General features: G+C 42.4%; 1 protein-coding gene and 1 pseudogene across 2 annotated transcripts; one reads left to right on the top strand and one right to left on the bottom strand.

The window, feature by feature from the left end:
• Positions 1-33,533: 33,533 nt before the first annotated feature.
• On the bottom strand, positions 33,534-41,586 carry LOC147448585 (ABC transporter B family member 21-like). 2 transcript variants are annotated; one of them, XM_086521157.1, is made up of 11 exons: positions 41,251-41,586; positions 40,845-40,899; positions 40,289-40,464; positions 39,961-40,182; positions 39,501-39,739; positions 38,544-39,343; positions 36,329-36,932; positions 35,839-36,067; positions 35,478-35,744; positions 34,973-35,227; positions 33,534-34,676 (listed from the first exon to the last, which is right to left on the bottom strand). In XM_086521157.1, exons 1-11 carry the CDS (start codon positions 41,476-41,478, stop codon positions 34,017-34,019), a joined length of 3,735 nt encoding a protein of 1,244 aa, XP_086377283.1. In that variant the 5' UTR covers positions 41,479-41,586; the 3' UTR covers positions 33,534-34,016. The 2 variants fall into 2 exon arrangements, with proteins under 2 accessions (XP_086377283.1, XP_086377284.1); XM_086521158.1 differs by lacking the exon at positions 40,845-40,899 and having other exon boundaries at positions 41,251-41,389.
• A 171-nt stretch (positions 41,587-41,757) lies between these two features.
• LOC147448584 (uncharacterized) lies at positions 41,758-43,614 on the top strand (annotated as a pseudogene).
• Positions 43,615-72,089: the final 28,475 nt, after the last annotated feature.

The following is a 72,089-nucleotide window of genomic DNA, read 5'->3' as shown; positions in this document are numbered from 1 at the left end:
CACACTTGTAGGTATTGTTGCAGGCATTGAGCTACCATGTAGCAGTGCTTTACTAAGAAATGAGTTCCATGGAGTGTTTCTTGGCATGCCCATCATTGGGGTAGGCATGGTAGCCATGGTGTCATCAAGGGAAAGATGAGCTAGACTTGGAAAGGTAAAGCTATCACTTGTGGTCTCAGATTGCACTGAGACCCCTGGAGAAACGACATATGGAGGATCCATCGAACTTACCGAGGGAGTCTCCATTTTCAATAAGGTCGGTTCTTTATCCTTTCTTGTATCTAAGAATCTCATGAGACCCGTTGAAGGCATGTTGATCCCCTTGTTCTGTCTCTCTAACTCAATGACCCTATGGATGACCTCACAAACTCTTTGTTGTTGATCCTCCACACTAGTAGCACCCATTGTGGATTGTAGGACATCTAACCAACCCACGTGATAGATGTGACCTGTGTATAGGTTGGTCAGAGTTCCTGTTTGTAGTTGGTACTCCTAGTTCTCATTTAAGAACACTCCATCTAGGATTGAGGTGCTAGGGGTGTCCTTTGAGCTAGATGCAATGTTGCTTTCTAGGGGTTGGCCCTTAGCGGTTGCTAAGTCAGGAGCACATGATTGCTCTCTTAGCAAGGATATTGACATAGGGACTTTCGCTTTTAACTCTCTTCGTTGCTCCGCCTTGCATAAGCTCTCAATTTCCTTTTTCCTTGCTGCAAGGATATATCGCTCAACCTCTTGCACTTTGGCAAGGCTTCTACCATCGGGTAATATGACCTCGGAGGGAAATAACTTTGAAGAGTCAAGATGTGCAGTGAATGAAGTATTCACGTGCACATTCTCTAAGGGTATAGGGTCTACATTGGTCACGAATGGAGAATTTACTTCCCCACCCCCCTCATTTCCATCATTAGCTCCATCTTCGGAGCGAGTGGCTCTACTAAAGGTTTCCTTCACGCAGCTAAGCACGCTCGGCCCGGACCGCGGGCCCATGGCATGCATGTCCTGTCTTGAGCTATCGAGATTAGGCATTGGAAAACCCTCCATGACGTCGTAGTCAGAGGAAGAGTCATTAGCCGCTATGTTCAGGTCTTGGTTTGTACTACCTTGGGTCCCCGCCGAGGGCCCAAACCCCAAATATAGGTGGATATTGAGAACTCGCGTAAGTCAAAATTCTCTCTAGTTGCTCCATCTCTAGCACACGACCAGAGCGCAGATGCATGTGCCTTTGACACCCTACAAGCATCGCCGAATAACCTCGAAGGTTAACCGCTTACTTTTTTAAGCGTCCGTTTTCACTTGTGCTTTTTACGTTTTTAATACTTTTTAATGTTTGATTTTTTTTTTATTAAAGTGTGTGATAGCTCAAAACGAGCGTATCACTCAGAGGATCGCGGTGTGCTTTACAACACAACGTTCGGTCACCTGAAGCTCCGTTGGTCCTCAAAAAAGTCGATTTTTAGCTACGTGTGAAGCTAAAATTCGTAATTTTAAAGGGCGATAGATGTCTAAGCCTGAGCATGAGCTTGAGCTTGGGTTTGGACTTGGGTCTTGGAGATATTCCCCATCCCGGTCCTACCTTTTTTTTTTTATTTAATTATTATTATTTTTTATTTTATTTTTTTAAAGGATAAGGTCGTCGCAGCCTGCGCGAGAGCACACACACACTCTACCTACCCACTTCTAACTATTACATCTACTGTTACACACTAACACACTCTATTAGCTCTCACAGATCTACTTCCTATTTATTGTACATTACATTATACATAACTAACAACCTTAATACTAACACCTTACACAGAGAAAAAACATAGTACCTTTGAAAACTCCATTAACAAAAGAAATACACAGTAGTAACACAAAATCCTTCTTCTCAACACACACACCCTCTTTCCTTACCTTTCCTACAATTGAAATTGCACCGTATGGCATTCCCCAGCAACGGCGCCAAAAATGTGTGCGTATCTCGCACGTGTCAATGCAAGGAACTTACCGATACACCTTCTGCAATCCACAAATGGCTCTAAGCACACAACAAGCCTAAACTAGTAATCTCAAAGATGGCGTTGGTGTGTCACTCACCGATCTACGCTTCCTATCGTGCAGGATTCCTCACCGCTAAGAAGAAGGAGAAGTCGCTATGCCGCGCTCAACCACTTCACCGCCGCCGTGCCACCGCAATGCTCAATCGCACTCTCTCTCTCTCTCTCTCTCTCACGCATACACACACACAAGGAGATGAAGAAGAAGAAGATGGAGATGGAGCAAGAGAACTCTTCTATTGCACAAATGAGAGAATGAGTGAATTTTAGGTTTAGTTGACTTTTATATGAGCTCGCCCCATTCACACTTGGGCGCCCATTCTTAGCCAACTAATCCCTTGAATGTTCCAGTTAGAGTGCGCCTCTCATCGGCGATCACTCTTACCCTTTTCCTATTGGACCGACAAGCCCGGTACCTGACTCTACCAAGTAAATAATACAACGTCCTTCGTAGGTGATATGGTGTCCGTGAGCCGTGAGGGTTAACAGCTGCGTACTTCGCGACCGAAGAAAGACGAGCGGCCTTGGAGGCCGATCGTGAAGCACAGAGAGACCTGCGCACGCAAGAATTTATTCAACAGGTCCTCGCCTCGAAGTCCAAGCCAGTCAAAGATGTTAGTAGTTCCTCAAGTGGCGCAAGCCGAGATTCGAACTCCAACAACCGAGTCACAGAGAAGATCCAGTTCAGTAAGTATGATGGTAAGATGGATGCTACGGTTATTCATTCTTGGTTGCATCAATTTAATACTTATTTTGCGACAATAAAGAAGACGGGAAATAGCAAGGTTTTGACGGCAGCTATGTACCTTGCTGGTGATGCCATCAATTGGTACCACGCATGGCAAGAGGCACAGTTAGCCACGCACCTAGAGGAAGCCGACGAATTCACGCCCCTTTCCTTCAGTTGGGCTGATTTCCAAGACAAGCTTAAGACACGGTTTATGCCATCTCAGTACCTCGCACGATTGAAGGAGGATTGGTGCGGTCTCAAGCAAAATGGTATGCCAGTTATGTCTTTCTCTAATCGTGTTTTGCAACTCAGCACTCAATTACGCAAATTGGATGCGGAGGGCAAGGAGGTATTTCTTTATGGATTGGACGAGTTTATCAAGTACGATGTCGAGGTGCTTGATCCAATGGATCTCAACAAGGCGGTAGCGATTGCTCTCGCACAGTAGATGAAGCACAACAAGGAAAAGACTAAGGAAAACAAGACTTCCACAAGTACCTCTCATACTTCTCAGAACCCTCAGAATGGTAAGAATGGTAAGAACGGTAACTCTTCTAACCAGTCTTCCAATAGTCTCTCAGACAAGAACTCTCAAAATGGACCTAAGGGTAAAGCTAACACAATTTCTAAACCTAAGCTCACTCCAAATGAAAAGATAGCACAAGGAATTTTAGGAGGATACATCATGTCGGAAGAGCAAAGCACTTATTCTAAGGAAGGTTGTTGTTTTCATTGTCACATTAAGGGTCACATAAAAAGAACATATCCTAAGCTTGACTCTAATGAATCTAAAGAATCCAGAGAATCCACTTCCTTGGTCAATGCAATAAATGAGAACACGAGTGTGCCCCAAGTTTCTCATGACCTCCCATTGATGAGTCTCTCATTAAATGTTATGGTCATATGGCGGGGCAGCGTTTTGTCATATTGTTTGACCCATGCAGTATGCATGATGTGATTAGTCCCTCTCTTGTTGAGAGAGCCCGCCTAGAGGTTAGTCAGAAATATCCTCTCGAGGTCTCTGGCTTCGCTCCCGGTATGGACTCTCTCATCACAAAAGAGTGCCTTGATGTGTTGTTTATAGTTCAACAAGCTACTTTCCGTAGAAAAGTTTTTGTCTCTCTTCTCTCAGGATGTGATATGATTTTGGGCATTCGATGGTTTCGTGAGCATAACCCTCTCATTGATTGGGCGGAAAATACGTTCATTTTCAATGCCAAAAGTGACTCTCCCATTGTCATTCGTGGAGAGCAAGTTGTTCATTCTCCATCTCTCATTTCTAATGTGCAGGCGAAGATTGAAAGGATTCAAGAGAAGGAGACTCTCTCAGTCTCTTCTTTGCAAGACTTGCATGATAATAATGAGCATGATTATCAAGATGTGTTTTCTCACAAGAATGATAATTTGTATAATCAAGACGTGATTATTTTCTCACAAGCATGATGATTTGTATAATCAAGACGTGATTGTTCACAAGGATGATGCTTTAGTTGATGCTTTTTCTAGCGAACCTTAACCTCGTTGCAGATTCGATCAATCACAAAGAATCGATCTTGGCTTTCGAGTCCAGGTCCATAGAACCCCACGGGCAGATTCGATCAAACACGATGAACCGATCTTGGCTCTCAAGCCTAGGTCCAAAGAACCCTTACAGGAAGTACTATGTGTTTGAATGATTCATCAGCACGCATTGTTCGAGTGTTTCATTCGTGATCGTTTCCTGTATTTTTGTCAGTGTCTTTATGTGATCCCTTTTCCTAGGCATGGCATATTGTACGTTTAGCATGTTTCACTCATGAATGAGTATGGATGTATGCGGATTATTCATGAAAAGCTGAAAAGTATGCTTTCAAGGAAGTCACATTCCATGTCTCTTCCTTGGCACGACACAGTTGTAGAAAGAGCACATGAATAATTGAGCATCAAGCATCGGCATTTCCATTATGGTTTGCTACAGTTGATTGATTTAGATCAGAAAGAAAAGATTTGATCTCATTGTTTGCATGTGTTGGATGAAAGGATTGGCACTCTATCTATTTGTTCATCTACATTGCATGCACAATCTTTAGAGAAGACGAGATTTTTCCACTCACTTTACATGGGATAGGTATGTTCATGTTTTTGTGTTGGAAGTGGTTTCAGGAATTTTCAGCCATGGAGATTCTTGAAGAAGGAAGAAGCATGCCTCTAGAGGAAGTTGAAGCATTGAAGGAGCTACATATGATTTTGTGTCGCTTTCGGTACAGCCCAAAGAAGAAAGCTTTGCAGACCTTTATGAAGTTCAAGTATCGTACGACCCACACCTCAGAGTGGGCCAACGAAGAGTCCTTTTGAGGATTCCGGATGTTGTTGGCGATCATCCTCAACATGTCACGTGACACATCCAACCCTATGTGTCCGTGCACAAGCTACAGCATGACCAAGGTTCAGTCAGTCAAGTCAGTCTAGAATAGGAAGTGATCTAGTAGTTTTGTGAGTCTGTTCGCAGTCCGTGCATGACCAAACACGTAAAGTAGATGCATATCCTCCGGTTGCACACAACATGATCATCAGCATTTCCATCAGAATCTCAGCGGTAGGGACAACGTTTTTTGCAGTAGCAGATCGTCCCGTCAACTTCGACAATTGCAGATGGCCGAGCATTCAGTTTTCAACCCTGGTCTCGTCATCATCGTCACCACCTTCGGCCTTCACATAGCCCCATTAGACTTGCATCAATTAGCTTCCACCTACACTTGTACCAGATTTTGCAATCAATAGTAGACCACTCTCGCCATCGAGAGTGGGGCCCTTGGAGGAGGGGTTTACAACTTCCTGGTGTCGTATTCTCTTCTCTCTCTATCTTTCAGTCTCATGCACTTTCATTCACAGTGTCCATTCACTTTGTTTGTGTCCATTGCACTCTCTCATTAAAGAACGGAAGGCTCTCCCTTACGTAAGTAAAAGGAACCTTGAGCAAAGTTCGGAGTAGTCATCTTGAGCGAAGTTCATCATTCATTCCACTACACCTTACACCTTTCTTGCGAGTACATGCGATGATAGAAACGTGCTAACAACTCAAGATCACTAATGGCATGTATATATGGCATGCAATCGAGGAGGTTTGTGATTTCAAGAGGGAGGTATATCATGAGGACATGGAAACTCCCAATTACTAACGCGGACGTGGCAATTGCTAACCTTAGTTATTGGTTTCTTTTCGATGATTTTCATTTAGTTTTTGGGACCCTCTTTTTGAAGTCACAAATGGTCAAACATTGTGTGGCCAATGTGAGCTCTACAATGTGTGTGTGAGTAGTTGGGTGCACGTGATGAAGCTTTAATGGAAAGCTTGCCTTCTCCCTTACACTATGTAGCACGATGATTCTGCTCTCGCGTCCTCTCTCCCCTTTTGAATACAGAAACGTGATGCCCCGCTTGAGGGCTTTTCATCTGTATGTACATGTGTGTGGGTTCATGCGCGATTGCCGAGGCAAGAGCCTCTTGAACAGGTACTAGATTAGCTAGTTGCTAATCCCCCACAGGTACAGGTGAATTCTGAGCGATTTCACTCAAGAAATCTCGTCCGATTCAAAGGGCAAGTATCCCTATAGGTGCAAGGCTCGAGGACTTGCTACGGATGCAACCGGCTCGCGAAACGGAGCTCAAAACAGGGAAATACATCCTGTTGTGTATTTTTGCAGGTTTAGGGTGTCGGCCCTAAACGGTCCCTAATATCCCCAGAGGGTCCGGTGACGAGAAGGGACCATTGTGCGGATGATCTAGCACATTTTCAGGGCAGAAAACAGAGAATTCAGCGGGCTGCAGATTCTTGCCAGGTTTTCAAAGAGTCCGTATGCATTGGGAATGTAACAAACAAGGACACCCCAAGTCAAGATTCTACCGAGACACGGCAGAGATTCACTTCAAAACAGTTCACAATTCACAATTAGGTCGACACGGCCCGACGTAGGTCCGTGCCAAGAGGTATTGGCCCCAAAGACTGGCGCCCCTTTCAGTATTTCTTTTTGTATTAATCTGTGTTGAAAGTACAAGCGAGCGAGTAGGTACTCACTTTTAGACTCTACGTCCAGATGCTCTGAGAAGTGAGGCTTTTCCCAATTATTTAAAGGTACAAGGGATGCCCAAAAGAAGAGCCCCAAAATCTTTTAAAATCAAAGATTCTTAACTCTAAAAGCTATTATCCCCAAAAAGCTTGGCTCCAAAAAGCAGCCAGCGCAATTTCCAGAAATCCATACGCAATGCCACGTTAGCACCTCAACGCAATCTGCACTGTAATGTCCGGGCTGCCACGTGTCGGACAGTCAGCGCAATTCAGCGGCGCTTTTACCAGGTAGTCATCAGCAGTGTGTGTGTGTGTGTGTGTGTGTGTGTGTGTGTGTGTGTGTGTGTGTCCGAGGGCTTGTCATGTCACCAGTTTGTGCCATACCCCTCTCTAGAAAGAATTGTAATCGCCCTTGATTACGCCTGCAAAAATAGACAGAGGCCATAAACTGTCTTAGTAGACACTGACTGTTAGTACCGACGCACTAGACACAACACATCTAGCACTTGTACAAATGGACAGTCACATCACCTAACATCACAGGACAAATCACATAAAATTCATTCCAAATCTCAGACCATGACCAATCGGCAACGTAATTAGTAATCGCATCTACATCCCTTCCGGACCTCACGGATGCCCGATTAACTAATCTTTATTGCAATCATGTCTATAGAGATTTTTTACTCAAGCACTGTCGTGTGCGAGAATCGTTCACCTCAAGCACTATCGTGTGCGAGAATCGTTTCCGGGGATCCCAATCCATCACTAAGTTCATGCCGAACAGAGTGGTCCAGTCATTCATTCCATTGCATCAGTCGTGATTCATGATAGGTTCATTCGGGAGTTTTCACTACTCCAAAATCATCATCATCTCATTCTTAATCCTGTTATCTGTTCACAAATAGCAAGTTCCATTAGTTTTCTTCAGATTCATCATACTTATCGTTGTCAGGTTCATTCTGGAGCTATCATTGCTCCGAATTCGTCATCCATTATCATCAATTTCACCTGTTATCTGCACACATCTAGCAAGTTCTTCCAGAGAACATTAATGTCATACATAAATCAAATTCATCTTCGAAAATTCCTATTTCAAAGTTGATAGTGAACACAGTGTTTCAATCATCTAGTCATCTCATCCGTCCAAAAAGCCTGATGCAACTAGATCCTTGTGTAGCCATCTCATCCCGTAGGAACTCTAGATGTGTGGCGTAGTAAAATTAGCCATCACACCCAGACCACACTGATCTTCCACGGGTGTCTTGATGCACTAAAATTACATACTCGGGAAATCTCATCCAGTTAGGAATATTCAGTAGTTGGCACATCACAATGCAACACAAATGCTTACATATGCATGTTACAAGACACAACAAACAGCGCCGCTGAGCACTACCTCAAGACAAACGGTCTGCGATATGAAGCTACTCAATGACTACCTGGTCACTCCCCCCGCAAATAATCTAAAAGGTCTGGGACCCCACAGACCGCAGTCTGCGTCGCTTGGAGGTTCAAGCATAAACGCTCCCCAGGCATCAACTTGCATCATTTGAAGGTTTTCTAGCATATAATGGAACGCTCCCCAGACATCGGTCTGTGTCGTTCCAAGGTTTTCAAACATACAACGAAACGCTCCCCAAGCATCGTCCTGCATCGTTCCGAGGTTCAAACAATACCAAAACAGTATTTCTCACTTCTCCACCCGGGAGTAAAATCACCAATCATTGAAACCACTATTAAAACTAGAGTCAAACAATTCAAATCGACACCAAGACAGGTTCAAAACAGATACCATCCATTTCAAACAGGATCACCAAACAAGTTCTCAAAAAATTCTCAAACAAAATTCAAACTTAAAAATTAATCTCGACATCATTCGATTGACTTTCCATCCTGAAACCTGCACCAAAAATTAGGGTCAGGTTCTTTCCATAAGGTCGTAGCCGACCACAGTATCGTCCATCAGCTCTTGGACAGATAGTGTTCCTCTGGCGGCGATGGTAGTCCCAAGACATAGCAATCACATTGGACCTCCAAGGTCATCAGCTCGTGAAGAGACATCTACTGAGAGATGTTGAGAAATTTCAAGATATAATCTGCTAGGGTTTCCATGGCAAGCATTTCAAGATACCCCACTCTTCCAGAAGTTGCACTCCAAAGGAAGATGTCAGAAACCATATAACTTCGGGGCAAAATTTTCTTGAAAGCTTGTGAAGACCTTGGTGTGTAAGGCTTGGTAGCTATAGACATCAACATTTGCATGGCACTGCTTTTGAGAAAAACAGTTACTCGAACAAATCTTGGATCCTTCTCTTGCAAGTGATCTTTTTGGCTTATGCCCTGTAAGACATGAGCGGTGAAGACGGGAGCGCACCTGATGCGCGATGTATGAAGGGTGGGAGTGGCTAATAAGTCCGGGGTTAGCATCAAATTAACTTAAAACTATAATTATAAACAAAACCACGCGACAATCCATTGAGAGACACCAACATTAAAAGTATTCACGCTCCAAATTAAAAAACTTGCACATTTCAATCAAAATCTTGAAAAAATTAAAAAATGAAAAGGGATTCAAACCACCATATGTATTAATGGGAGCGAAATCGCTTCAGTTACAAAATTTTACATTGATATATCGAGGAAAACCAATGTTTTCACACAGAAAGATCTTCTCTTTTCTGGAGTAAACAACCTTTTCATTGATTACAAAAACATATTGATTGGGCAAGGTATATCTAAGATTAAGATACTTGCGAAGGTGATTGAGATTCCAATCCCTCTTCATTGAGATGTCATGCACTACATTATCGTGTGGAGGCATATTTGCAGATCAATTGATTCTCTAGCAGCAACATCAAAGTCTAGTGCCTCCATTCTCCCTTCGTTAGCTTCCATCTTCCGTAGGGAAAGACAATTGAGAAGATTTTCTTTGCAATGAGGTATCTTCACATCACATTCTCAGCAACTACAGAGCACTTGATTGTATCTCCCTGGTGGTTGACCACCTTAGTTTCCCATCCAACTGCAAGGAAGCCATTGATTGCACTTCCCCCTTTGCAAGTACACATTGTTGGTGTCATGTGCACTCTGCAATCAAAAGATAAACACAAACACATGAAGGGACATAAACCAAGTTAGGGAAGCTTTATGGGAACCATAGGTGCACTTCATTGCTAAATGCACATCCGCCTCAATTCTCCTTTTGTTTGATGTGATCAAGGCACTATCTGGCTTAGGACATTACATACTTTGCAAGGTTGGTGGATGAGCCAGAGAAAGATTACCATACCCAGTATGCCTAGGTTTTACATAAGTATGGTTATAAAACAAAATCTCTCTTGAGACAAGCTCCACGGATGGACAACCAGCATAGAGCAACTTGCCAAGGTCAACATGGATGGCCTCAAAAGTTCCTGTGAAGGACTCTATTGGCTCCCACTCTACAAAATTGGATGAGAAAACATCTGCAAACGTGAACAAGCAATGAAAACATTATAGACATCAAAGAAATATATACGGCAGAAATACAAAATATACAATGTAAAAACTTGACAGAGGAGTGAAATTACAGTTTGGAGGAACCTTGATGGAGATAGTGATGTCTCTAGCTTCAGTTGTGAAGCACCATACACATATTGCACCTTTGCAAGTCGCTTGCCATCATGGGTTTGCTTGAACTCCATGATCCTTTCCTTCCAATGGTGTGCTCAAGAAGCCATGTGTCTCATTAAGACCTTGTGTGCACCTCTTGAGCTAGCCTACATTGTCATCCACATCAATCATTTGAACTCCATCGTCACTCAACATCCACTACCGTCTTGTACATTGCTGCATGAAATGGAGTCAATGACCCTCCTAGGTTGTCGAGTACCTGGTGATTCCATCGGGAATAGTGGCACAACTTGCAGATAAACACTTATGATTAGACATTGCACATCCATGTTCTCAGTTGTATAAAGAGCAAGATTCTTGATGGTACACAAAGACGAAGGATGCCACTTACTGCTATACTGCTCCACCTGCTTGTTGGCTTAATGGGGAAGATAATGTTGCAAATCTTGAGAGGGAAGTAGATCCTCTCTAGAGAGCTTACTAGAGAAGGAGCAAGAAACCTGTTGAGGAAAGAAAGAGGGATGATCTAGCATAAGGATATGTTGCAGATCTTCAGCTTTAGGTAGAGGTGTTTAATGAGTCTCCTTTTTAATCCCATGGCAAATAAAGAGGACCCCTTAGACCCCATTCCATTCCTAATGGTACGAGGAGTTAGGATGCTAAACCCTTTCCTAATAAGATGAAAACTACAAATGACGCTACATACTTGTAAATTGTAGTGTATCCCTTCTTGGATATTCCTGCTTCATCCAAAATTGATTGAACGTCCCGTGAATGGAACTTGTTCTGGTTTAAAATACTTTCAAGATGCTTGAAACGATCTTACCATAGTGCTTGTCATCCAAGAGGCCAACAACAATTTTGTGATTCAGTATGAGGTCATAAGGTGCCAAGGAGTTTTTTGTGTTGCACTACACTTCCTTGTCGAGGTGAAGCAAAGATCTAGACATGCATGTCAAATGTAAGAGATATATCTAAGAGCATAGGAATATAAACTTGACAAGGATAGATGCATAGATGCACTTACTTGATGGCTTGCACTCTTTTCTTGGTTCCCCCCAAGACAACTTTTAAGTTCTCAATGTCCCATAGTCTTCTTCTCTTTGGTGAAGACCTAACATTATTTTTTTTGCTTTGAGATGTTGAGTAAGCTCCTTTATGGTCTCCTTGTTTCCTTTATCCTACGCTTGATCTTGTTGAACACATTGCACGACTTTCTGGTGTAAGCGCACAGTGGCTCACACTCTTATGAGAGCTCTATGTGCATATGATATACACCTGTCTAATTCCTCGCAGAAGGTCTTCATGGAGAAGCTATAAGAGTGGATTGAGACATGACTAAGTGAAATTGTTTGTAAAAGGAGGTGAAGGCAATGGAGAAAAGAAATTTCATATTCTCATGCGAGAGCACGCAGGGAGGGATGGGGGGGAGAATGCCAAGAAATCCGAGTTTAGTTCTCAAAAATGCATAAGATTGAGATATTTCACATTGAATTCTTAGCAGTCGCATATAGTTATCATGACTAGATTTTTTTTTGAGCTTTTTAATAAACGTACTGCTGGGGGTTTCCACCGTTTCATAGCTCCAATGACCAACAAAATTATCAATCCGGAGGGATGAGCTACCTGGCTAGGGCATGGGAACACTCACAAAATTAGTGAGCTAATCATGGCAACACGAATGGTTGACACTATGAAGCCACAATGATGGGCAATCTCCACGTCCACTTCCCTTCACCTCCAATCAACCCAATCACACGCACTGACCATTGCAAGACACACATAACACTAATCCTATCATGCAACACACTAATCACAAGCAAACACACTCCAATCAAACCTACATGCACACACAAGCAAGAGAGGGCAATCACACAAGATTAGAGAGGGATTGACCACTAATTAGTTAATATTTAGCTAATCAAAGCATCATAGGCAATCATAAGAAGCATGAGAGAGGCATAGTGAAAGAGAGTTAAGCATTGATTAGTGTTAACCAAGTCACATTAGCACAGAGAAGCTCAAGGACTCCATAGCCACACACCTCAAGATCTCTCACCAAAGAGTGCTCTCAACAAATGAGATTAAGAACCCTAATTTCTTTTACACACTGCCTTATATACCTAGGGTAAAAATATGCAATGTTCGGGCGCCCAAGGCCTTTAGGGCTCCACCACTTACTGAATCTACAACCAAGGCACACTAGTTGTCCTATTCTTTATAGCTTGGAACTCCCATTGATCCCATAATACATTAAAATATTACAATGGCTTGAAATAACTCGGGAATTTACAATACATGACCATTTTGGGAAATTGTGAAAAATGTGTAACTCCAATTTTTACTGCTTCTTCATGTTGATCTTCAATGTGCATTTATACGTCTTCGATCTTTAGCAGCTTTTGTTAACTGAGGTTGACTCAGTTAACATTCCCCCTTCCGATTTTAGTGCCCGTCCTTGGGCATTATTGAAAAGTGTTTGTGGAGGCTGTGGAAGGTTTTTTATTGGTTTTTGATGGGTTGATTGTCTTCATTTGGTGTTGAATTTGTTGATGAGGTTCAATTTGCTGCAGCATCTTCATTGGTTGGAATATGTTTGTTGTGAAAGATGATGTTGCATTTGTCCGTTGTAATAGCATAATGATGAGGCTGCTGTTTCTTTATGGAAAGTATGTACAAGGGAAGTAGAATGATGAGGTTCTAAATTAGGGTCTAATACCTAGATAACCAAAGGGAAAAAACCCAGTGAAAAAAAAATGCCTTTCAGAGACGCGGATTATTGGAGTACTTATTAGCATGGAAAATATCAATAGAGTACTCAAGGGATTATTTGCTGGTAGATATGGAATTAAAAAGGCAGCAAATATGAGAGGGTAGCATGATGGAACATTGGTTTGCCTGTTGTAGTCCACTCAAGGTGCATAGGTGGAAGCAAAAAAGAGTGTCTAATGCATATGTCCAATGGGTGGACATCCTATTTATGCATACACAAAAATGCATGGAAAATAATATGTTGTGCAAGAAGGATTTTGAGGGGTTCTTTAAAAAGATGGTGTAGCTATAAAATCATATGACATGGATTTGCACGATGGCACCCCTTTAAGAATGGTTTTTATCGTCGAGGATGTGTGCTCTCATCTTATTGTGCACGGTTCATGAGTGTTGGACTCTACAACACTCCACCAATTGTAAGTTAATAGACTTTGACTCTTATGCTCATCTCATCCAGCATGAGCGACCTGAATTAGATATTCTCAACTCTTCCAGCTCGAGTATAAGCCTAATAACTACGACTCTTAGCACAGAGTTTAATACGACATGAAGCTTTGGGACTAACACTTTGTTCATTTTATGGCTCAGCAGCCCGACTCTGACTATGCCAAAGAGTGTTTTTTTGCACCCTGGCGACTTGACTTTTTACATTCTTGTGCTTACTACAAACATTTCTTCAGGTAAAAGTAAGTTTGAATCCTCAAAAAGAGGATTAGTGAAGGACCAAGTTGGCATTGAAGGTTTCTTTTGCCATACCTATTTTTTCATCTTTGAATCTGCATTCACGTTGGTTGGGTTGTCCGTCTTTGACTGTGAAGACTCCATTATTTGTTTGATTCTCCAATTGGGCCTGTTGTAAGAAGTCTCTAATGTTGTTGATGAAGAGAGAGCATTGGAAGACTTAGGAATCCAAATCTCTTGATGACCTTTGTATCTCCATTGTTGACTTTGCTTCGCTCTAGGTCTTGCTAATTTTTCGAGATCTTCATGCAGGTCTGGTATAGCTGCAGTTGGCTTATGTTTGATTGGTAGCCAAATCCTTGTATACCTTGTGTAGAATCCTTGTCCAAAAGGAAATTCTTTGAGATCTGTCTCTATTCTATATCCCCTTGAGAGTTGTAGCATCTTTTGATGTTGTTTTATTGTATACTTTCTTCTTAAGTATCCTAGGATATTGTCGAAGTTGATACCTTCTGGGCCTTCTTTCTTGGGAGGGACTTGACATTTTCGCATATGCTCTAATCTGCGGTTTTGGTATCCATATGTGTCTATTACCTCTATAGTACTCATGTTTCTTGAAGCTCCATTGTGATGTTCTCCATCCCATGTGTTTGTCTTTTTGTGTTGATTTCTCGTCTTTAATCCAAATTGGATCATTGACTTTGACTAAACTGCTCAAAACAAACACTTGCTTAACTTTGCTTTGCTTTCTTGAGTACTTTGGCTGAATATCTTTGCTTTTCTGGGTGTCTCTTTAGAGGTTTCAGTTGGGTCAGCAATTGATTTGAAGATTTCAAATCCTGACTTGCTTGAAGAAGCTAATCTATAAAGGTTCTTTGATGTAGAGGCATATGCTGTCATACCTTTTGTGCTAATCGATGGAAGTTCCACTTTAGCTTTAACTTTGTCTGCAAAATTTGCCTTTCATTCTTGTGACTTTTGCAACTCTGAATCTAGCCTTAACCGGTACCTGTAAATGTTGTTGGCTACCTCTTGGAAAAACGAGTATTAGCATTGTATCTTCTTTGTAGGCCTTGTGTTGGTCTAACCATTGATGTCCAAGGATGACATTTGCAAGCATTTCCTTTGAAGGCTTCACTTGAAACTTCACCTACTCTTCATGATTTTGGATGCTAAGGGTACCAACCATTTCTTCTTGACTTGTAGCCTTAGCCAGAGCCTTAGCCATGATTTCTCTATTATATAGCTTGCCTGGAGTAATCTCTAGAATGCTCTGGATGTTGTCTGCAACCATATTGCAATTTGCTTCTTTATTCAGTAGAGCATTGCATCTGACACTTGCTCCTTTTGTACTACTGAGAACTATAGCTATTCTCATTGTTGCTTCTATTGAAGATTTCTGTCCTGCTTTTGCCATGGTCTCATCTTGATCTAACTGTGTCTCTATGGAGGGTGGCTTGAGACTCTATTTTCCACCCTGTCTTTCATCAATTGTTTTAGCTGGCAATGTCTGGATCTTTGGACTTCCTATTTCTTCTTGATTTTTTGCAACTCAGTTCTTCTTAACTTCTGGCTTTGACGGCATTCTCTGTTCAATAGCTTCCGTGGTTGCTTTTTGTTCTGTCTAGTCTGCACTTGCTATTGCTTGATTTTCTTTAAGCCCTTTTGAAGTTCGATTTGATGGAGATGAATCATCTTCAATAAAATCTGCTTTGATATAAGTCTCCATTTTAATTGTGCTTGAGGACCTTGTGTTGTCGTCCGTGGGTGACCATTGTTGGTCTTCATTGTTTGTTGTCAATGACTCCGTCATGTTTGCATTCTACATCTCTATCATCTTCTGAGCCATTGACATTCCCATTATGATGTTGTCTGGAATATCTTTTGTTGTGATCACGTGGAATTGAGCTATGATGATCTGTGAGCGTACTTCAATGATGGTGGAGATGATTCCCCAGCATTCTGCTCGTTTGTTTCCTGATATACTCACAATTTCAGGAGCATCTTCTAGTTGTGGTTGGCCACATTTTTTCCAAGTGCAAAAAGACATGAGGTTCTTGCCTAGTTGAAAATCTAGTTTTACTTCACTTGACAGCTTTTCTTTGTGTTCACCAATAATGTTGCACTTGATCTATTTCTTTCTGTATTGACTACTTTTGTTGTGGCAGTGTCCTTTGGTTGAGCTTTATATGCATTTTATTTGCTTTGATCACCTGCTTCCGTTGATGTTGACTCCATTGGTTGTAATATTGTACTTTTTGTTTGCAATTGATGATCATTATCCGCCTACATCTGAATAACCTTTGATCTTAGAAGATCCACTGTACTTTTTGGTAGAATCTATCTCTTTGGAGGAGATTTGGGTGGTGACCTTTGTGTAGCCTTCTGAATTTTAGCTTCCGTTGATTTTGACTTTTTTGTTACCTGTTTTGGAAGCTTGAGGCTTTGCATCATCTTCAGATAGTCTTTGACTTCAGTCGGCGGGCCATCCATAGGGGTTTGTACAAAGATCGTGATCTTGCTTATATTCATTACTCTGTGCATCTTGATATGTGTATGTGAGCTTGATCACATGTAACTGTTTGAACACTATGGGATATGCCGGCTTTTGGCTTTGACTTGTGGGTATCATCTGAAACTTTTGTCCTTGAAGATCTTCATATAAGCATTTGTCTGCAGATCTTGAGGGAACGTGGGTCAATTGGAAACTTCCAACAACCATATGATTTTTCAATGGTTTCTGTCTTGAAGGGGTCTGTTGCTTAAAGGCTCTAGGGCTTCTAACTGGTGTAGCATTTCCTGGTACATAAGCTGAGCTTGATGGATTTGTAGCACCCCCCTTTCTAGGGTGATCACTATAGCCTGCTTCATTGTAAGAGTTCAAAATTGTTTGGCTCTGATTTAGTCTCACTTTTTTGGGACTGTGAAGGTACACTTTGGGTAGCACTGTTGATGGGCATCTATAAACCTTCTACATAGTTTCCTATGTATCTCCGTGAAACAAGACAAATTATTCTCCTAGTCAAGTTGTAGATAGCATTATCTTTGCCCTAATATTGTCTATCCCATGGGTCTCCTATGATATGAGCTTCTGTGGTTTCAAGACCCAAGGCATCATAGATGCTAGACTCTCGTCTATATCTACGATTGTTTTGGTCAAAGTATATGCTCATTTGGTTACAATGTCGAAGTTTGATTTTTGATGGAGGAGAGTTTGGCTCTGAACAGATTTCTGGGTTTACTCGGGTAATATCCTTTCATCTCTAGAGAGGATGGGCTATAATAGATTCTTTCCTCTGAAATGAACCATCCTTTCTGATCTATTTGGATGCATTTCTATGAGTTGGTATGTGGGCCGTTCAAACACTGGTTGATCCTTTTTGTACAGTTTTCCTTTTTGGTCCACATAGTATGCAAATGAATTATGGGTGCCATACAAAGCAAACATCATTCTGTCTGATGTGCCCCTTAGACTCGTGAATGATTGCACACTTGTGGCAGTGGATGCAGAATCATTTTCAAACCTAACAGTCTTTTCAACCTTTGGTGATATCTGGACACCTTGACCAAATTCATGCAAGAATTTCTTGTTCAAAGAATCAATTTTAAGCTTTACAGGTGTGTGTGCATCTTTATGCTGATTTTGAACTTGCAGTTCTTTTACTGGTGCTTCTAATGGTAATGTAGAATCATCCGATTGCATTAAAAGTGACAAGGTAGATGCACTTACATCGAGATTCGCATTTCCAATTTTCGTTGTACCTTGCTTGGTGGTTGATGTGTCCTTGTTGTCTGGATTTCTTGCACAATCTTCAAAAGAATGTCATGACTGGTGGTATTTCAGCTGGTTCTGTCATGTCAAGCTCTAGATGAGAAGTTTTTGCTTCTATGCTTGCCAAGTTATCGACATCTTCTTTCAGAACGCTAAGCATTAGGCTATAAGCTGCTCTATCTTGACCTTTGTATTGTCTTTGGCTTGGTTCTCCAATTAGGTTGGCTTCAATTGGTCGATCTGTTGGATCTTGCATTTCTAGTTCTCGACTATAGATTTGACCACTGTAATCCATGTGATTGCATGTGCATTAAATGGATGCTTTGCGAGCTTGTGCAGGTTTCTGGATAAACATATGGGTTGACTTTTTGAACTTTTATCTGCACTTCATCTTTGAGCTTGCAATACATAGCTCCATTGAAGTCTGTGCACATCTAGGAGTTCTCTGAATCTGGCTTTACTCTGATCAATAGGATCTTGGCTCATGTGTTGCTTTTACTGCTCATCAAATTCAATGCAATTACTTGCACTTGCCCGTTTCTAGCATGCAAAATTTTGAAATATATCTGTCTCTTGCTCGCTTTTTTTTTGGCTGATCTGATTCGCTTTGCGCGGTGTAATTTTCTTGGCATTGCTTTTTTCGACTTGTTCGCCTTTTCGCTGTTTGTTTCGTGTGTCTCTCCGACGGTGCGTTTTCTGTTTTTTTGAGTCTTACTGGCTCTTTCGACGACTTTCTTTTTATTTTTATTAATTTTTTGTGCAATTTTGAATTTTCTATTTTTTAGTATTTTTATGATTTTTTAATAATTTTTTTGCAAGAGTTTTGATTTTTAAAGAATTTTTTGTGAATTTTAGAATTTTTGAAGGTTTTTTGAATTTTTTGATTTATTGTGAATTTTTTAGGTCAATTTTATTTTTAATGGTTTTCTATGAGTTTTTTGAATTTTCTATATTTTTTGTAAATTATCTGTGGAATTTTTTTTTTAAAGAATGAATTTTCTATGAGGTTTTTATTTTTTGTGAATTTTTATGAGTTTTTCTTTTTTTAATTATTTAAATCTTTTTTTATTTTTTATTGGCTTTTTGTCTCTTTGTATTGTTTTTATTTTTTTTTTATGTTTTTGTTTTTGTTTTTTATATAATTAATGCACCTTTAAAATAATCATTAAAAAAAACCTTACCTGGCAGCGTGTGCACGCGTTGACGGCGGGGTGAATTACGCTTGGCGTGTAGCGCCAAAGGACGTGTACCAGCATGGAGAGGCAGCAAGGGTCGCGGGCCTGGCGGTGCTGACGTTGCTCACACGCGGGGTGAGTTGACAGCAGGGTGCAGACAGCGGTGAAGCGGGTCCCAAGGCCGCCCGCAGAGGAGAGACAAGGCAGGGAGCAGGGGCCGAGTACGACGGGGAAGGGGAGAGTGTACGAGCCTGCGGACTCAATGGGGAGGAGAGAGAGAAATGGCGGGGTCTGAGCGGTGCAGGAGAGAGAGAGAGAGAGAGAGAGAGAGAGAGAGAGAGAGAGAGAGAGAGAGAGAGAGAGAGAGAGAGAGAGAGAGAGAGAGAGAGAGAGAGAGAGTACGAGAAAACGACAAGGCGCATGAATTCTGGGCTGGCAACATGCAGCGCACGAGAGAGAGAGAGAGAGAGAGAGAGAGAGAGAGAGAGAGAGAGAGAGAGAGAGAGTCTAGGAGTGTGTGTGTGTGTGTGAGAGAGAGAGAAAAGACAAAAAGGGAGAGAGAGAGAGGGTCAGCGGGGGGAGAGAGGGATAAAAAAGAGAGAGTGGAGAGGAGAGAGAGTGTGAACAATCGCGATTCAGGAGAGAGAAGGAGGGGGGGTTAGTGAGAGAGTATTAATAAGCGTTAGTGAGGGGGAATTAGAGAGAGAGTTGTGGAGGGTGTTCACGCGAAGAGAGAAAAAAAGAAAAAGAGTATTTTAATGTCGACGGAAACTATCCCAACAGACCGTGAAGATCTATCCACCAACGAGGAAAGTTTTATGTGCCACAAGGCAAGGGTGTCGAGCTCAAAAATTATTTTTTTATTTTATTTTATTTTCAAACGTCCAAGAATGCCGAGAATTAGCCGAAACGCTAGAATTCATCCGAAAATCAAAAAAATCGCTAGAAAATCCCAAAAATTGTCCAAAAAATGCAAAAAAAATACCGGAAAATTCTAGAAATGGCTAAAAATCATTGGCAATCACAATCAAACACTTTCGACATGCATAAGCACACCAAAAATAGCATTTTTTATCGAAAATACCAAATTTGACAAAATCATCAACCCGGCCCCTGAAGATAGTAAAACGCTCAAAATTTGAAAAACAAAAGCCCAAATGCGCTCAAAATCAAGCCGTAAATACACACTCAAAACAGCTCGTAAAGATCGGAAGATATAATTTTTTATGGAATTAAGCAAAAATTATTGCAAGAATTAGTAAAAATTTACCAAAAATTTACAAAAATATCCAAAAAATACCTTTTTTTTTTTTGAAAATTCTCCACACATAGGGGATTAGTACAGCCAAATAAAATTACAAAAAGCACATCAATTCAATTGCCAAATAATTTGATCAATAAAACCCAAACTAAGCAATTAAACTGGCAAAATTAGAGATAAAATTAGGTCAGAATTTAAGGCATTAGGAGTGTCTAAATCCCTATTTTGAGCTCAAAAACTCTGCAATTAACCATTACACACACCAAACATGCAATCAAAAATGGAATTAATCATGCACATTAAGCACTTTTTAGGCGCACACACACTAATAATTGGCAGGTTTTACCAATCTTTAGGTGCGTACACAAAAGGGTAACTCTTGTTGCAATTGCAATGTGATTCCACAAATCTCTAGCTGGGCATGACCACAACACAAATCAATCATCACAATTGAAAAATCATTACGCACCCATTGATTTTTAGGTGCATAATCAAGGGCAAAATAGTGCACACACACATAAAATTAAACATACACACACTCAATTGGAATGCACACACACTTGATTTTAGTGCACACACACTTGAAATTGACCATTCAAGCATGCAATTAGATCAATTAGGCACACAATTAGCAACACACATTCACCAATTAACAATTGAACTTGTCAAATTCATATGCCACCAAGTCTGGAAAATTTTGGCATTAAAACGGAATGAAAACGAACAATCCAAAAATTTTCAAAGCGACATAGCATCAGCATTATATTGCACCAACATGGCATTGACATTACACTACATCATGGTAGAGTCTCTACACAATTCTACACATGTTTAGATTCTAGAGAGGTTGAGAATACCACTTTGATTACCTTTCCAATGAAGATCGATTGAAGGTTGAAAGCTCCAATCCTTCGTAGAAAATTAGTGTGTAAGTTAAAAAAATTAGTAAAATTAGCAAGAGGTTAGTGTGAAATTAGAGTGTGTAAATACACAAAGGCAAGATACAATGACAAATTAGGAGAAAATGAACACATTGCTTCACGCATACACATCCGAAATCCACAAAACCATAAACACACAAGTGAAATTAGTGAGGAGACACATCCGATTATGTCACAATTACACTAGCGTAGGCCATGGTCCTTGGCACCGGTGCCAAATGTTGGGGATTTCCATCGTTGCATAACTCCAATGACCAAAAAAAATATCAATCCGGAGGGATGAGCTACCCAGCTAGGGCATGGAAACACTCACACGATTAGTTAACTAATCATGGAAACACGAATGGTTGACTCTACGAGGTGAGATTCTCCACCTATGGAGGAGCTAAACCACAATGATGGGCAATCTCCACATCCACTTTCTTCACCTCCAATCAACCCAATCACACACTAACAATTGCAAGACGCACACAACACTAATCCTATCATGCAACACACTAATCACAAGCACACACATAAATCTATCGAGCACCACACTCCAATCAAACCTACATGCATACACAACCAAGAGAGGGCAATCACACAAGATTAGAGAGGGATTAACCACTAAATTAGTTAAGATCTAACTAATCAAAGCATCATAGGCTATCATAAGAAGCATGAGAGAGACATAGTGAAAGAGAATTAAGCATTGATTAGTATTAACCAAGTCACATAAGCAAGGAGAAGCTCAAGGACTCCATAGCCACACACCTCAAGAGCTCTCACCAAAGAGTTCTCTCAACAAATGAGCTTGAGAACCCTAATTCCTTTACACACTGCTTTATATATTTAGTGTAAAAATATGCAATGTCCATGCGTCGAAGGCCTTTAGGGCTCCACCACTTATTGAATCTGCAACCTATGCACACTAACTGTCCTATTTTTTACAGCTTGGAACTCCCATTAAGCCCGTAACACATTAAAATATTACAATGGCTTGAAATAAATCGGGAACTTACAATACATGGCCATTTTGGGAAATTTGGAAAATGTGTAACTCCAATTTTTACTGCTTCTTCATATTGATGTTCGATGTGCATTCTTATGTTTTCGGTCTTTAGCAGCTTCTGTTAACCTACCTTGACTCAGTTAACACGTACCTTGTAATAAAAAAGATATTCAAATTTTTAAAAAACATGTATAAAAAAAGAGAAAATGAATTTTCCATTATCTCTCTCTACACTGACATGGCATTTCTCACAAGGCCAAATGTGAGTCCAAACTTTTCCTAATGTGTAGTTGTTGCTACTACTTCTTTTTGTGATCCTTGAAATAGCTATTAGCATATGATAGGTGGATGTCTTTTTTTTCACAATTAGTGCATTTTTTGTTTTTGCAACATTCTTTGGCTTGATGTCCTGGTATTCCAGAAGTGAAACATTTGGTTTTTGATGATGAAGCTAGGTATACATTCCCTCCACTTGAAGTCAATTTTGCATCCTTCTTTTGTTTCTTTTCTTCTTTTTGCACGAAAGTTATGACATCTGAAAACTCTATCGTAGGTTCTTTCTCCTCTATTGACATAGCTTTTAGGTAAATCACTAAGAAATGCACCTACTTTGTCATTTTGGGAACTTCACACTGAATATAGGTAAGTTGAGTGATTGACTAAGCTAGAAATGTCTTGACCCTCTTTCTTTGTGAGTTTGTACATTTGTCTCTTTGGACTCGCTATAGACTTTTGGCTTTGGCCCCAAGGTTGATCTCTAAGACTATCCAAGCATAATGAGCACTACACACTCATCAACAAAATGCACATGCTTGAAAAGTTTTAATAATCCCCTACTCCTACTCATCTCTAGAAGATACGTGAGTGGTGATGATGGATGAGCAGCAGCTAGTTGTGGTTGTTGTGCAATGGGTGCCTGACTAATAACTATACCTTTTTTCTTCATAAGAAACCCTTGGAACTTGATTTTTCAAGTATGGATACCAACACTATTGAGCTTGGCAATCCCATTCTCTCCTTGTGTGTCGATGGAGTAGTCTACTATCCATACATGTCTAGACTCCATACATGTGAACAAATACCAAATCATCTCATACGCTAGTATGGCACTTACACCCATTGAGGAATGTTTAAATTTCTTTAAAGAGAGGGGCATAATTTTACTTTCCCAAAGAAGCTCCTAACTTGATTTTTTCCTTAAGGTGTTGGCCCCCAAAAAATCTTGAAGAAAGAAACAAGTTTAAAGATGATGCGCACTTGTACTTACTTGGCAATGTGGGAATTGAAGGAGTACGCGTGGAAGTGCAACGCGAGAGAGAGTGCGAGAAGAAGAGCACGACGATATGGTGAACTCGCTCTACTGTAATGTGTAGAGCATAGTGAGTTCTTATTAGATTTTTACAAAAGAACATGTGTACATACCTGGCGGCCCGCCCACTTACCTGGGCGACCACATTGGGCTTTATACCCCAACAACCTCCCACTTAAAGTCCAATGTGGTACTTTAAGTGTGAGAGAAGCTACTATACAAGCTAATATACAAGAGATGTAGAGAAGTGATGTACTACCCTACACCTAACTGCTTGTGAAAATGCGCAAAGCTCTCTGAGGGAAGTCCTTTTGTAAGTAGATCAGCAGGATTTTCTGTGGTGTGAACTTTGACAAGCTGAAGTTGCTTATCCTCGAGCATTTCCCTAATGAAATGATACTTCACATCCACATGCTTTGTCTTTGAGTGATAAACTGGATTGCGAGCCAATTGTATAGCACTTTGACTATCACAATATAACACAGGCATCTCTTCTTTGATTCCCAAATCTGTTACTACTCGATTAAGCGAAATTGATTCTTTGCATGCCTCTGATGCTGCAACATATTCAGCCTCTGTAGTAGACTGAGTAACATAATCTTGTAATCTAGAATGCCATGATACTGCTCCACCAGCCAATGTAAAGACATACCCTGACGTAGACCTTCGGTTGTCTAAGTCACCTGCATAATCTGAGTCTGTAAAACCCTTTACACTTAGCTCCTGACTCCCATAGCATATACGCATACTCTTTGTAGCTTTCAGGTATCTCAATATTCCTTTCACTCCCTCCCAATGTTTCTTGCCTGGGTTTGACATGTATCGACTTACTACTCCCACTGCAAATGCAATGTCTGGGCGAGTAGCAATCATTGCATACATCAAACTACCCACTACATACGCATATGGAATCTTATCCATTTCAGCCTGTTCTTCCTCAGACACAGGACAATCTTGTTTGCTAAGTTTCACATATGGTGGCAATGGAACACTCAATGCCTTTCCCTTCTCCATATTGAAACGTTGCAAAACCTTGTCAATATACTCTGTTTGAGATAACCAAATCAACTTCTTTGATCTGTCTCTCTCAATGCGCATACCAAGTATATGACTTGCCTCACCCATGTCTTTCATGTCAAACGATTTTGCCATCTTTGACTTCAAAGCTGAAATTTCTTCCAAGTGCTTGCCAGCAATCAACATGTCATCCACATACAAAATAAGGATCATCCAACTACCATCCTTAGCCTTCTTTGTATATAGACAGTGATCGAACTCACTACGTTTGTAGCCTTGAGAAAGCATAAAGTTGTGGAATTTATGGTACCATGCCCTCGGTGATTGTTTTAAGCCATAAAGACTCTTTAACAACTGGCATACCCAATCTTCCTTGCCTTTCTCAACAAACCCTTCTGGCTGCTGCATGTAAATTTCCACATCTAAATCACCATGCAAGAACGCTGTCTTGACATCCATTTGGTGCAACACCAAATCTAATATGGAAACCAATGCAAGAAAGCATCTCAATGTAGTCATCTTGACCACCGGAGAGAAGACTTCATCAAAGTCAATGCCTTGTTCTTGCTTAAAGCCCTTGGCAACAAGCCTTGCTTTGTACTTTGGCTGACTATCATGAGCGGTGATCTTATACCTGTAAACCCATTTACAAGGTAGAGCCTTTTTGCCCTGTGGTAATTTAACTAGCTTCCATGTCTTGTTTTTATGCAGAGCTGTCATCTCTGACTGCATGGCCATTTGCCAATTCCCGGAGTCCTTCATTTTCACTGCTTCCTTGTAACATGAAGGCTCATTGCAATCAACCAACATGACATACTTCATAGATGGAAAAAACCTATCAGGAGGTCGCATGACACGTCCAGATCTACGCACAATAGGTGGCTCAGGCTCAGCCACAACCTGTGGTTCCACTCTATCCTGTCCTTGCTCCTCTTGAGCCCTGACATTTTGTCTTGCACGTGCAGGTCCATCTTCTTGGAAGACAACTCTTCTAATCTCCTCAACCCTCTCTGGTTTAGAATGATATTTGGATTCATTAAAGTGAACATCATTGCTGCGGACAACCTTTCTAGATTCGGGATCCCAAAGTCTGTACCCCATCTCCCCAGAATTACCATAGCCTAGAAAGATGCACTTTCTACTCTTTGGCTCAAGTTTGTTCCTAAATTCCTTTGGAACGTGAGTATATGCCTCACAGCCAAAGACTCTAAGATGCTTGTATGAGGGCATTTTGCCTGACCATACCATCTCTGGCACTGAATCCTTCTGCAAAACCTTGCTAGGAGATCTATTTACAAGATGAACAGCTGTTGATACAGCTTCAACCCAAAACCCATTTGGCAGTTGTGCATTAGACAACATACTTCTGACCTTCTCTTGTATGGTCCTATTCATCCTCTCAGCAACACCATTTTGAGAAGGATTGTAAGGAGCAATAAGTTCACGTTTTATACCTTTTGACTCACAAAAGTCCTGAAAGGCCTTTGAAACATACTCTCCACCATTGTCAGTGCGTAAGCATTTAAGCTTCTTGCCACTCTAATTCTCCACAGGTGTCACAAACGTTTTGAAAACACTAAACGGTTCATCCTTGTGATTGAGAAAGTAAACCCATACTTTCCTCGAGTAATCATCTATAAATGTCATAAAGTAAGAAGCTCCCCCTAGAGATAGGTTAGGCATAGGTCCACACAAATCACTATGAACAAGTGCCAACTGTGTATCTCTTCTACTGCTTCTATGCTTATGTGGCTTCTGTGTTTGCTTACCATACAGACAATGTTCACAGAATTCAAAATCATTAAATGAAAATCCAGGCAAATAACCAGAACGAGACAAGATTTCCATTCCCTTCTTGGACATATGTCCTAACCGGCTATGCCACAAAGAAACGTTCGGCTGCTCGGTTACATTGATTACATTTTTAGAGACATTTGATACATAAATCATGTAAAGTCCTCCAGACTTTACTCCATGTGCTACTGTCATAGAACCCTTGGATATCTTCCACATGTTCTGTCCAAAAATGGTGACGTAGCCAGCATCATCCATTTCACTCCATTCATCTTCGTCCATATCTTGTGGTTTTATCCCCTTGAGCTTTATAGGTTTTATCTGCTTCTTTTGTACCAACACGTGCCAAATCTGCTTCTTCCACAATGGGAAATTGGTTCCATCCAGCTTCTTGATATTGTAAAGAGCAGTGTCCTATGATCCAGCCATAGCTACGCTTCACAGTAGTTTATTTTTCTGGGAAAAATTCGGCAGAGTGTCCCCTGTAAACTGACCTCTGAACCAATATCAACCTGTCAAATGAACCAAGAAAGCTTCACATTCTGCAGAAATTTTGGCAGAGTCTCCTTTGTAAAATGTCTCTGGTGTACTAAAAAACAGACCAAAAAACAGCTCAAAAAAACTGCCTCTCTGACACTGTAAGCTGTGGGTAAACCTATCCTGCACCTGTACTGTCTCTGACTGTTCTGTCACTGTCCTGTAAGCATAGACTGCGAGAATGCCTCAACGGCAGTAAAGCAAAGATGCAATCCCAACTGTCTAACTCACAGTCAATACATCCTAGCTGCCTATCTAAGGGTGCTCGAGGGATCGCTCCAAGACCTGTATCACCGAAAGGATCTCAACATTCGAGAATCCCCCAGCTCAATAAAACCTCACTCGACCCTCAACAAAGGCTGCAGTAAATCTGACAGTACATAGACTTCCCACAAAGTCATACATCCACAAATTTCCCATTGTATGCTATAACCGCTGCGGCGGTTGTTTGCTGCGTGACTCACAGCCAGCAAACCCTCAACAGACATACATCATCTCTGACAATACATCCCATGTGGAAGTACCTGCAATGTCAGGATGAAATCTGGAATATCAAACAGCAAACACAAGCTACCTGATGAACTAGTGGATGTCGCCTACAGTCTGTGTGTAGATGCGCCCGTGTCGTATGTGACACGCCTCCAAGAACTGTGAGCCGTCCTTCGATGTGTAGACAGCCACAAATCAACACTCTGGGAGTGTCGATATCCTCAGCACCTTCAGTCGTAGGCCGAAAACCCCAAATTTGCAGCGTCGGATCTGCACCCGCTAAGACCACGTAGTCGAAAATGGCCTGCGCAGAACTTTGTCGAAGCCAAACGGTGACCGAGATGACCTCAGAATGAAATTCTGAGCACACCTAGCCCTACGGGCTGGCCCACAAGATTTGGGGCCGTGCCTTTGCCTGTCGAATTTCACTCCAATCTGAGCTGGTGACTCTAGCCTCCTGCAGTGCTGCCCCGAGCCTCGATCTGAGCTTTGATACCAGTTGAAGGAGTACGCACGAAAGTGTGACGCGAGAGAGAGTGCGAGAAGAAGAGCACGACGATATGGTGAACTCGCTCTACTGTAATGTGTAGAGCATAGTGAGTTTTTATTAGGTTTTTACAAAAGAACATGTGTACATACCTGGCGGCCCGCCCACTTACCTGAGCGACCACATTGGGCTTTATACCCCAACAGGAATTGTCCTTTCCTTAGAGTACTCTGGATATAGCACTTGTGATGCTACGGGACATGTCCTTCTCAGTGGGTAGCACCAAAAGACAGTTCAGGGATTGACCATTCTATAGAATTAGCCCCTCGGTGCAATGTGCTTGTTACCCTTGAACCATCAATTGGACGGTAACAAAGTATATCTTTTAATTCTTTACTTTGAAATAGCATACTAAAAAGAAATAACTTTATGAGTATAAGCATGTTAAAGTGCACACAAATAGCGTCTCAAAAAATGCTAACTAGTGCAAATTTGATGTATACTAACTAGCACAAGAACATGAGCTACATCTCCAAGGTCAATGCATATTATATTTTTTTTTCTTCAAACTCACAATTGTGAGTAGATGGATTGTATTCACCATAAAAAAAAGAACGTGTGCAAAGTAAACTCAAGCTCACTTTGAGCCTTGAGGGAGTATGTGATACATCAAAGGGCTCCAAAGCACCAACCACAGGTGAGCCATTACCCATGCCAACTTACACATTGTTATCGATCATGATAGCAAGAATAGCATGATTCCACTCATCCGAGTTTTTCCTTTTTCCAATGGAAATAACCACTTCCTTGCTTTTGTGGATGATCTTCGTGAAGCCAGATATTGAGAGGTCATTCTCAAAAACCCGTCGGTTCCTAGATTTTCAAACGTGTTGAAGGTAGAAAAACCTAACAATTTGATTGAATATTAGCAACGCTTGAATTTTCATCGCTTTCCCTCTTTAGATTAGATCGTTCTTTAAAAATCCTATCTTCCAAGTCCTTTAAATCCATTTGCTTATCTTGCATGCAAGGCCTCTAATCATAGGGCATTCCTTGAATAAGTGAGAGAGGTCGTCACTTGATATTTTGCAAGCGGAGCACCTATCTGAGCTAATATTGTGGCAAGGATCTTGATGCCAATCGATAGGGCCTCCCATAGCGCTTATTACAAAAATATCTTCATTGATAGCAGCCATTGTGGAGTCCATATGTAATTTGTTATAACGACGCATCTTGATTCCGGCCATTGCTTATCCCATTTCTTATATTGTTGAGGGAGAACCAATTAGTTTGATCATTAGGGTGCGGTAATTGTTTTGGGTTTGCGATTCATAGAAGTGTCTCCTCTTGGGCCATCGTCAAGCTTTCCACTCAAAACTAGACTCGTAGATTGGCATCAAGCAATTGTTCAATTCCTCAACAACTATGTTGATCGACAATCTTCCATGTCGTTGAGGTGGTATTGGTAAGCTAGGTGATCTATATCTTTCCAGCTCTCGCTATTGTTGTCCCAAAAGTGGGCTAGTCATCGGAGTCCTTTGTTAGTCACCTCTGATTTCCCTCCAAAAGGGGTTCAATAGTTTCCTTTCCACTTTAGAGAGCCACAGGGACCAGTGTGTTAATGATTTTTTAAAATATTTGGTTACCTCTCCCCACTCATGTTCCTCTGATGCTCTAGTAAACTTATATACTAGTTCACTTGTTGTGCCACCCAATCGCAAGTACGACCATCGGGGGGCAAGTAGTTTGTCATGTGCCTCTAGCTCTTTCCATTGACCACCTTGCGGAAAGAGATTTTCCTTGTTTATTGTATCCTTGGTCATAATGGCCCATGCCTGGTCTTGCTTTGCAATTGAGACCAAAAAAATTGCACACTAAGCCTATGCATGAACATCAGGGTCAAGTATCCCAATACCACCTTGCTCCACCGGCCTAGCGATAGACCCCCATTTGGACCACTGCCAAGGCCTCGAGTCTTTGGTGTTCTTCTTCCATAGGAATCTTCTTGCTGGTTTCAAGAATTCTTTCCAGTTGCATGTGGTTATCTTGAGGAGAGAGCTAGTGAAGGAAATATAAGTGAGGATAAATAAATTAATCACTTTTACCCTGCTCTAGAAAGGAAGCAGCACATATTCCCACCTTTACATCTTGAATGCAAACCTATCTAAGACCCAACAGAATCTTTTCTTGCACCTCCAAAGGGGCTCCTAGGTGCCTAAAAACCTGTCCTTTTGATACAATATCTCCCGTGCACAACACCGGGTCAAAAGAGTCATTTTCTACTAGCGAGATTAGTCTTGATTTCTCAATATTTCACTTTGACCTTGAGGCTATGGCGAATGTTTGCAAAATCTCTAAATCCTACATGATGACTTGAGGACTATCTTTTAAGCAGAGAAGAGAGTCGTTATGAGTTGGCAAAGAGCTTCATTGTGAGTTGGCCGCTATTGGGCAAGGTCAGCCCTTGGATCTCCCCTCTCTCAGCACTAGCTTCGAGCATAGTAACTAGAGGATGAGAGATGATGGAGAACAGTAATGGGGCAAGAGGGCATCCCTACTTGATTGATCTTTCTTACAATGATTGCACCCATAAGTCTATCATTAAACAATAACTCAAAGTGGTTCCTAATGCCAAGGATATGGACCAGTTGACATAGTCGCGGCCCAAAGCCCAATGAATTCATGACATCTTCTATGAATGACCATGTGATCCGGTCATATGCTTTGTCCAAGTCAAGTTGGAGCAAGATACACTCTTTCTTGGTGCCGATCGCATACTCAATGCCAACCATAGCTACCAAAATGCTATCATAAATTGACCTTCTTTTGATAAAACTGTGTTGATGGGGGCTAATGGCTTTCTATAGGAGGGGAGACAACCTGAGGTTGCCAGTTTTGGCAATGATTTTATGTGCCACCAAAATCATAGTGATGGGCCGCTAGTGTTTCAGTTGGGAGCAGCAAATCCACTTTGGGATGGGTTTAATGAGGCTTCTTTTTATGCTTGGATCCACAACTCCCTCGAATAGGGCTTGGTTAGCCATCTCTATGATTGGAGACTTGAAATCCTCCCAAAATTCTTTGAAGAACTCAATAGTTCACATATCCAATCTAGGGGACTTCTCTTTCCCTAATGCTTGTAGCGCAAGAGAGCATTCATCCTTTGTGAAAGTAACTAAACTAAAGTTAGGTAAAACTTCATCTAGCTATATTGAATATGTTAATGTATGCCTTCATCACCCTTTAAAAAGGCAATCATACAAATAAAAAACCGTGCTATAGCACCAAAATGTCGACTAGTGTTCGCAAAATATATCGAGGTATAGTCTATTCTTAACAAGCTAAAATTGCAAAATCCCAGCTAGATTGGGAGGTTGCCTTGAAGAAAACCACTAAAAATTTATTGGTTTTAGTGTAAATATGGAAAATTCTTAAATTTTCACCTAAAACTAAGAAAGGTTTTAAGTGTGATCTCTTCTTTATATGGTTAGAAATCCTAATATAAAGTGTGTATATTTGTTTTTGCCCTTGATAGAAATCCGCTATGATTGGCTTCATCCAAACTGCTGCAAGGCACAACCTTTTGACACAATGGTATGATCTTCCTTCAAAGTCAAACACAGCAATCACCCATGAAACTTCACGTCTCCCAAGGATTTTCTTATGGATAACTACGAAAAAACCTTCAAAAACACGCATGCAATTTGCATTGTAGCCACTATTTTACATTTCTCTAATTTTTGAATATCAATAAGGTAGCAACATGGCATACCCGCATGTTTTTGGTGATGCGCATGTCCATTCTTTGTGGTGTATTGATGGTTGCATGAGTAATCACCAATCTCTAAGAATGGCGATCATGTAAAACCTTATTTGAATTTTTGGGAATATTTCATGAGGCATCTCTAATTTTAGTGTAAATACCAAAACTGTTTCCAATGTTGGCTTTAAAATCAAAAGAACTCACATAAGCCCATGCTTTAAAAGGTATAAAAATAGCTTAAGTATCATGCTTACTTTTGCTATATATTTGGTCTCAATATTGACTGAAGGGCTCCACCATTCAACACTAAAACAGGCATGCTCTATAGCACTCATGTTGCACTTGGAAAAGCATGGGCCTGATCGTCAATTGAGGATGTGTTGGAGCCGGGTTGCACCATGGGTTAGTGAGGGGAAGAGGGGCAAAGCATTGCACAAGGTCCCACCCATAGTAGTAGATGAAAAGGCTTGGAGTTTCTATTTTCAAGGAGAGCATGAGAGATATTTGATTGGAGATGGCAAGCCTATGTTTAAGGAGAGACTTTCACTACCTACTATAAGATAGCTTATTCCCCTCCTTTTCAAAGTGCTAGTGGGGTTTTTGAAAGTCTTCTATATTTGTGGACAAAAACATGGATATGCATTTATGTAGTATACACTCACCCTACTAAACCATGGCACGACCCAACTCTTACACTCATAGGCTAGAATGTATGCACAACTCTAATGTCGATGGCAGTTGTCATGTGTTAAGGTTAATGATGTCAGATGGCAGGGGCTGCCAACACGATTGATGGCATGAGGCTACCATCATCCGCTATTGTTAAGGCTAGTTAGGAAGGGAGTGTCGCTAGCTATTCTCAATGTCGCCCTAAGAGTTGCTGTAGCATTGTGAGATGTTGTAGTCGTTATGAGAATAGCAAGGTCAATGGCCCCACCATACACCACCCTTTTACAAAGAGTAAATCAGTGTTGTTATCTCTTGGAGATGGTTCCCATGATGAAAAACATAACAAAAAGAAGAAAGGAGACATCATGCAGTTTCTTCTTCTCCTTCTCCTCCTCCTACATCTTATTAAGCAAGCCACATCATCTTTAACTTCTTCTTCCTCGTCTTCTTATACAACTCCCCTCCTCCTCCTTCTTCTTCTTCTTCTTATACCATTATGTGCATTGCTATGGCAACAACTCTCTTATACTATTAGTGCATACACCTAGCTATCATTACTTATGCTATTATGTCGATGTTGAAAAAGGTTTTACCTCCTATTCAACATGCAACATCTATAACACTTAGTTGTGTTATCAAGATATGAAGGATAAACAAATCATGCAACAATAGCATATTGTTCTCCTTTGCCTTGCCTATCCGTGGTCACGTGGGGAAGGTCCCTAGGGTAAGGTCGGCCACATAGATGGCATGCAGTTCAAGGGCTTAGGTAGAAACTGCTATTTAAGGATAGGGTGGGTGAAAATCAATATGCCAATCCCCCCTTATCTCACATTTGTATCAGAGCTTCTCTCTCTCTCTCTCTCTCTCTCTCTCTCTCTCTCTCTCACACACACACACACACACACACACACACACACACACACATTGTTGTCTTGAGGAAAGGGAAGTTGGTGAGAGGAGGCCTCTATTGGTTGTTGAGAGCTAATTTCCCATCTCCTCCTCCGCATGCTGCCACCATAGCGTGTCAAGTTTGGTTTCATAGTATTTATGACAATTAGGGCATCCAAAGTGGTTTAAAGCCCTCATAAGTAGCTTTTTCCATGTTTCAAGTTTTCACAACTGACAAAGCACTTAGTGTCAAAATTGGACTTGTACACAAAGGATACACAAATTTACAAGACAAAGATAAAGACAAAGCACTTCTTGAAACCAGATTCTTGAAAAGTTTCTTGTAATCCTATTGAAGCTGAACGCAAAGGAAGTTACATAAGTCTACACAATATCTTCTTCAAATAGGAAACACAATAAAATTTGCGGATAAGAGCTACAATTTTGCTCATCGGGACACAACCAGCACAGAATTTTTAACACTGACACAAAGTTCTCAAGTATGGCAAAAAGTGTGTGTCTTGAACATAAGCCAGCAAGATTCAAGCTTTGAAATTCAACAGAAGAAGAAACACCATTCATACAGTTCCATGCATCTAGCTCCATGCAAGAAAGGTTTTTACACTCTTGTTATGATGCACAACATTTTTTCAAGAACATGATCGGCGAGATTGCACACAAGTATCCTAATACGGCACGCAAAGCATGACTTTTTGCACGAGGGTGCCTATGAATTTATGCAGGAGGGTGCACACAATGTTATATGCATTTATTTCTCAGCTCACATTTATTTTTCCAATACACTTTTTTGTATGTCTTTTTGCTTCCTCTTTAGTACTAAATGCATTTTTCGATATGCTTTGGATATGGATATGTAGAGAGATGGCCTTTGTCATATGCCTTGAAATAGCCAAAGCTTCCTAGTCTCACCAATGTTTGCATATCCATTATCAATGCATTCTAAGAGAGGGAACTCATCAAGAACTCGTCCCCATCTCCTCTGCCAATGTTTGTTGTGACAACAGGTGTGGTTTAAAACTAGGAAGGCCCTTGAGCTGCACTGCTGGTAGAAATTTTCACAAGCGAAGCATAGATGCCACTCTTCATCGCCATCAGCTGGTCATGGGTGCCTTGTTCTGCCACACCCCCATCCTTTAGAACCACAATGATGTCTGCATTTTGGATTGTGCTGAGACGGTGCGCCACCACCATCGTGGAGCGCCCCGCAGCTGCCCTCTCTAGCGCCTCCTGTACCACTACCTCTGCCTCTACATCCAATGCGCTCGTTGCCTCATCCAAAAGCACAATCTTCGGATCCCTCACCATTGCCCTTGCTATGGCCACCCTCTGCTTCTGCCCTCCAGATAGTTGCACTCCCCTCTCCCCAACCACACTCTCATACCCCTTCGGAAAACCTGCTATGAATGTAGCCGCATTTGCTACCTCTGCCGCTTTCACCAAAGCCTCCTCTGTCACCTCCCCCTCCACACCATACTCAATGTTGGCCCGAATTGTGTTATTAAAAAGAAAAGGCTCCTGGCTCACCAGCCCCATCTGCCTCCGAAGCCACATCGTTTGCAGCTGCCGAATATCCACCTTGTCCAAACAAATCATGCCCATGTCCGGGTCATAAAATCTCTGAAGCAGAGCCAGAACAGTGGACTTTCCGCATCCGCTCTGACCAACCAAGGCAAGGGTCTGTTGAGAAAATTAAACCACAACATCAAGTATCAATCAGCTCCATGGACTGCTTTCAAAAAAATGTATGTACATGTATATGGCGGAAAGAATTGAGTGTGTATGCCTCTGCGAGTGTGTGCACACGTGCACGGGCACAAGCATGCATGCGTACACATCGCACACATGTAAACTGATGCCAATGTGTGTCTGAGTGGCTTGCATGCGAGAAAACCATGAGCACCCCAACAAAACCTATCTTGAGGCATGAATAGTCCATTGCATTTGAAATGAACAAGAAAAGAGTGTAAAGAGACCTTCCCAGCCTGAAGAGTGAAGCTTAGGTTGCTGAAGATAACAGTGTCCGGCATCATAGGGTAAGTGAACTGAACCTGTTGAAACTCCACTTCACCTTTCAGTCGCTTAAGCTTCATGCCAGCATTGAGCTCATTGTGTTTCAAGTCTAGCAGTTTAAACACGGAAGCAACTGCCAATTTCACATTTGAGATGTCTGGGGTAACACCCAGGGAAAGGGCTACGGCGATCGCGCTAAGCTCAACAATCAAAAACGTCTGCATGGCAAAATCCAGGAATGACCACAAAGCTAGCCGATAGAGTTAAACAACAAACAAAAGAAGCAGCTTACAAAATCATTTATCTTTTACAGGAGAACAACAAATTGCACTTCTCTTCTATCGTGAAAGCGCTTGCATAGATGTTCCTGTCATGCACAATGTCTGTCTGTATATGTGCATGTGTTTTTCCTCTGCCCATAGAAGCTAAACAACCACAAAACAAAAATTTATATTTTAAGTACCATACCTTGACAAATTTATCAAAATCAACTAGCCCGCTGAATATGAGTTTGCCTCCAACCCAGAAGCTCAAAGCTAAGGAACCAAACATCATGACATACGTAGCACCAAATCCAAGACCCCCAATCAAGGCCGCTTGCCGACCACCCTTGAGACATTCCATGCTCTTGGCATGGTAAAGGCTTAAAATCTTCTTCTCTGCACAGAAAGATGCTACTGTTCTGATGCTACTCAGAGCATCATGTGCAATTTGGCTTGTTTCACTGTACATAATCTGCAAAGAACGTGTCTGGGTTAATACAGACATACAACAAAAAGGCCCTTGTTCTATTATGCTAGATTGCATGGATGTCCACTGCATGAAGTACCTTGGCTTTTGCATCAAAGACTTCACCAAGCTTTACCTGCATCCATACATCCAGACTATAAAAGGGTAGCAAGCCTATAAAAAGAAGGGCAAGCTGCCAGCATGTCGACATTGCTATTAGCAATCCCACTAAAACAGTTGTCAAATTTTGTGCGATGATTGCTAAGCCATCTCCAACTACCACTCTCATCTGTGATGCATCACGTTGCAATTGAGAGCTGATCAAGCCACTGCAGACAAGAAAATATATGAATCAAGAACTTTACACGAACACCTTACAATGTGTATCAGATACAAATTGTGTGTATTTGTATGTCTATGTGTGTGCACATTCACATGCACAAGTGTGCTCCAAATGAGATGCAGAACATTGGCTAAGCACAGATTACAAATCGCACGGTTAAAACAAACTTTTGATCCTGACATAATTTAAACCTCCCACATACATCATATACATCTTGAAAGCTACCCATAAGCTCACTTTTCAGTACCTTGCATTGTCGCTATGTTCAAACCACTTCATATCTTGATGTAGGATCTTGGTGAAGGCCAGAAGCCGAATGCGGCGCACAAGCCTTTCCCCAGCTAGAGAGAAGCAAACATTTTGCAAAGGATTGAGCAAAAGGGAGAGGACAGCCAAGCCGATGAAGACGTAGATCCAGAGCAGGGCACCAGCACGGATGTCATCCTGAGCACCATAGAAAGTGCGGATGATATTTGTGAAGAGAAGACCGACAATGGGTAAGACGGCTCCATTGCAGAACGCAGCAAAGGAGCCAAGGAGGAGCAGAGGAGTCTCTCGCTTGTTGAATGCGGCAAGGCGGAGGCCATGAGACCAACCAACAGAGGAAGCAATCTGGTAGTGCTCGGAAGCTTCGCGGTTTCCCTCTGTGGTAAGCTCATTGTGGACGCTTCCTAGGCTTCCCGAGCTTCCAAAAGAGGAAAATCTACCCGTGCGCCTATGGCATCCCAGGGCCTCTACCGGCTGCACCGTCTGTCCTTGCTCTTGTCCCTGCTCCGCTCTTCGTCTCTCCTCCAGTTGCACTAGCTCCGCAAAAACCCCGTCCGTCCTGGTCACGAGCTCTGCGTGAGTTCCTGCTTACACGACCAACACAGAGAAATTGTAAGTTGTCGGGGGATATGTGAGCCACCGCCTCTAGATGTGAGAGGTGTGAGAGAGAATAAGAACAACAGATGCAAATGGCTTTGGAAACCACCGCAATCTTCAATTAATCAGTTCAAGCTCTAAGTACAATGTAATCGTTAGCCAAGGCGGTGGGCTGTTAGCAACACTAACACTTGGATTAATTGGTAAATAGGAGTTTAAGCTCTTTTATAGATTAACCGGGCCGTTAACAACAATGGGGTTTAATAAAACAATTAATTAATCTTCAGACTGATGACAGTGATCTTAATTCTCTCTTTTCATTTTATTTGCTTCAACTGTGCTTGGATTTTGCAAACTTTAATTTTTCTCACTTCCTCAATCATCATCCTTCGATTATTGTCAAATATTTTGCAACTTCTTGCTCTATTTGCTTTACACTGACCTAATTTCCGTTCTCAAGTTTGTGGCCAAGTCTTTAATAGGTAATTGATATGGCCCATTGATTTCTACTAGGCATATCTTTGCCATTGCCATCTATACTATCTATGAAGTAGCTTAAAAATTTCAAGGCAAAAAAGGCCCTCCACTCATAAATTCCTCCACAATTGCATGGACTGTAGCACGGTCGAATTTTGCACCTTCCTCCTTGCTACAAAAAGCCTTAGTGTTGGAGGCTTCCAAGAGGCAGTTCACGTGGAACCATGGCTTGCAACCGGCTGTTGGTTGGCAACCAACAACTACTCAGTTCCCATGAAAAGCGAAAATTTTGGAAATACATTGATAAATGGCGTATTTTTCCTCTACGAAGCTGAAAAAGTGAGCACAGTTTTGTCCTTTTCCATGGTTTCCAACCTGCTCCACCTCCTCCCCTAGGAGGAGCATCGCAACCGGTTTGCAACCAATTGCAAACTTTTTCCTCGCAACACCTCATGGGAACCAAACTGGTTCGCAACTGATTGGCAACCAGTTGCAAACCAAAGCTCCATGTGAACTGCACCCAAGTGTCACGCATTGGGCTCTCTCTTCTAATCTTGCATGTACGTTTTACAAGGTTTGTTGCTTGTTGCTTTGCAACACATATTTGCCTGCACCGAACCTAGAGTACTCCCATCACCATCCCCCGCGCTACTCCAAAATCGCCTCTCGTCTCTTTGCCATGCCATCTCCACCATTTGGTTGATGCCCTGACCCATGTTGCTACATCTCACATGCACAGTCAAATTCTACACTTTTTGAGATATTCCAAATTTTGTTTTTTCTTCTAAGAGTGTCAAAGCTACTTGATTCATCACCATCGCGGATTTGAGCTTGTAGGATCCTATGGCATTGTCAATGCAAAGCCTTTTGTTGAAATTAGACAAGTTCAACGGCTCCAAGTAACACTTAAATCCCATCTTATGCGCAATAATTTGAGGTGTATATATGCACAAGAACCATCCCCCCTTAAACTATGCATTCAATTTAGAGGCTAAGAATACATGCACGATAAAAGTGACGAGATAAATCTCTGAAAATTTTTCCTACTACTATAACTATTGCTTCTTCTTCATCTTCTCTCTCTCTCTCTCTCTCTCTCTCTCTCTCTCTCAAGAGCATACCTTGTTCAACGATGCAGCCGCGTTGTATGACAGCGATGAAATGGGCATCCCTCACTGTAGTGAGGCGATGCGCGATGATGAGGGTGGTACGTCCCTGCATTGCCCTATCTAGCGCCGCATGCACCAAAGTCTCCGACTTTGTATCCAAAGAGCTGGTGGCCTCATCGAGCAAGAGAATGTGGGGATCCTTCAACACAGCGCGTGCTATCGCGATGCGTTGTTTTTGCCCTCCTGAAAGTTGTAGCCCTCCTTGCCCCACTATTGTATCCATCCCCTGGGGCAACTGTGCAATGAAATCTGATGCATTCGCAATTTCGACAGCAGCATGGATTTCCTCCTCTATTGCATTCTCCCTTCCGTATGTTATGTTGTCCCTTACTGAACCATGTAGCAACATAGGCTCTTGTGACACTAGCCCAACTTGCCGTCGAAACCAGCTTAGATTCAAGTCTCTCAAATCAACGCCATCAATTTTCACTTGTCCACTAAGTGGATCATAAAACCGCTCTATCAAGCTAACCACGGTTGACTTTCCACTGCCACTCTCCCCCACGAGAGCTATTGCTGCCCCCATTGGAATGAGCAATGAGAAATCTGTAAAGACTTGATGATCTGGCCGCGTCGGGTATGTGAAGCTTACATTTTTGAACTCAATTTCACCTTTCAATTCATCCAAAACAAGCCCAGATTCATTAGCAATGTCGATGCAAGGTACTCTATTCATGATTTCGAACATCTTGTGCGCCGCGGTGGTGCCAGCGGATATTGCAGTCAAGCTTGGCACGCATTGTCCTAGAGCCCTAGATAAGTAAAATAGGTGGACAAGGCAAATCAATCACTATGAAATTGCATTTCCACAATTGCATGACCTCACATGGCATTGATAACCAGTGTTTGAAATTTTCTTGCTTCTCTTTGCATACAAACTAAAACAATGATCGAAACAAGCTGACTTACGATGTGCCAATTATAGTTGTAAAGAGCACCGTTATCACCCTACCCCCAGTATAACCTCCATGAACAATGAAGACTGCTCCAAACCACAATGTGTATGCATACATGCCAAATGTGAAAAACATTATGATGCCAATCCCTATCCCTGTAGCTATCGACTGTTGCAAGCTTGCTCTACTTGCTTTCCTTAGAGCCTTGTCATACACCTGAATTGCTTTCTTCTCACCTCCAAAGGGAACTACCTGAGCAATTCAAAGACCCAACATACTTCTATTAAGCAAGGATACTGAGTGATTTTCAATGATATCAATATCTTTGCATTTTTTTTAAAATTTCCATTGTTCATGTGAATGGCAATTTGTTACAATTCAAGATATAGGCAGATGGCCCACTAATGTATAAATGTCTACAGTGGATAAATACATATAGGCTTGACTCTTGAGCATGTATCAAAAGAAGTTACCGTCTTTATCGCTGTAATCACTTGTTCGATGATGCAGCTTGCTTGGCCGTTTGCAGCAAATACATCCCTTGAAATCTTGGGAACAATGAGGGCCATTGCATAGCCAGAGAAAAGAAAGAAAGGGATGATAGTACATGCAACAAGGGTGAGCTTCCATCCTTGGGTGAAGGCAATGATATACCCACTTAAGAGGTTACCTACACTTTGCACGAGCTTTCCAACCTGAAAAGCAAGTCAAGTAAAAAAGAGACAAGTTTATCTCAAGCAAAATCAAAGCCAAGAGTGCTACAATAAATGTTCTTTGAAATGTGAGGAACTTGCGACTCACTTTTTCTCCGGTGGCTTGCTTGATGTGAAATATGTCAACGGTGAAGGTCTCCACCATAGCTCCTGTGGTGACCTCTTGATCATAAAAGGAGAGGTCCTGCCTCAATAGAGCTTGCAAGTAGTGGTATCTTATCCTCTCTGCTTGCCTTTCCCCCACATTCATCCAGCAAGTCACCTCTACAAGAAAATCATATTTTAGCCTTAATCATCACACGAGTAGAATACGGCCTATTCACTCATGAAGATTTACAAATTTTCTCATGTAGGAAAACGGAGTCTTTCTCAGTGTTATTCCTACAATGCATAACATCATGAGCTTCTGCCCGAGAGGCACCGCATACCTAACTAGGTACGATTGGGGGCAGGGGACCACCGGCCCCCCCACTGCGCCGGCGGTCCCCTGCCCCCAATTGTACCTAGCTAGGTACGCGGCGCCTCCCTCACAGAAGCTCATGATGTTGAGGTAAGTCACAATATGGGAAATATTGTGAGAATTTGTCGAAAACTTCTTGTGGATCATGGATCGAAGATAAGGTCATGAGTAGAAAGAGGCTTACGGAGGAAATATGCAGCAGCTGCAATCACTCCTGCTATGAAAGCATGATAGGCTGTCTGCATGTAAAAATGCATTATTGTTGTTAACTATCAAACCAACTTTTACTTTTCCGCATCAAACTTATATCTATTAGCATTAAGCTTGATGTAGTTTTAAGAACCAATGCGAAGTGCTACACTGAAATTTGAAAGAAAAACAGCCTAAATGACATTTTTACACGTGTAGAAAAATGTGTGTGCATAGTTATGGAGTGGAAGAAGAGAAACAAAAGGGAAGCAGAAGGAATTATAGAGACATAGCATGCATACTCCATGCATATATAAGCAAAGAGAGAGAGAGAGAGAGAGAGAGAGAGAGAGAGAGAGAGAGAGAGAGAGAGAGAGAGAGAGATGGCAATTCTAGTGCACCTCAGCCATGCTTCTCTGCTGCGCGTGGAGGTCAGCAGATCCAAAATGCATGTCATCCAAAACCCGGCCAAACAAGAAGGTAGCAACGGGGAGAGGAGTTCCGGCGAGTAAACCCCCGAACGTGCCAAGCACAATCAATAGAACATCGAAAGAGTCTGCAAACGAGAAGAGCTTCCAGAAGGCGAGGGATCCGGACTTCGCTCTCATGATCAGCTGATCCTTTCTCATGTTCTCTAACTTAGGAACTGCACTCTCTGCATGAGATCCTTCCTAATGCATGCCCCTTCTCCTGCAGCTTCCTTTCAGCAGCGCCTGTTTTTGAAGGCAGCTCCAGAGCCGTTTCTCTGTCTAATTACCTCCTTGATTGATGCCGACCCACAACATCTTTACTGGCCCACGATGGAGCCCCCGTAGCACTGTACTGTCTTTCAATGCAGTCAACCACCCACGTCGACGCAGTTGCATTACTCTGCCACCTGACATGTCGATTTTCGCTTCTTTTACGTCATGCGAGCCCATTCGCTTTATTGCTACTTTTTTCTCGGCTATATCACATCACGCGGTTGGCAAATCGAAATATCACAATCGAGGAAGATGAGCAGCAGGTTTCTGCTAGTTATAATTCTTATTTCGTTATATTGTAGCTTTGCGCCAGTTGCTGCAATAGAGAATAGCAATGATGATTGGCGTCGGCGCTGTATGATGAGAACAGTAGCAGCGACGCTTTTGTACTGAGTTGGATATGGTGGCAGCGATGCCCTAATTTGTAGTACTGATCTGGATGGTGCCACCGTGGCAGGCAGATTAGCGTAAAAGGAGCTGGCGTCGCTGAACGACGTAGCAGAAATTGCAGAAAAAGTCGTAGATTTCACCTAATCGGCCTTCCACACGGCGACATGGAAAGGGAAAAGACTGCCACATCTTGAATGGAAGAGCCTTTTTCCCACTTTTGGGTATAAAGACCGCCTTCCGTATAGCAGCTAAGAGCCGGGTCCCGCTGGGGACTTATAAAATTAGTAGTATTAATTTAAAAGCCTTAAAAAGAGGTCACGCTCCGGTTGTGTTGATTTAGTAAGATTACGCCTAAATACTCGCAGCGCAATTCATTTTGCCTTTTTCTCCAGGATTTCTGATAGCTAACGAATCAAAAATCGCCAGGGATTGATCGTAGTCGTCACAGCTACTGCCTGACCGCCACTAGCAGGTATTGCTTCAACAGAATCGTGCACTCTCTCTCTCTCTCTCTCTCTCTCTCTCTCTCTCTCTCTCTGGCAGTCTCTGCTTCTACAGAAAGCGCTGATTTTGGCCGCAATCGAAGGTGGTTTCGTTGGTAGCACACTACAAACGCGATGCCAGAGCTCCCCTTCTGCAGAATTTCACCCCATCAAGACTCACCTCACCAACATGGCACAAGGAAGCAATGGGCGATCACCAGGTCTGCCTCTCGCATCTCATCTGTGTTTTGGTTTGCTTCTCCCTTGCTCCTCCAATTAATTATGCCTCACATATGGTGTCAGTACCAGTCCCAGTCCATGCTATGCCATTCATTTGTGACAGCCTAAGCCCGGATTGGAATAGTCCATATAGAAACGCTGGAACAGATTTTTTGTCATGTATTTTCAAGATAAAAAGTATTGTCTTCATCATCCTACTGTTTCGCGGTGCTTTGCTACATTTCATTTTTGCATTGGTCTGCCATTCATTTGTGAAAGCCTAAGCTCGGATTCAATGGCATACTCCACGTGTTATTTTGACGTTACAGAATTGCTTTGACAAATTTTGTCCTTCCGTGAATACGGGTTTACGGTTGCTCTCCTCTCAATTTGTTTTGAGCTGTCGAGGAACAATTTTCCATGTTGTGATGGGGAGGTCTGCCTCTTTTGATTTGGACTGGTTAAATTGTTGTGGGTGCAGGATCCTTTTTTCCCCCCTTCACGTTTGTGGGTTCGCCCATCATCACTGGTCCCCCACGGCCGAGAGAGCCAGCACATGCTCAGTATGGGTCTGTATCAACCAATTTGCAACAGTTCAACCCTCTTATTGCTCCACCAAGCCAGCACAACTTGCAAGCAATGATTGATTCTGAGGAAGTTGTCTATGACTCGCAACCTTCTACCGACTATGCTTTTGACCTCAACTCTCAAGATCCGTCCCCAATGACTTTATCAATTGTCGATCCGAGGACACCCATGCTAAGCTCTCCCTTGCTGGCCAAAGGAAGTCCTGGAGTTCAGGCAAGCAATGCACCTACTCCGCATGCACAGGTTCCGGTTCCGAAGTGCAGAGGACGGCCCCCAGCAAGCACTCAAACAAAGGAGAAGTCTTCTACAGGGCGTTTCCATTGGGACATTCGAAATACAATAGTTCTGATTGAGTCAAAAAAGCAGTACGATGACAAGAGATTTCATGCAGGGATAGCTGAAAAGTCAAAGACTATTGAGGAACAATGGGAAGACATCATCGCCTTGTGCGCTCAATGCCACTTCCATGTTGATTGGAAGATCGCATACGAGAAGTGGAATCGCCTGTATCAGAGCTACAAGGATATAAGTGATTGGGAAAGAAATCCTCCATCAGGCAAGAGCAGCTACTGGGCCATGTCACCAAGAGAGAGGGCAATTGAGAAAAAATTCACGCATAACAATTTTGAAGCTGAATTGTTTGAACTGATGGAAAGATGCATGGGCTATGATCCAGTGTTGGACCCCCCAGCTTCTCTGGCCAACGAAGCCGACGGCATGCGTTCTTGCAAAGCGAACCAACAAACTGATGCAAGAACTTCGATACTGTTGATCTTCCACAACCGAAGGTGTTTGCAATGTGGTATTGGGGGTTGCCGGATGCAAGAACCATAATTGCAATGCCTACCTTCTTCTCCACCGAGAAGATTCTTCCTGGAAGTTGACCTAGCTATTGTGGGATGTCCCTCTGTTGAAGGTCTTCACGAACAATTTCGACCACCTCTTGGAATAATTGATACGGCAATCGGAAGAGCTCTCTCCAACGCTTGTCGTCCTCTCGAGCGTAGAACACAAAATGATTCCACCATAGGATAGACGATCGTGGCTTGATGTACCACTGAACATTATTCATTGCGAACTGGGTTTGGAAACATGGCACCTTACGTGCTGAAGCAGCACCCCATTGGAGAAAGAAGGAAAGGTGGGAAGCTTTCTTGCTGGTCATGCTCATCTCCGTCGATGCCACCTTCTTCCAATAAAGCGGAGAATGTCTCCCACATCCGCATGACTGTCGCGACTATAGATGTCATCGATGCAATTAACAGTCGAGCGTGTCGTGGATCCATGATCTGACGAAAAAGCAAATAAAATTATGTCTCCCACATGATGACTTTGTTTCTTACGTGCATTATGTTGCAATTGGCGACCTCTACAACATCGTTCCATGAACTTCCATGAAAAAGTCTTGATTTCTCTCTCTCTCTCTCTCTCTCTCTCTCTCTCTCTCTCTCTCTCTCTCACACACACACACACACACACACACACACACACACACACACACACACACACACACACACACACAAAACAGAATTGGCAAAGAACTCACCGTGTTCTAGTGGAGTGGGTTTGATTCCAATGTTGATTGGGAGAGCAATTGATAGTGGCTTCACTGTGTGAAAGGTAGTATGTGTGCAAACGGGTTTAAGGTGGAAGGCATCGACACTGCAGGGTGAGAGCTGCTCAACGGAACTTGCAATTGGCACTGGCAAATGACAGCACAAGGTGCAATGAGTGGAGGGAAGAGAGTAGCGGGAGACTTTTTGAATTTCAGAGCTACTGGCTGGAGCTCGTAACTCGCTGGCTATCTTTTGGGAGCGTGACTACTGTTTTAAAGTATTAAAGGTTAATACTACTAATTTAATAAGTACCTAGCGGGACCCGGCTCTAAAGGCAAGTTTTAAGTTTCTTGGAGGGCCCTACAAAAGAAGCCTTGCCGTGTGAAATCAATGCATTGCTCCTGCCTGAACGAACTGCATGGTTGAGTTGATTGAAACAGTGCCAAAAAGAGTTGCATTGATTTGAAAGCAGGGCTGAAAATGGAAGACCATGCATGCCACATGGTACTTTTTTATTTTTATTTTTTTCCATAAAGGGCGCGAGAAGATAAAGGTGTGTGAATCTCCCCAAGCCAATTTTGTAATATTCTCAGAATCGTTACTATCGGTACAAAGTAACTCGGAGGAAACAACAGTGTGTAAAGCTGTGCAATGTAATTTTGTTATCTACTTAATATATATTTCATGCATAGTATTCGCTTGGAAGTTGGACGACCAAAATTTAAGTTGGTGTTCCAAGAGAAAAACCTAGGGGTAGAGGGGCGAGTTGTGTTACGGCCCCCAAAGCAGGAACAGACAAACCCCCAATAATATGAGGTTTGGAGACCAATATAAGCACAAAAAAGAGGAACAGACAAACCCCCAATAATATGAGGTTTGGAGACCAATATAAGCACAAAAAAGAGGAGTTGAATCAGCTAGCTCATTTGAAAAGATTGGACAGCATGAGAGTTCGTGGTTGCAATATTTTACCCCTTTTGCCCTTGATTGCTGCTCTTATTCTTGTCAATTTTCGATACACGTGCTTTTGAAAATGATGTCGTAATTACCAGCTCTCGAACCCAAAATAAATTAAGTTGAAAGCTTGTGATAAGACGACTAGGATGAGCTGCTCTGTACAAGAAATTGAGCTCGGAAGAGAGACTGAAGCTCCCCAAGTTAGAAGTGGCCCCTCTACCCTAATATCTATACTATTATAATGGGGGAAGGGATTCCGACCCCTCCCCGTGGTGGCCACGTGGTAGATTGTGCTTGATCTGGCCACTCCAGGCAAGTGTGCCCTGCACGAACAACGAGAGAGAGAGAGAGAGAGAGAGAGAGAGAGAGAGAGAGAGAGAGAGAGAGAGAGAGAGAGAGAGAGAGAGAGAGAGAGAGAGAGAGAGAGAGAGAGAGAGAGAGAGAGATAGATTTTATTATCGTCCTCGGAGGTCAAATATGACCTATGGGACCAAAGCTACATGTGATGTAGTATGTGTATGGCTGATGAGTGACTCTCGATGCTCCAAAATTGTAGTGATGAGAGTCGCAATGGAGAGCCCACACTTTGGCTGGGAGAGGAAAGTGTGTAGGTCTAAGTTATGGCTGAAAATGTGAGAGAAGCAAGTTCGGATGTGATCAAAAGCTGAGCACTCTAGTAGTGTGTGGTACTCAGACTCTCGAACTTGTAGTGAGCATAATGTGCACAATCGATTTGACTCTTCTCCATTGCCCCAACGCCCTATCTCGCATCGAAGGAAATGGGAGCTAAGCCGAATTGCTGCGATAGTGCGTATTGCGGACAAGGGAATAGGCTCAAGCATGTAAGTGTGAGTACGGTTTCCTCTCTCAGCAAAGAACATGGTTTTGTAGTTGGGGGCAATATAGGTGGTGTAATGTATGAAGCGTGACCCACTGGATTTCTCCCAAGCCGTAATACATTGGCATTGTAGAAAAGCTTCATTCACTTGAGAGTCAATTGAAGCATCATGTAGCAAGTGTAGTGCATCCCATCTCCCAAACCACTTCTTTATGTCTTGCATCCATCCCGTGCTCAAGATCTTGCTTTTATGCGTCTTTTGAACTTTTTTGCTTGCTTCCCATGCAATTGTAGGAAGTCGATGTGAGGGGTTTTGACGCATCTTTATCATGTACTCCACAACCCTTTCCATGCCCATAACCTCAATTGGAACAGATCCCGACTCAAGAAGTAGGAGCATATATGGTGTTTGTGTCTTAACTTGGAGAAAGTTTGTAAGAAAACGCTTTTGGACATTCTCAAACTCTTTCCAAGTAGACTTTGAGATGCTCCCGCCCCACACTTCAACTCCATAAAGAAGAACCGGTGTCACCAATGCATCAAAAAGATACTTCTTGAGAACCCAACACTTGATGTTTCCCGCATTACACATGTTATCAAATGCATAATATGCTCTCTTTCCCGCTTCCAAACGACGCATAGCACATTCATGCCACTTGTGATTGGATGGAACCTCAAGGCCAAGGTACTTAAAGCTCTCAACAACTTCAAGTGTCTCGTTGCTGTACACAATGCATGGCTTCTCCTTATGGTTGGTTTTCACAAGCATAACCTTTGTTTTGGATTCATTTACAATCAGCCCACTATGCAAGCAAAAGTTCTCAAGGACAACCATAAGCTTTTGTGCATCTTATAAAGTGTGTGCTAGAAGCACTACATCATCTGCATACAACAAAAGCATGATTACCGCATTGCAAATAGTGACCTCTTCAATGCCTTCTTCTTGCATAAAGTCAAGTACCATTTGTTCCAATTGATCGATGCATAGACCAAAGAGAGAGTTGGTGACAATGGACATCCTTGTTTAACCCCAATAGTGCTTACAAAAATTTCTGAAATTTCTCTTCCCATGCGCAATTGACAAATCACCTTCTCATAGATTCGAGAAACCGCAAGCATAAACTCACTTGGCACTTGGAGTTCTTCCATCCTTCTCCACAAATTGTTACGTGGAATCATATCAAAGGCTTTCTTAAAGTCCACAAAACAACAATACAATCGCTTGCCTTTCAACCGACTTTCCTCCATGAGAACACGAAGAGTGACAAGATGATCAATGGTGCTATGGCATCGACAAAAACCCGCTTGTCCCTTTGCACGCTTGTCATTCTCTTCAGCCCAATCACTCAATTTCATCTCCATTATGCACCCAAACAACTTTGCCATAAGAGACCCAATCATTATAGTCCGGTAGTTGCTTACATTCTTTACATCCCCTCCTTTATGCAAAGGCTTAACCCAATTAGTACTCCAATCATAAGGCATACCATGTTGAAGTGCAAGGTTGAACATATCACACATCCACTCATGGGTAAAATCTCCCGTCCATTTGATCATCTCTGGCTTGATACCTTGAAGATCTCCTGCTTTGCGAGTGGCCAACTTTTCAAGCCCACCGCATACATCCTCAATAGTAAAAAAAGACGGCATACATGGGAGTGAACCATAAAATGGCATTTTTTCAGTATTTTCTTGCTCATATAATTGCCTACAATGTGTGTACATATCCACTAGACTCAAGTTACCAAAATTCTCAACCCGCTTGCCTCTCAAGTTTCTCCAAGATCTTCCACATGCATGTGCCTTTTCTTGGACTTGAAATTCTTGTTGCTTTACTTCCCATCTTCTTCTCTTCTTTTGAATCAATGCCTTGTATGTATGCAAATGACTTTGATAGTTGTCTTCGTCCATAGTTGCATCAATCTTTATCAAGGACTTTCGAGCATCTTGACATTCTTTATCAAACCACCTTTTGCGTGATCTATCTTTGTTGATACCATGGAGATGCTTTATGGAAAAGAATTCTTCCGCACAAGAACAAATAGCTTTCTTGAAAGCTTCCCATTTAGTTTCCAATGGTGCATCACATTGAATCTTTGTCATCCATAATTTTTGCTCAACCATTTCAATGTACATTGGTGCCCGTTTGAAATCCATACATAGTGATAACTTCTCTTTCCTTTGGCTGAGATTATCATGCTTAGTTGCTTCTCCACATCAAAGGTCAATACATAAGGTGCGATGGTCGGATTCCGGGGTCCATTGACCAAACATAAAACTCTTTATGCGATACATGATGGCTTCAGAGAGTAGCATATAGTCAATCAAACTATCCCCATTATGTCTTCTACATGTAAATCCATTGGTTCCACTCCACAAAGATACACCATTGGCAATGAGCATACCCGTGCTATTACACATGTGTAAAAGTAACTTTCCATAGTGATCCAGCTCTTTCTCATCCATTGAAGTACGATCATACAAGTGAACTTCCTCCAACTCCCTTGAAATGTATAGTATATATCAAATTGTTGAGTATCATGTTGCAATGTTTTTGTGCGAGCATTCATATCCCCAAATACAATAACATCACCTTCACCTTTGAAATAAGCAATGTCCTCTTCCAAATCAGAAAATGGTTGATCTCTATCCATGCAAGCATAAAAGGGAGAATCATGATGAGGAATGTAGCAACCGGCTACAAAAATGGGTGCTCTTTTTGGTGTCATATTTTTCAGCTATACATAACGTTTGTACTTGTCATCTTTCACAATTGATACAAAATCTTCCAATCCTTTCTTAACCATACATGCTAACCCTCTTTGTCCTCTTCGTTGCTTGAGATTCTTTGACCACATCAATGAATGTACATTGTAATCCTCCAAGCCGTTAATCCTTTGTGTATCATGCTCCCAAGTTTCAACAAGAAGTACAACATCGGCTTTGATTGTTAGTTCATCAATGCCAACCTCCGCATTCCATGGGTATCCATTACAATTCCAAAATCATATTTTCAATTGTAACTCGGTCTCATAGGTCACGCATCCCTATTTGCTTGAGAGACTTGCCTCCTCCTTGGGCACATTTTCTTCATGAGAGATCTCCTTGTTTTTATTATTCTTTTCCTCATATGCCTTGCGACGCATATTTTGTTGCTTAATAGTGCGATCCTCACATACAAAACATTTTGTATCCCTCAAATAGATCCAACTATTATCAAGGATAATCTTTCGCTTGGTCTCATCTGGCATGGTGCATACAATTGGCCGTTCTCCCGAGCGAGGAGCTCCTTGCTTCCCCACTCTATGTGCTCCATAGACCATAACTCCGGACATGCCAAAGTGGGTTTTGAAGAAATCTTCAATAACAATGGCAAGAGAAGGAGGTGTCTCTAACTTCTCTTCGGGAATTCCACGAATAACAATGTTCTTGGAACGTCGCTCCCGTTCCTTCAACTCCTCCACATCCACATTCTCAACATTCTTTGTTTGAACCATAGCTTGCATGAGTGAGGAATTAGAAACCACATTGCTACCACATACATTAGCCCAAGACTTGTTTGTGCATACATTTTTCATGTCGCATACATCCCGGCTCATAGTGCCAAATTTCTCCTCTTTCAATACATGGTCATGCTCTACTTTGCTCATCCGCTCCTTCAAAGCTTTCAAGTCCACAAGAGAGCGTTTACATTCCTTGACTTCCTCTTCAAGTTGCATCAAACGTGTTGTTTGCATCTCAAGTGTCCTCTTGAGATTCTCATTCTCAACCACAAGTACCCTTAGTGTGCCATTCTCCATTGCAAGTGCTCGTAAGTCTTCGCCTTGTTTGTTTGCGGTCTCTTGCAATGATACCAAGTACGCCATGATCATGGTTTCCGATGTCGTTGGTTGGGTGGTTGTGTTGCTATCTCCACACTTAGGAGATTTTGGATCATTTTCCACAATGTTGTGGAACTTGTTGAAGAAGAAGAACCCTTGCGAGTGCCGGAAGACATTGTATGTAAAATAGGAGATGAGAATCAATTTTGTTGAACCTGTTCACTTCAAAAATGATGCTACAGAAACGCCTTCCATAACTCTGAAATTTTTTGTCTTTACATCAATGCGTAGAGGACTTCGTGCTCTTCGATTGAGGCTATAGATCACCCAAATCGGAGTTCGGATGAAGAAGTTATGATAGAGAGAGAGAGAGAGAGAGAGAGAGAGAGAGAGAGAGAGAGAGAGAGAGAGAGAGAGAGAGAGAGAGAGAGAGGGTTCCCTGTAGCTCGACTGTAATGGAATTAGCCTTTTAACTTGAGTTGGAGCGGAAAGTGAATAACATATTGAGCATTCCTTTGTGTGTAGATGTAGAATGAGGAAGAGAGTGCTTGGATGGAGAGAGAAACACTAACACATTACTTCATTAACATGGCGTGAACAATACTTGTAAAAGAGAGTGAGAGTTTAGAGAAATTGACACCAATAGAGGACCGGATTAGTTGGAGCCGGTCCCCCCTTCAATAGGCATTTGTATTATAGATTCTTCCATGACGGAATACTTGTTTACAATACAACTTACTGTGTTCCTTGAGACCTCCTTGATGAGGTGAAGATGGCAAGCTTCACTCACCAAGCATTAGCATACCAACAACAATAAACATGATTAGCATGAACTTGAAAAACGCCCAGCCTCAATCCCAAGACCTCAAACACCATGAAAGGTGAGAAGAGCTAGCAGGGAGTGAGGAAGAAGAGACAAGTAGAAGTAGCTCTACGAGAAAGCAATACCCCCTTGCACATAATCACTCATAGCTCTTGCAGCATAGCTTAGCATAGTGATAATGGAGATTAGAGAGATTGATAAGCAAGCATAAGCATTCTCTTGTGTGGATTTGCATCCATAGCCAAGAGCTTGTTGTAGTAGGCACTCAACTTCTCAAGCTTGGAGACGGAGATGGTGTTCTTGCTTCACAACAATATGCGAAGAGAAGAATGAGAGAGGGAGAGGGCTCGTGGGAGGCTCAAATGAGAGAGGGAGAGAGGTAGCTTGATCGACCCCCTTTCCTAGGCTTCCCTTGAAGCTCATTGGGCCATGTAGCCCTCTAGCCAATTGAGCTTGGCTCCCTTTGGGGCAAGGTGTGTAGCCTCTTGACAAGTGTCCTTCTTTCCCTCTTGTGAGTCTAAGCTAGCACCCCCCTTGCTTAAGCATAGCCCCTGCTTGCTTGAGCAATGTGCCTCTACACCTGACATGTGGCCCCTTTCCTCTCATGAGAGTATGGGTCCTTGGTGAGGTGCACACACACTACCTACCTCCCTCCTTTGTAGGGCTCGCCCACTCCTTTGTAGCTAGTTCTTTGAACTTGGTAAGCAGGCAGGTCCCCATACTTAGGCACATCCCCTGCTTAAGCAAGTTGTCCCCTTGCCTGCTTGGACATTAATTGACTAAAGTTAAAAATTAAAGACTATGTCTTAAGGCTTTTAACACTTACCTTTGGAGGCTTTAATGAAGCCAACCCCAAGGTCTTTTAGAGCTTCATTAAGTGCACCTTGCTCTTTGTTAAGATGCCTCCATTATGGACCATTAATGAGATGCATCCATCTCTCCCCTTGGTCCCATGGTGAGGTGAGCTTAAAGCACTTATGGCACCTAGCTCTTTGGTAGACTATCTCCCTTTTAGCCTCTAGTTAGAGATAACATTATCTCTCATTTAGGCCCATGGTTGAGATATGTCTACAAGTACATATCTATATTCTAACTCTTGTTTCCCTTTTATCTCCCCATATTAAATGATCAGTTTAACATGAGAAAATCATTTGGTAAAGTTAGATATTAGATTTTATGACATTACCTCTCTCTTGAAATCATAGTCGTCCTCGACTATGAGGTAAGGAGGTAAAGCATACTTATTAGTCCATTTTACTTAGCAGGTAGAGGATCCCTTTTTACCCTACGACATTATTTCAGAGAGGATGAATAGTCCACTTGGTGCTTGAGGGACACCGTCTGCTGCAAGCATGCCTGCTCTTTAGTCCATATTATACTTCCAAAGTAGAGATACAAGTTCTACTTGGTGTTTGGGAGACGTCATCTCCACAAACATGATCCTAAGCATGTATACTCATTAAATTTGTGCACAACGTTGAAAAGAGAGAGTCTTATAAGATAAAAACATGGGTCATTTAAAAGAAATTTGTACATTTTCTTACTCTAATGTAGCATTGTAAGCATTGACAAGGTTTATACTATCCTTAAGTTGTATTCCTTGCATCCATCTAGCATCTTCAAAAGGATAATTTTTGAAATTAATAAGATACCGTCGGATAATCTTACCATGTCATAGTACCTTGTCTTCATACAGGGCTTAAGTAGGCTCACATGAAAAGCATTGTGTATGAGCCAATGGTTGGGCAACTTGAGTTGGTAAGCCGTCTCATTGATGGGCTTCAAGATTTGGAAAGGACCATAGTATCTTTTCGCTAGCTTAGCATAATACTTTTGATGGCCTATCGTTTACCTTAATCGAGCCTTAGGAAACTTGAGTAAGACCCAATAATTTTCTTTGAGCGTTAAGACCCTTCTATGTTTGTTAGCAATAGCTTTTTGCCTTTGTTGAGAGATGGATATAGCCTCCTTAATCTTTTGAAAAGATTTATGTAGGTCACGGCTATACTCATCAGTAGCGCGACGAAGATTTTCCCATGTACTTTGAGTAGCAAGGGACTTTTAGGTCTTCCCTCAATGATCTCAAAAGGTGCTTTTCCCATAGAAGTATGTACGGTATTATTGTAGACATACTCTACAAGAGGTAAGTACTTCTCCCATTGTGAGCGTTGATCTACTTCGGTAACATAAGTCTTGAGTAGATCGAGTATAGTAAGATTGGCTATCGCACTTTGGCCATCCGTTTGTGGGTGATAGACCGAAGAGAAATTCAATCTTGTTTCTAGATTTTCAAAGAGACCTTTCCAGAAATCACTGGTCTTTCTAGGATCTCTATTTGACACGATGGATGTTGGTGATCCATGGCGTTTGAAAATCTGAGATATGAAGAGAGTTTCCATTTGGTGTGCCTTAATAGTCTTTTTGACAGGAATAAAGTGTGCTTGCTTGCTAAACCTATCGATTATTGTCCATATTTCCGTATTACCATGGATAGACTTGGGTAATCCAAAGATGAAATCCATGGATATACTCTCCCATTGTGAATTTGGGATAGGCAATGGTTGGAGTAATCCGGGTTGCTTCCCTCTATCATATTTGGTCTTTTGGCATACTATGCATTTTGAAACATACTCTTGTATGTCCACTTTCATGGTAGGCCAATAGAAATACGTCTCTACTCCTCGAAGAGTAGGTTGAATACCTCTATGCCCCACAAAGGAAGGATCATGGGATTCATACATAACTTTCTCACAAAGGGAATGGGTAACACATAGCCTATTGCCGTGGAGAAGATAACCATCTTGCAAGGTGAATGGTTCCTCTTTCTTCCCCAAAGCAAGGGCTGACATTATGTCTCTAAAATCAGGGTCAGTAGCATATTCATCTATCATAGAAGATAGATCATTGTGAGTAGCTATAGACACCGCATTAACTTCTGGTCGTCGTGAAAGTGCATCAGCCACTTGATTGTGCTTACCAGTGATGTGAGCAATGAAAATTAAATTGCGATAGAAAATTTTCCCACCTCATTTGTTTGTCAAAAAGTTTGGTTTGTGTCATGAGATACTTGAGACTTTGGTGGTCGGTTCGTAGAATAAATGGAGTCCCCCCAATAAGTAGTGCTTCCATGTGTCTAGGAATGTAGAAGAGCTAAGATCTCTTTCTCATAAATGCCCAAGACTCGTTCATCAGTATTGAGCCTTCGGCTCTCATATGCTATGGCATGCCCTTCTTGAAGTAAAGCTGCCCCAAGGCAATCACCACAAGCATCACATTGGACCTCAAATGGTTTTGAGAGATTGGGAAGCATGAGGACTGGTTGAGAGGTAAGCTTCTCTTTGAGCTTGTCAAAAGAATTTTGCTCCTTTGCAGTCCATACATACTTAACGTCCTTCTTAGGTAAGTCATGTAGTGGTCCTGCTACTTGGGAGAATTTTGCTATGACGCATCTATAGTATGAACACATACCAATAAAGCCTCTTAGCTCATGTAGATTCCTTGGGTTAGGCCATGCTTTTATTACCTCTAACTTGATGGATCCATACGGATACCATCTTGAGAGATAATATGACCCAGGTATTGAATCTCTTGAAGGAAAAATTCACTTTTCTTTTGGTTGGGAAAAAGCTTATTCTCCCTCAATGCTTGAAAAATCACTTGGAGATGCAGCTTATGTTCCTCCAAAGACTTGGAGTAGATGATGATATCATCAAAGAACACTCCAGTGAATTTGTGGTAAGATCTAAAAAATTTCTCCATTAGACGATTGAATGTAGCTGGTGCATTATTCAAACCAAAAGGCATGACTAGATATTCATAAAGACCAAACGTTGTGCGACACGCAGTCTTTAGGATATCTTCATCCACTATTCTTATTTGATGATAGACACTCTTAAGGTCAATCCTACTAAAGTAGGTAGAGCCTTGTAGCTCACTAGCATCTATATACATGATCTTTCCCCTGTAGGTGAAGTAGATTCTCCTTTCAGGGAACTTCATATTGGCATCCATGCGATCAAACCATGGCGCCCCTAGGATAGCATCCTCATGTTGGAGAGGAGAGATGAAAAAGTCTTCTTTGTTGACATAGCTTTGGACATGAAGCCTCAACTTCCCAATCAAGGGAGTAACGGAGGCTTGTTGTCCCTTGAAAGCTGCATCAGCCATTACCATATCTCCCATCTCGAAAGCTTGAATGCCCAACTTGGTGGTCAACTCCATTGATATGAAGTTGTGAGTAGAGCCAGGGTCAAACAAGATGAAGGCATCATGCTCTCTTACCTTTCCCCAAGCATAGGAAAGTGATGATCCTTTGCAATGAGCGTCCTCTTCTGGAGCTTCGATGGTGGAAGCCCTAGGAGTGTCACTTCAAGCATTCTTTTTGGGGCTAGAACGATAGCCATGTCCTTGCTCCCCACACTTGAAACACTTATGGTCCTTGTGAAAAGCTTCAATCTCTTCAGGAGAGAGTTTGTTTTTAACTTTGTAAACTTCCTTCTCCTTGGACCGATTGTTGTTGTTGTTGTTGTTGGAAGTGCCTTGGGAAGAATTTTGAGCATTGGTCTTTCCTTTTGCATCATTTGTGTCTTTGTTTCTATCGAGCCCCTTGATGGAAATTGATGCGTGAATCAACATGGTGTGATGGATTAATTTGCTAATAGAACCAGGCCATTGAGAGTTGATGTATTCGGCCATCTCTTCAAGTAATTCCGCACTGAATTGCTGCCTTTTCTCGGCAAAGTGTATCGTTTGAAAGACAGTAGCCTTGAGATGTAAATCCCAAAACTTGTCTACATACTTGTGGATAGACTCATGAAAGAGAAGCTTCAAGCTGCACCATCACTTTGCATCGCTTGCAAGGAATTGATTCATGATGGAAACTCGTAGAGTTTTCTATGTCTTTGGGGCTCCACCGTTGCCACGAAGGCTAGCCCACCATTGACGAGCTGATTTTTGGAAGTGCATAGCTACATGGCGTAGCTTGAGGGACTCTGTGAAACCCTCGTCTCCAAAGGCCGCATCGAATTACTGGATGAAGGCCAACACTTTGTCGGTAGCACCAAAGGTGCCATCATAGGTGAGAAAAGAGATACTCTTTCCTCCCTCCTTACCCTTTGCCATGTAGGGTATGACTTGCGATGTCCTCCCCTCTTGTATTCTCTAGGAGAATATCTATAGCTTTCATCACAAGAGGAGGAAGGTGAAGAAGAAGGAGAAGAGGGTGACCTCTTCCTAGCCTTTTTCTTCCTTTGTTTCCTCTCTTCCTTTTTGGAATAATGAGGAGAAGGACTATGTGTGGATCTTTTTCTCTTGGTAGGAGTGGGCAATCGTTTAGACCGCCGTCTTCGTGGAGCCACATCCTAAGAGGAACTTAAACTTTCATTTCTTTCTTGCTCTTTAGATTCCTCCTCTCGTATGGGAGAGAGTCTTCTTTTGGGGGTCTCTTCAAGAGGCCTCCTAAGCTCTCTCCTCTCTTGGAGAGGAAGGGAAATCCCATAAGCACGAAGTTCTTGAGTAACTTCGGCTTGCAAAGCAGGGTTGCCCATAGCTTGCTGCAACCTAATTACGCGATAATTCACAAACATGGGAGCATCATCAGTAGCACCTTCATGTGCAAAATCAAAGCTATCAATGTTCATTCTACTGTCTTGGTTATTGTCAGCCATGTTAACAAAATTTTATGTATGTACTTAGTATATCCTTTGGCAATTCAAAACCTTAGTTGCCACTACTCTTAGCCTTTGGAAATCGGCTCTTGAGTATCTACACCTACGGCTTGAAGTGGTTAATTATAGAGAGTAGTGGAGTAAGTCTAACACAGCAGAGTTACCGAGGGCTAGCTCCTTTTGTACTTCTTACGGCTCAATAATGGTAAAGTTGTAGGCAAGTCTAAAAAGACTCCATTATTAAGTCCAAAGCTTTCCAGGTGTGCACCATATCCACGTAGTGGGCTCAACAAAACCGATAATAAATCCCAGTTCTACTTACCCTAATATAATTAACGACATCAACCGTTAATAGGCTACTTAAGGACCTCTCTTCTTAAGCAAGAAAAGAGAAACCAAATGCTCTGACACCAATGTAATGGAATTAGCCTTTTAACTTGAGTTGGAGCGGAAAGTGAATAACATATTGAGCATTCCTTTGTGTGTAGATGTAAAATGAGAAAGAGAGTGCTTGGATGGAGAGAGCAACACCAATGAAGTAGGGTGCCTGGATGGAGAGAGAAACACTAACACATTACTTCATTAACATGGCCTGAAAAATACTTGTAAAAGAGAGTGAGAGTTTAGATAAATTGACACCAATAGAGGACTGGATTAGTTGGAGCCGCAGTCCCCCCTCCAATAAGCATTTGTATTATAGATTCTTCCATTACAAAAGACTTGTTTACAATACAACTTATTGTGTTTCTTTAGACCTTCTTGATGAGGTGAAGATGGCAAGCTTCACTCACCAAGCATTAGCATAACAACAACAATAAACATGATTAGCATGAACTTGAAAAACACCCAGCCTCAATCCCAAGACCTGAAACACCATGAAAGGTGAGGAGAGCTGGCAGGGAGTGAGGAAGAAGGGAGGAGTAGAAGTAGCTCTACAAGAAAGCAATACCCCCTTGACAATAATCACTCATAGATCTTGTAGCATAGCTTAGCATAGTGATAATGGAGATTAGAGAGATTGATAAGCAAGCATAAGCATTCTCTTGTCTGGATTTGCATCCATAGCCAAGAGCTTGTTGTAGTAGGCACTCAACTTCTCAAGCTTGGAGAAGGAGATGGAGTTCTTGCTTCACAAGAGTGTGTGAAGAGAAGAATGAGAGAGGGAGAGGGATCATGGGAGACTCAAATGAGAGAGGGAGAGAGGTAGCTTGGTAGACCCCCTTTCCTAGGCTTCCCTTGAAGCTCATTGGGCCATGTAGCCCTCTAGCCAATGAGAGCTTGGCTCCCTTTGGGGCAAGGTGTGTAGCCTCTTGACAAGTGTCCTTATTTCCCTCTTGTGAGGCTAAGCTAGCACCCCCCTTGCTTAAGCACAGCCTCTGCTTGCTTGAGCAGTGTGCCTCTACACCTGACATGTGGCCCCTTTCCTCTCATGACAGTATGGGCCCTTGGTGAGGTGCACACACACTACCTACCTCCCTCCTTTGTAGGGCTCTCCCCCTCCTTTGTAGCTAGTTCTTTGAACTTGGTAAGCAGGTAGGCCCCCTTGCTTAGGCACAGCCCCTGCTTAAGCAAGTTGCGCCCTTGCCTGCTTGGACATTAATTGACTAAAGTTGAAAATAAAGACTATGTATTAAGGCTTTTAACAGTTACCTTTGGAAACTTTATTGAAGCCAACCCCAAGGTCTTTTAGAGATTCATTAAGTGCACCTTGCTCTTTGTTAAGATGCATCCATTATGGACCCTTAATGAGACGCAGTTATCTCTCCCCTAGGTCCCATGGTGAGGTGAGCTTAAAGCACTTATGGCACCTAGCTCTTTGGTAGACTATCTCCCTTTTGGCCTCTAGTTAGAGATAACATTATCTCTCATTTAGGTCCATGGTTGAGATATGTCTACAAGCACAAATCTATATTCTAACTCTTGTTTCCCTTTTATCTCCCCATATTAAATGATCAGTTTAACATGAGAAAATCATTTGGTAAAGTTAGATATGAGATTTTATGACATTAGCTAATGTGAATGAGACAGCAATACGCTATAGTAGATGTTAAGTATGGAGCCTGATTTACCCTTGTAATTTTCTGTGGTAAAAGCGCACATTTGTAAGGCCCCCATTATGAGGAGAAGCCATCGTGCGTGAAGGAAAATCACTCACCGGAAACCAAAATTTTCACGGACAAGAATCAGGGGCAACTTTAAAGGCCTCGGGGGCGGAGGCCCCTGAGACTTTTTTTCGCCGGAATATTCCTTTTCGCCGGAATATTATGGCCGGACGGCGGTCGGAAAGTGGTCAGAAAACAACCGGTCGGTTGGCCGGTGGCCGGTGGTCGGAAGTCAATGACCGGTGGCCGGTGGTCGGAAGTCAATGGCCGGTGGCCGGTGGCCGAATTCAAAAGCGGACTTGCCTTCTCAAGGGCGGCCACACATGGGCGGATTGGAGGGTCCGATTTGGACTTATTCGCACAAGGGCGGCTACACATGGCTGTCTCTCATAAGAGAGGGCAGCCCTTTTGGCCTATAAAAGGAGGCCATTTCTACACACATTTCATAGTGTGAAGTTGATGCAACAAGGTGAGTGTGAGGTGGTGAGAGTGAAGCAAGGCGGGAGCTCCATTAAGGGTATAATCCCTTTGTAAATTACTTCTTGTTTTGAAGTACTAAAGCCATTGAGTGGCTGCTTTCCCGTGGACGTAGCCCACATTGGGTGAACCATGTATATCGTGTGTACTCTCTCTCTCTCTCTCTACTCTATAATCTCGTGTATGTAAATCTGTCTCTCTCCATTAATTAATCTACTCAATTATCTATTTAGCTACGCCTTATTTCCTAACAACTGGTATCAGAGCAAGGTTTGCTCGTAGCTAAATTATCTCAAGGAAAGGATTCCTTGAATTGAGTGGGAGTTATGGCGGAGGAAGGGAAGCTCAAGATTGAGAAGTTCAACGGCAAAAACTACCAACATTGGAAGATGCAGATTGAAGACTATCTCTACCAGAAGGACCTCTATTTGCCACTAGGCGGTCTTGCGAAGAAGCCCGCAACAATGGCAGATGAAGCATGGATTGTCCTTGATCGAAAGGCACTGGGAACAATCCGGTTAAGCTTGGCGTCAACGGTGGCCTTCAATGTTTCGGAGATGAAGACCACGGAGGACTTGATGAAGTCACTTGACGACTTCTACGAGAAACCATCGGCATCCAATAAGGTATTTCTTATGAAGCGCTTGTTCAATCTAAAGATGGCAGAGAATGGTTCAGTTGCAGAACACCTAAATGACTTTAACACAAACATAAGTCAACTTCGATCAGTGAAAATCAATTTCGATGACGAAGTGCGAGCTCTCCTTATACTATCATCTCTACCGGATAGTTGGGACAGCCTTGTGATGGCTGTAAGTAATTCTATCTCTGGAACAAATACTCTTAAGTTTGATGATGTTGTGGGTGTTCTCCTAAGCGAGGAAATGCGAAGGAGAAGCACATGAGAATCATCAAGTGCTGCACTATCAGTGGAAACAAGAGGAAGGCATAAGGAGAGGTTCAAAAACCAAAAGGGTCGTGATCGCTCAAGGCGGAGCAAGTCACGCACAAAGTCAGTTCTTGAATGTTGGAACTGCGGCAAGAAGGGCCACGTCAAGAAGGATTGCTGGTCCAAGAAGAAGAAGGAGACAGAGTCTCAAGACAACAAGCCAACATCAGAGGCCAATGTGGCAGGTAAAGTAGAGCAAGATGCTCTAATTCTCTCATTAGACAATGTGTCTAATTCCTGAATAGTAGATTCTGGGGCTTCATTCCATGCGACACCACACAAGCAACATTTCCAAGACTACACCAAAGGTAATTTTGGGTATGTATACTTGGGAGATGATGAAGCTTGTGAGATTGTCGGCAAAGGTACAGTTTCTATCAAAACTGCTAACGGAAATGAATGGAAGCTTAAAGATGTTAGGCATGTTCCTTCTCTTCGCAAAAATTTGATCTCTACAGGACAATTGGACGATGAAGGTCACAACATTGCATTCGGAAACAAACAGTGGAAGATCTCAAAGGGATCTTTGGTGGTTGCCAAGGGTGAAAAAGTCGGTACACTTTACTTGTGTGCTGTTAGCACGCAACCTTCAGCTTGTGCAGCAACTACAGAAGTTGACAGTGCGGTGTGGCACTACCGACTTGGGCATATGAGTGCCAAAGGAATGCAAATCCTTCAAACAAAGAAGCTTCTACCAGGTTTGAAAGAAGTGGACTTAGAGTTCTGTGAAGATTGTGTTTATGGTAAACAAAAGAGGGTAAAATTTCAAAAATTAGGAAATGAAAGAAAAAATAAAAAACTTGAGTTGGTTCATTCTGATGTTTGGGGTCCTGCAAGTACACCATCACTTGGTGGCTCATTGTACTATGTAACATTCATAGACGATGCGACTAGAAAAACATGGGTTTATGTCATGAAGAATAAATCCGATGTATTTTCCATATTTCAAAGGTGGAAAGCCTTTGTGGAGAATGAAACAGGTACCAAGGTTAAATGCCTCAGATCCGACAATGGAGGCGAATATTGCAGCCAAGCTTTTGAAAGCTTTTGTGCTAGCAATGGCATTCGGAGGCAAAGGACAACTCCAAGGACACCTCAACAAAATGGGATTTCGGAAAGGATGAACAGGACAATCATGGAACGAGCACGAAGCATGCGGCTACATGCAGGCCTACCGCTTGAGCTTTGGGCGGAAGCTGTAAGTACGTCTGTGTACTTAATCAATCGGTCACCCTCAACGGCATTGGATGGGGGAGTTCCAGAAGAGGCATGGACAGGTAAACCGGTGAATTATGCATTTCTCAAAGTGTTTGGGTGTGAGGCTTTCATGCACATAGATAGAAGCCTAAGATCAAAGTTAGATGCAAAGTCCAAAAAGTGTTTCTTCATTGGCTATGGAGAAGGAGACTTTGGGTATCGCCTATGGAATCCTGAAGATGGTAAAATCTTAAGGAGTAGGGATGTAATTTTTAACGAACAAAATATATACAAAGATTACTTGGAAAGAAAACAAACAAAAGAAACAGGTGATGAGTACATGGAGCTTGAGGACGGTGAAGACTCAAGGACTGCAAACGGTGACAATGTGCAACAACGTCAACCAAATGAGGAGCCTCAACCTATTCCCCGAAGATCTACAAGAGCAAGTAGACCTCCAGAAAGGTTTGTTCCTTCCTTCAACCATCTCTTGATCTCAGATTCTGGAGAGCCGGAATCATATGAAGAAGCTATGCAACATGAATCCAAAGAAGAATGGACGAAGAGCATGCAAGTGGAGATGGACTCACTACATTACAACCAAACATGGGAGTTGGTTGAGTTGCCTAAAGGTAAGTGGGCACTTCAAAACAAATGGGTGTACAAGATAAAGGAAGAAGAAGGTGGGAAGAAAAGGTACAAGTCTAGGCTTGTGGTAAAAGGTTTTTCTCAAAAGAAAGGTATTGACTTCAATGAAATATTTTCTCCTGTTGTAAAAATGAACTCAATTAGGCTTGTCTTAAGCCTTGTGGCTGCTCATGATCTAAATCTCGAGCAAATGGATGTAAATACAGCATTCCCTCACGGTGACTTAGAGGAGGAAATCTACATGCTTCAACCAAAGGGGTATGAAGTAAAAGGTAAGGAGAAAATGGTTTGCAGATTAAAGAAGAGCTTGTATGGTTTAAAGCAAGCATCAAGACAATGGTACTTGAAGTTTGATCGATGGATGTTGGATCATGGATTCACAAGATGCAACTCGGATCACTGCGTCTACACGAAGAATTTGGGAGATGGGAAATTCATCATCCTAATGTTGTATGTTGATGACATGTTGATTGCAAGTGCTAACATGCAGGACATCAAAGACCTAAAAGAGGAGCTGTCCAAATCTTTTTCAATGAAAGATTTAGGTGCTGCAAAGAGGATACTTGGTATGAAAATATCAAGGGACAGGACGAAGAAAACAATAAAGCTATCTCAAGAAGATTACATCAAGAAGGTACTAGAAAGGTTTGCAATGCAAAATGCAAAACCAGTTTCTACACCTTTAGCTGGTCATTTTAAACTAACGAAGGATATGTGTCCAAAGACACAAGAGGAGATAGCCTATATGTCTAAAGTTCCATATGCTGCAGCGGTAGGTTCTCTAATGTATGCTATGGTCTGGACAAGGCCAGACATTGCACATGCAGTGGGAGTTGTGAGTAGGTTCATGGACAACCCAGGTAAAGAGCATTGGCAAGCTGTGAAGTGGATACTTAGGTATCTAAAAGGGACAACAACAAATGCTTTGTATTTTGGAGGAACTGATATTTTTCTAGAAGGGTATGCTGATGCAGATATGGCAGGTGATAAAGATACTCGAAGGAGCACTACTGGCTATGTGTTCACGGTTGGAGGCACAGCAGTAAGCTGGGCTTCAAAGCTGCAGAAAGTGGTTTCACTTTCTACCACGGAAGCAGAGTATGTAGCAATGACGGAGGCAAGCAAAGAAATTCTGTGGCTTCACAGATTCTTAGAAGAGCTTGGATTCAAACAAGACAATTGTGTCTTGTACAGTGATAGCCAAAGCGCTATCCATCTTGCGAAGAACTCAGCCTTTCATTCAAGGACAAAGCACATTGAGGTGAGATATCACTTCATACGCACTCTTTTGGAAGAGGGACAACTAAAGCTAGGAAAGGTGCATACAAGTGAAAATCCTGCAGACATGTTTACAAAGGTGGTCAACAAGGAGAAGTTGAGCTTTTGCTCATCTTCAATCGGCATTCAAGGATAAGAAGCCAGAATGGAAAGCAGTCACAAGTTTGGTTTGGAGATCAGTCTCCAAGTGGGAGATTGTTAAGTATGGAGCCTGATTTACCCTTGTAATTTTCTGTGGTAAAAGCGCACATTTGTAAGGCCCCCATTATGAGGAGAAGCCATCGTGCGTGAAGGAAAATCACTCACCGGAAACCAAAATTTTCACGGACAAGAATCAGGGGCAACTTTAAAGGCCTCGGGGGCGGAGGCCCCTGAGACTTTTTTTCGCCGGAATATTCCTTTTCGCCGGAATATTATGGCCGGACGGCGGTCGGAAAGTGGTCAGAAAACAACCGGTCGGTTGGCCGGTGGCCGGTGGTCGGAAGTCAATGACTGGTGGCCGGTGGTCGGAAGTCAATGGCCGGTGGCCGGTGGCCGAATTCAATGGCCGGTGGCCGAATTCAAAAGCGGACTTGCCTTCTCAAGGGCGGCCACACATGGGCGGATTGGAGGGTCCGATTTGGACTTATTCGCACAAGGGCGGCTACACATGGCTGTCTCTCATAAGAGAGGGCAGCCCTTTTGGCCTATAAAAGGAGGCCATTTCTACACACATTTCATAGTGTGAAGTTGATGCAACAAGGTGAGTGTGAGGTGGTGAGAGTGAAGCAAGGCGGGAGCTCCATTAAGGGTATAATCCCTTTGTAAATTACTTCTTGTTTTGAAGTACTAAAGCCATTGAGTGGCTGCTTTCCCGTGGACGTAGCCCACATTGGGTGAACCACGTATATCGTGTGTACTCTCTCTCTCTCTCTACTCTATAATCTCGTGTATGTAAATCTGTCTCTCTCCATTAATTAATCTACTCAATTATCTATTTAGCTACGCCTTATTTCCTAACAGTAGACAGTGCTAGGTTGGCCGCTGTACTCTCCCTATATTATGAAGCGCGCAAGCCTGAGAGAGGTGATGAGTCCCACTCAAGGCCTCACAGCTATCTTGCATCACAGAACTTTGTTGCGGGATAATGGGACATATGAATCATGATCAAGTTTGGGCCTAGCCATCAATAACGAGCACGTCAATTCAATCTTTCCTCACCCAGTCCCAGACACCTTTCGTCTAGCCTAGGTATTGCTAAAGCCTCATGCGCTGAGTACTGAGTAGTGATCGAAAAAAATATTTTTCAATTGATCCCCAATGCCAATGTGTGCGTGCGCATGAGAGAGAGAGAGAGAGAGAGAGAGAGAGAGAGAGAGAGAGAGAGAGAGAGAGAGAGAGAGAGAGAGAGAGAGAGAGAGAGAGAGAATATCCGTCTCTATGTGTACGCACATAAGAAAGTGTGTGTGTGTGTGTGTGTGTGTGTGTGTGTGTGAGAGAGAGAGAGAGAGAGAGAGAGAGAGAGAGAGAGAGAGAGAGAGAGAGAGAGAGAGAGAGAGAGAGAAAGAGAGAGTACTCACGTCACACATGTAGAGACAAGAGCGTGGAAGAATGAAATGAAATGAAATGTTATATTAAACGTCTTCCAAGGGCCAAGGCCTATGAGACCAAACTCATACAATGTTGGTGGATCTAATACAATGTCTGATTACAAAATATAAATAAAGTAAAGTGAAAAACTAAAATCATTATCATCATCGTCATCCACTATGAAAATCTCTAAGTGTTTACCGCGCTGTTTTACCGTGTTTTGTAGAGAGAAGGTCCAAACTCAGCTGCAGAAGGAAAAGAGAGGAGGGGGGGGGGGGGGGGGAGCGAGGGTTTTCTATTTAAACTATTACCGCAAGTTTTTCCGCGATTATTACAATGTTTATTACCTCATCTATTACCACTTGTATTACCGCATTTATTTCCGGAAAAAAATTTAGCGTCTAAACTTTCAAATTCTTGCTTAAAAACGACCCCACCCCCCCCCCCCCCCCCCCCCCCCCCCCCCCCCCCCCCCCTTCAAATTTTGGTGTTTCCCTCCTCTGAATAAAAATTAAAGAATACTGTATGAAATTTTCAAATTTAAAAAGAAAAGACAAAGAGAAAGAGGGATAGAGAGAGAGAGAGAGAGAGAGAGAGAGAGAGAGAGAGAGAGAGAGAGAGAGAGAGAGAGAGATGGGGGGGGAGGGGGACGTGATACTAAGATTACACTTGGTTACAGCTAAAATAATCACTATCACTTGATTAACATAATTGAGAATGTTCACAAAATAAAAGAGAGAAAGAGGGGGGAGAGATAGATGAATTACATGACCAAAAAACTACATAACTGCAAAATGTTTATGAATCATCTTCCAAAAGATCCCTACATGAGGCATCATCCAATTCTAAGCCCATGGCTCCTAAATCAATAAAGAGAGAAACGGAATTATCGTTTGTGGATGCGTTGGCTTCATCATCTTCGAATTTGTCATCCTCCATCTCATCATCTTCATCATGATGACAATCATCCTCACTAAGACTTGCCGCCGCCGGACTTGATTCATTGACTTCCCTCTCCTTTGTCTCCACCTCATCCAAAGTCGGAGGTGGAAGAGGGTCGAAGATGGTCTCCACTTCATTAGTGGAAAAAATGGTTCTCCCACGAGGTGTTACGGGAATTACAAACAAAAATTTTGGTTGGTGGATTGCTGGGATATAGATGACATATAAAAGAGAAGCTCAAAGTGAGTAACATTGGTATAATTAATGCTACAAGCAAATAAGAGTAAAAAAGATACATGCCACTCACCAGCTCACAATTGCGCGGTAAAACTAAATTGTCATACCTCCCTGTGTGATTCAAGAGTCCACCATGTAGAGACCATTCTCATGTCGTCTAGACACATTTGCAAACAACTTGCACTCGACGATGAAGGTATGAAAGGTTCTAAAATGAACCGTTAGTATCCTTTCAATAGTTCCGCAGAACCTTGCTTCACCATCGTCTGTGTCAAAGTTTCCCATGATGGCACAATCCATGGTGGTTCTACGCTCGTCAATGTGGCGCGTACAAAAGTGACGACCCTTTGACCACATAGAGTTAAAAGAAAGGCACTACAAAATAGGATAATATCTTTTATCAAATACAAATTAAAGATAACACACCAAAAAATTTACAATATGGTTTAGGTATATGAGTACTCTACCTTTGGTACGCAACCTCGTGCATACTCACATTCTTTGTTGCTGATGTCTTCTCCATACGCTTTTGCTTTGATCATTCTCTCATGAATCCACTCCGCACTAATGAGATCTGGGAAACATGCAAGGTGTTTAGGCACTGGGGGTGCCCTCCTTCCTCCATGTGCTTGTTTCCATGCTTCTCTCTCTTGCAAACTCCTTGCCTTTGCCAATGTCCCGAAGTCCACCCACTTGGTCATAATATTTGCATTGAGAATACAAAAGTTATTGACTACTCGGGATAGATTCATATCCATGTTAAGTAGTTTTCCCTTTCCACTTGGCAAGTGTGAAATCATCCTTGCATCTTCCTCGTCTGACGTGACATGCAAGGCATTGAAGGATCAACTGGTGCCGAATACTCTAATATGTAAAAAAATGCCTCTTGCACGATCCACCCTTCGGCCATACATGCCTCTGGTTGAGATAGTAGCCGCACAAAATCTTTGAGAGTCTTTAAAAACGTCTCTAAGAAGAACATCCATCGTGCGTGCACTACTCATATATAGCGATCTCCTCCACCACGTGAACCAAGAGGTGAATTGGACTAAGAAGGACCGACCGAGGAAATGCATCCTCAATGGCACACACAGTTTCTGTTGCAAGTGTTTGAGCAGCAGGGATAATGTCTATTTCAATTTCCTTGGAGCTCACAAATCTGCAAGAAAACACACAAAGATACACTAAGTGCTAGTTGAAATTATTGTGTACATAAGAAAGGTGTAGTTGAGTGGAGTCTTGTGGTATACCTTACTAGCTCTCCAAGTTTGAAAACAACATCCCTGACTTTCTTGTCCTGATATATATACATACTCACCGGCAGAATGAACTACAATGTAAAATAGGGGAAGGAAAAGTGAGAGAAAGTCATACACACAAACTATGGATAGAATAGGGAGAGAGACGGCACCTGAAGCATCTTGTGCCAATCATGGGACTTCAACCCATACAATTGAACACTTCCACCCTTCTTCGATTTTGTGAAAGCTCCCTTTAGCGACCCCATGCATCCTATTGGTGTGTGAATAGACGCAATGGTACCCTTCACTTTGTCTAATTCTTCTTTGGCTAGCATCCATGGTGCTTTAGGAGGCACAATCTTTCCATTGGGGGCACGGTGTGGATTAGCAGAGGCGGAGAGACGTTTCAAAAGCCTCAAATCCTCCCTTGCACCCAAAGAGTCCTTCTTCCCAATAATGTGGTCCCATAGTGTCTGGGCTACATTCTTGAATATGTGCATGGGATCCAAGAGGTGTTGTATTTTTAAGTCCTTCCAATATGGAAGCCTTGAAATTATGGAATACCTTGACATACCTTTTGGTGGAGGACACAGAGCCGGATTGATATTGTGGTGCTCTTCCCAATTGATTGCCCAATCTACCATCGTGAGCTTTAGAGGGGTCTTCGCATTTGTTGGAGCCTTGTGCTTGCTATGCCCTTGGGGTAAGAAACGATGGTTGTTTGGATAGATTACCTTGCGCAAGGCATTGGGCCTCTCTATCACCAATGATGGCCCGCAAGTAGGACACGCATTGTGTCTCGATGTGGAAAACCCTGCATACATATCATATCGTTAGAGAGATGAGTGAACTAAAGAGAGAGAGAGAGGAAAAGGGGGTTACCAGAAATCTCGCCAAGCTCAGGATAGTCGTGCACAATCCACATAAGGATTCCCCTCACAATGGCTTCTCTGTCCCCCTTTGCAACTGAGACATCGACAAAAGGAATGCCTCTCCATAACTCCTTCAACTCCTCAATGGCTCGAGGTAGACGTCAATATTTGACACTTTGTACTTCCCTGGCACAAGCAGGGAAAGAAGTATATTGTCCTTCTTGGTTGTCTCCCATGGTGGAATATTGTAGTTGACAATCACCACAGGCCAAGTGCTCCCTAAAGTAGACTTAGTGCCGAAGGGGTTAACACCATCACTTGCTAACCCAAGCCTCAAGTGTCATGGCTCCAACCCAAACTCTGGCCGTTGAGTTTCGATGTGCCTCCATGCAGATGAATCGACAAGGACACACATCATTCATTCATTTGAGCGGTGGTTGGTGTGCCATGCAAGAAGCTCCATGGTAGACATGCTTTTAAACATGTGTTGAATGCGAGAAATTAATGGAAAATGCCTCAATACCTTGCAGGGTAGGTGCGTCCCGCTCACTCTGGTCTTGTATCGTGCCACCCCGCACATGGGACATGAGGTAGCATGTGCGTGCTCATTGCAATATAGCATGCAATCATTGACACACACATGGATGCGCTCATACTCCATCCCAAGTGCAGTGACGTATGATCGAGCTCGTCGACGATCTGGAGGCATGTGGTGATCTTTTGTCAACATTTTGCCCATCAAACTACAAAAAACCGCGTATCGGTACAATTGCTAGGAGATGGAAAGGAATAGAGAGTGAAGAGTATATAAAAAGCCACATTTCATACCTACCCAAGGAGTGCATCGACACTTGCATTGCTCCAACCGAATTTCGCTTGAAGTTGAGGTCTTCCAACGATGCCCAGAGCACCGAGTACTATGCACCGTCGTAAAGAGGTGTTTGGGCACTCGTCATCAATCTATGCTCCGTTGCCGCTGCCCATTGAGTGTAGGGCTGACAATCCTCCTTGCACACGCCGTGTTTATGAGCTAGTAACTTATCACACATGTTGAACATGTGCTCATCCTCTGCCTCAAAGTGCAACCGAGACGCCATAGGAGCAGTGGAAGTAGAGCCAACGGGAGGAGCACCATGCGGTGCACCCAAATTGTCCAGTAGCTCTTGCCTTTGTCGTTCGGCCTTGTGCACCGGTGCATCACCACTGAACACAGACCAATGGAGCACCTCCTCACGTGATGGGTGATTGCGCTCTCATCTCTCTGAGTGCTTTTTCGAGGAGGCCAAAGCCCTTCGTTCTCCACGTGCTCCAATGCAATGCGTCTCAAAAGAGGGATTGCCCTTTTGCACTTGGCGCAGGACAAGGGAGTTTTTCCTTGAGCCATCGATCATGCTCAGGGCCTCTAGGGGGGCCACGATCATCGCAGTCAATGTCCTGCACACGCGATAAAACGTTTATTGAGTCACGCGCCTTAAAAAATAAATAAATGATTAGAGAAAGTTTTAAATTCTAATTACAAAATACATGAAGTTAAATTCAAAGAGAATAAACAGCAATGAGTGCTAAAATAGCCTTTTAAATAAAAGTGGACTTAGAAAATGCAATTAATAAACATATAAAGTACTAAAAAATTAAAATACTCATAAAAAATTAAAAATCTTCTTCAAAAAACTCAAAAGGCTAAGAAATGAAATAATTGATATAGGTAGAGGGGGTGGTTTGTACCCCCCCCCCCCCTCCCCTTGCAGCCTCGGATACCTTTATATCCGTGTGAAATGACTTATCGCAATAATACTGGCGATAATAGCCGCGATAATACATGGCGTCTAACATAGAGGAGGAGGGCAGAGTATGCAGCATTTTGGCTGCATACCTTGCCCTTCTTTCTCTCTGCCATCGCTACATCTCAAGCTCCTTCCCCCCCCCCCCCCTCCCCCCCCGCCCCTCTCCACCTCCCACACCATCACTCCCCCTCTCTTTCCATACGCCATCTCAAACACAACAACACATACACACACACAGACACACACACACACACACACACACACACACACAAACACACACACGTTTGGGTCAAGGAGGAGCTCATCGAAGGAGGTTTTTTTCACTCATCATTGGACGCTCAATCTAATCGGCAACCGTGCTACAACCAAAGGTATTCACAAAACATTGCTCCCCCACCCTCTTTCTCTGTTATTTTCTACTCCACAAACACACACACACACACACACACACACACACACACACACACACACACACACACACACACACACACACACACACACATGCATAAACTCTAAAAATTGACGAGAAAGATAGAGATATCATGACGAGAAAGATAGAGATATAGAGGAAAGAGGGAGAGAAATAGAGAGAGAGAGAGAGAGAGAGAGAGAGAGAGAGAGAGAGAGAGAGAGAGAGAGAGAGAGAGAGAGAGAAGGGGGGGGGGGGGGAGGGGGGGGTAAGAGGGAGAGAGAGAGAGAGAGAAAGAGAGAGGAAAGAGAGAGAGATAGAGAGAGAGAGAGAGAGAGAGAGAGAGAGAAGGAGAGAGAGGGAGAGAGAGAAAGATAGATGGAGGAAAAGAGAGAGAGAGAGAGAGAGAGAGAGGTAGAGGGAGAGATAGAGATAGATAGATAAAGAAATAGGAAGATAAAGGGCAATGGTTGTAGGCGAAGCAACCATTTTGTGGTGTGCGCAGTGAAGGTATGCTTTTGCTTCTGTAGAGTGCTATGAAAAAGACCTTATTTACGTGAAGCCGATGGACCCTAAGAAATTACTTTCTACTCTCTTCTCCTTAGCTTCTCTCTCTCTCTCTCTCTCTCTCTCTCTCGCTTCCTATCTCTTTTTCCCCACCGAATAGGCATTAGGTATGGTATCATACCTCAGAATGGAGGCAAGCATGCAATGTGCAAAGTTATCCCTCTAGTAAGGAGCTGCTGTGAAGAGATGCTGCGCAAGAAGCACAATAAAGAAGCTCTTCTTCATAGCACTCTACTGAAGCACGAGCACTCTCGCACTACACACAACACAAAATGGTGGCTACATTTACAACCATAACTCTTTATCTCTACTCAAAATGATGGCTACTTACGTATATGTATATATATTTGTGTGTACATATATATTTGTTTATGCATGTATGTAGGCACTAAGTATGGGAGCATAGCATCTGAAGGTTAGACGCTTCCTCTTGGGTATATTCCTTTTTTAATCATGGTGGTGTGGTCATTGATCCACTCGTGCATGGATTACCGCAATATACCTTTGGTTTGACGTTTGAGACTGTGACAATATCTAAAGAGGTGCACTTGACCTTTGGCACTACTAGCCTCTACTTAGTTCTACTAGTATGTATATGTATTTACGTGTTTGTGTGCTAATATACTTGTGTACGTATTTATAGATGAGCGAGTAGGGGGGAAAGCTAAATCTCATATTGCTCTTTGTAATGTAGATGTCAGACGAGAGACCACATGGTGGGGAGCAGCCATCTACCTCTTCTTTTGGTTGGTTCACACCCCAGGTGGGTTCCCACCCAGGGTGGACATCGCCTCCAGTGGACCTAAGTCTTGAGGCAGTGAGACAAGCAAAGAAATAAAGACTATTTCTCGTTAGTTCACCCTAAACCATGAGTGTCATAGGTTT

The sequence above is a fragment of the Adiantum capillus-veneris genome, chromosome 10 (assembly GCF_014529385.1).
Source record: "Adiantum capillus-veneris isolate H3 chromosome 10, ASM1452938v2, whole genome shotgun sequence".
NCBI classification, from domain to species: domain Eukaryota; kingdom Viridiplantae; phylum Streptophyta; class Polypodiopsida; order Polypodiales; family Pteridaceae; genus Adiantum; species Adiantum capillus-veneris.
The sequence above is the reverse complement of the archived record's forward strand: the minus strand, read 5'-3'. Positions and strand labels throughout refer to the sequence as shown.

Excerpts from the sequence above, each read along its gene's own strand:
- LOC147448585 (XM_086521157.1), bottom strand. The coding sequence starts at position 41,478 with ATGAGAAAGGATCAGCTGATCATGAGAGCGAAGTCCGGATCCCTCGCC. Across the intron at positions 40,465-40,844 it reads AGCTGCTGCATATTTCCTCC|AGGTGACTTGCTGGATGAAT; the intron begins GTAAGCCTCTTT and ends ATTTTCTTGTAG. Across the intron at positions 36,068-36,328 it reads GAACATAGCGACAATGCAAG|TGGCTTGATCAGCTCTCAAT; the intron begins GTACTGAAAAGT and ends TCTTGTCTGCAG.